The 72089-nt window shown below is 44.0% G+C and overlaps 1 protein-coding gene across 1 annotated transcript; it reads right to left on the bottom strand.

Moving 5' to 3' along the window:
- Positions 1 to 32918: 32918 nt before the first annotated feature.
- On the bottom strand, positions 32919 to 71380 carry LOC144827981 (zinc finger MYM-type protein 1-like). Its single transcript, XM_078686131.1, has 2 exons — positions 70876 to 71380; positions 32919 to 33961 (listed from the first exon to the last, which is right to left on the bottom strand). Exons 1-2 carry the CDS (start codon positions 71378 to 71380, stop codon positions 32919 to 32921), a joined length of 1548 nt encoding a protein of 515 aa, XP_078542257.1.
- Between the last annotated feature and the right edge of the window lie 709 nt (positions 71381 to 72089).

The following is a 72089-nucleotide window of genomic DNA, read 5'->3' as shown; positions in this document are numbered from 1 at the left end:
AGGTCCACTCGGGGCCTTTGTATTTATTATTCAGTCTCTTTAATCAGGGACTTCTCCTTCTTGGTTGTATCACAGGTTGATCAGTTTGACTTGATATTTCATTCACTTGTTCAGGTTCTTCATTAATTGTCTTTAAACGCAGACTCAGTCTTTTGGCAAACCTAGGCCATTTGTCCCCTTTTCTAAGTCTTCTAGCTGGCACTGTGTCTTGGCTCTCTTCAAATGCTCTTTTATTTTCATTCAGTTGTGGCACATCTATTTCAATGCTGTCTTCTGTTTCCTTCTCTAACTGGCTAGGTCCAGGTCTTATTTCTGTTTCTTCTGCCTGGTCACTAATCTGGCCTTGTTCAGGTATTTGCTGAATTTGGCTTTTGTCTGTTTTACCTTCTTTGTCCTGAACACGATTTTCTACTCCTGTCTGGTCCTGCTCAAGCTCTTCGAACCCTTGATCTTCTTCTGCTTGAGCCTCTGCCCTAATTTCTATCTGTCCCTTTTCAGGCTCAGGAATTCTTGGTGGAGTGTCGATTACCTGATCTTTCCCTATCTGGTCCTCCTCAGAATCACTTTTGACTTGGATTTATATGATCTGAGTATCTTCTTCCACCCCTTTCTCGTCCTCGCTATCACTCTGTCTATCTAGATATGTTTGGCTTCTTGTTCTCACATATTCTGCAGGTATGTTGATTACTGGAATCCAATCATCTTGACTGGTGCTCGGTTGTTCTTCTTCAGCTACTTCAGGATCGATTTCTTGAGACCCCTCAGCTGCACAACCTTCAGCCTCAGTTTCATCAGGTTCAGTCACCTTTTTCGTATGACTAGCATGAATCAAATGAGAAAATAAATTTGCTGTCTGGATGCAATGGAATCGAGAAAAATGCGTGACACAGGTCAATGACTGTAAACCATCCAGCCTCCCACGGTATCTGATATAGGATCACTGTAGGATTTGGCACGACTGGACTGCATGGGACAACAATCTTATTAATCTTTCGGAGTTCTTGTACGACCCTGTACTTTCCACTCGGTTTCTTTATACCAATTATAGGAGAGTTACATGGACTGCTCATTATTTCTTGTAAAATGCCTGCTTCAACCAAATGTTTTATTTCTACTGGAACACCTGCTTTTATTTCTATCTATCTATCTATCTATCTATCTATCTATCTATCTATCTATCTATCTATCTATCTATCTATCTATCTAGAAATTTGTAAAGCGCGCTACTCACCCTTAGGGTCTCAAGGCGCTGGGGGGGGGGAGCTGCAATTGCTCGAAGAGCCATGTCTTGAGCTGTTTCCTGAAGGAGAGATGGTCCTGGCTCCGTCGTAGGTAGGTGGGGAGGGAGTTCCAAGTCTTGGTCGCCAGGTAGGAGAAGGATCTTCCTCCAGCAGTGGTTCTGCGAATGCGTGGGATGGTGGCGAGGGCGAGGCTGGCGGAGCGGAGCTGGCAGGTGGGTGTGTAGAATGTGAGGCGGTTGTTGAGGTATTTGGGTCCCATGTTGTGGAGAGCCTTGTGTGCGTGGGTGAGGGGCCTGAACGTGATCCTCTTGCTGACGGGGAGCCAGTGCAGGTATCTCAGCTGGGGAGAGATGTGGCTGTGGCGGGGGATGTCCAGGATAAGTCGTAGAGGGTGTTCCCGTAGTCTAGTCGGCTGGTGACGAGGGCCTGGTTGACCGTCTTTCTGGTGTCGGTGGGGATCCACCGGAAGATCTTTCGGAGCATGCGTAGGGTGTTGAAACAGGATGACGAGACGGCATTGACTTGCTTGGTCATCATGAGGGAGGAGTCCAGGATAAAGCCAAGGTTGTGTGCGTGGTCCGTTGGCTTGGGGGCGGTGCCCAAGGCAGGGGGCCAGCAGGAGTCATCCTAGGCGGAGGGGGATGTTCCCAGGTTGAGGACTTCCGTCTTGTCTGAGTTCAGTTTCAGCCGGCTGAGCTTCATCCATTCTGTGACGTCTTTTATACCTTCCTGGAGTCTGGCTCTGGCGGTGGCGGGGTCGTTGGTGAGGGAGAGGATTAGCTGGGTGTTGTCTGCGTAGGAGATGATGTTTAGGTTGTGTTGGCGTGCGATGGCTGCGAGGGGGCTCTTGTAGACATTGAAGAGGGTGGGGCTGAGCGAGGATCCTTGTGGGATGCCGCAGATGACTTTGGTGGCCGCGGACCGGAACGGGGGGAGGCGGACTCTCTGGGTTCTACCGGCGAGGAACGAGATGATCCACTCCAAGGCCTTTCCTTGGATTCCGATGTTGCTGAAGCGCTGTATCAGGGTGTGGTGGCATACGGTGTCGAAGGCTGCTGAGAGGTCCAGGAGGATGAGGGCAGATGTTTCCCCGTTGTCGAGCAGGGACCTGATGTCGTCGTTAGCTGCAATGAGGGCGGTCTTGGTGCTGTGGTTTGCTTGGAAACCGGACTGCGAGGGGCCGAGGGATACGTTTGTCTCGAGGAAGGTGGAGAGTTGTTTGTTGATGGTCTTCTCAATGACTTTGGCCGGAAAAGGGAGTAGCGAGATGGGGCGGAAGTTCTTGAGGTCCACGGGGTCCGCGGTGGGTTTCTTCAGGAGGGTGCTGAGCTCGGCGTGTTTCCAGCTCTCCGGGAAGGTGGCGGATGTGAAGGAGCAGTTGGTGATGTCTTGGAGTTGGGGTGCGATGATGGAGTCGGCTTTGTTGAAGATGTGGTGTGGGCAGGGGTCGGTTGGGGAGCCGGAGTGGATGGTGTTCATCGTGCGGGTGGTGTCTTCGGTGCTGACTGAGGTCCCGGTGCAGAGGGTGGTGGGGGGCGCTGGTTCGGTGGTTGGGTGCGTGGTCTGTGCGCCAAAGCTGTTGTGTATGTCGACGATCTTGCGGTGAAAGAACGAGGTGAGTGAGTCGCAGAGGTCTTGCGAGGGTATGATGTCGTTGTTACAGGCCCTGGGGCTGGAGAGCTCTTTGACGATGCTGAAGAGTTCCTTACTGTTGTGGGAGTTGTTGTCGAGTCGTTCTTTGAAAGTGGTCCTTTTGGTGGTGCAGATCAGCTGGTGGTGTATGCGGGTGGCGTTCTTGTTTTCTGTTGTCTGGTCGTGACGCCAGGCTTTCTCGAGGGTGCGGCAGGTTTTCTTGGAGTTTTTGAGGTCGTTGGTGAACCAAGGGGCTTTCTTGCTGCCGAGTCTGCTGGGGGGGGGGTTTCAGTGGTGCAAGGTCATCAGCGCAGTTGGTGAGCCACTGTGTGAGGTTGCGGGCTGCTTCGTTGGGGTCCGTTGTGTTGGTGGGAGGGTTCTGGTTGAGGGAGGTGCTGAGCTGGTCGGCGGTGATCTCGCTCCAGCTTCTGCCGGGAACCTGTTGCGGGTGGTGGTGGGTCGTGGTTCTCCTGAAGTTGAAGTGGATGCAGCTGTCATCTGTCCAGTGTAGTCCGGAGGAGTGGCTGAAGGAGATGTGCTTGCTGGAGGAGAAGATGGGGTCAAGCGTGTGGCCGGCATAGCGGGTGGGGGTGTTCACCAGTTGTTTGAGTCCGAGGTTGGCGAGGTTGTCCAGTAGGGCGACGGTGTTGCTGTCATTGTTGTTCTCCAAGTGGAAGTTGAGGTCTCCTAGGAGGATGTAGTTTGAGGAGGTTAGGGCGTGTGGGCTGATGAAGTCTACGATGGCTTCGCTGAATTGTGTGCGTGGTCCCGGGGGACTGTAGATGAGGGTGCCTCTGAGGGTGGTCTTGGGGTCAATGTGTATCTGGAAGTGAAGGTGCTCGGCGGAAGTGAGGGTGTCGTCGGAGTAGGTCGTGATTCGGATGGTGTCTTTGTGGATGATGGCGATGCCTCCTCCGGTTTGGTAGACGCGGTCCTTCCGGGCGATCTTGTAGCCATCCGGGATGGCTATGGTGATGTCAGGGGCTGAGGAGGCGTTCATCCAGGTTTCTGTGAGGAAGGCGATGTCTGGTGCTGTTGTGTCGAGGAGGTTCCAGAGTTCAACGGCGTGCTTGTGGACGGAGCGGGTGTTCAGCAGGATGCTCTTGAGATGATTGTTGCTGGTGCCTGGCTTGGCAGGTGCGGTGCAGGTTCGGAGGCAGGTGAATTTGCAGTTTTGGCAGGTGAGGGTCTGTGGGTGCGCTTCGGGGTGGCTCGGTGGCAGGCGGGGTTCCGGCCGGTGTTGAGTGCGTGGAGGGTGGTGATGTCGTACGTTCGTCGGGTGGGCTGGCATCGTCGAGGGCCAGGGGTTCTGGCGCTGGGCGCGGTCCAGGCGCGGACGGGCGTAGACGGGCTTGCCTTTGGTGCACAATCGTCGCGCCCGCTGCGCGTGAACGCTGCGCATACACGTGGACTCCGCCATAAGTGGCGAAGTGGGAGAGAGGAGCAGCTGGGAGGCGGGAGCGGGGTGGCGAATGGGAGGGGTACAGAAGGGAAATAGGGGTGGGGCTGCAGGGGAGCAGCGGCAGGGAGCGGGGAGCGGGGGGTGAAACAAGCGGGAAAAACGGTCCTAAGGGCGGCGAAAAATAAACAGCAGAAACCAGGGGCGGCAGCAGGGGACAAGTACATTTTATACTGTCGAGTATTTGGGTAAACCACATCTTCTTTTATGGTCACTTTTATTGGGTTAACATTTGCCATTAATCCTACATCTTTTCCAGTAAAATCCCATACATCTGGTTTTACCGTCTTTTGCAGTTGTTCTGGTAAGTCTTCTATTGTCAGTCTTTTAATTCCGGTCTCTTGCTTCGCTAACATTAATTTGTAAATTCCGTCTTCGTCTGGGGTTTGAATTTCAACACCACTTGGGGTACAGAAAATGGTGCAATTCATTTTGCGCAAGTCTCGTTCTAATAAATTTACAGGACTTGAATCACAGACAACAAATCTATGCATTTCTTTAAAATTGCCTATTCTAACTTCCATAGGTTTTGTAACTGGGGTACTAATTTTTCATTTGAAACGCCCACTACTTGGATCTCTTCTCCCGAGAGGGGTAGGTTTGGAACGTCTGCTGTTCTCACAGTAGAACGGGTAGCACCAGTGTCCAACAGAAAGGTGACATCATTTCCTTCAACCTTTCCTTCAATGTATGGCCCTGACTGGTCTACCGGCAAGGAGGCGCCAAGCCAAGTAGAAATTGTGAGGTTGCTGTATCTCTCCTTTCACCTCCCTCCCAATTTGTGGTATCTACTCTCTGTTGTGCTTTGCTCCTGTAACTTGGCATAGGTGCAGGGGGTAACTGATTCTGTATTACCTGCAGCTGTGTCTTCCGTGGCACCTCATTCTGCGTCTGTGGATTCAAATCATTATTTTGCACATTACCACTCTGTACAGCATTACACTCGTTCTTCCAGTGCCCCAACTTGCCACACCCATGACAAGGGAATTTCCGTTTCGCTTCCTCTCTATTGAATTTTCCCCTTGGCCTTCCTCCATTTGCATCACCCTGATTCTGGTTACTACCTATCTGGTTCAACTGATATTCTTGTTGCTCTGCTAGTTTTACCTGTGCCCACATGACTTTTTCATTTAACTCTTTTCGTTTATTGTCTTGCTCATCTTCACAATATTTAGCATATTTAAGGATCTCGTCGATTGGCTTGACCTGCCAACAAATTTTATGATCTTTAATCCATTGTGAAATTTCTGGTCTTAATCCTGACACAAATTGATAAATGAAATGCGTCATATCCTTCATATCTATGTTATTATGATTAGTTTTATCTATTCTAGTCCAATCTGTCTCTTTTGCAGGCACCTTCCCTTTGAGGTAAAGTATTACCTGGTTGTATTTTTTCATAACATCTTCGGAAGGTGCCCCTGTCTTTGGTTCTCTAGGGTACTCCTCACTAGGCCAATCAACAGCAATTTTACATTCTGCCCATAAATCTAATGGAACTACAATGTCAAGTAATCCATCTAAATCTTTCAAAAGACACTTCGAAACTTTTACACATCTGTCGACTTGTCTGTACCATTCTACAGGTTTTTCATGAAGTTTTGGGAAATCATTTGTAAATGGCAAAATATCCTGTCGGGACCATGGAACATGCACATAACCTCCACCTGGTACTTCTTGCATAGGACACAATTTTTCCACTTTTTCTGCTCCTTTTAAAACATACTCCGAAGTCATTTGTTTTGATCAAACCTCTTCCTTTTTCTTTGCCCACCTGGCTTTCCATTTTTCTAATTCTCCCCATTTTTGTAACAATGCTAATAGCTCTCATATCTGCACTTTTCTTCCAAATACATTCATGTTTTCTAAATCCTTGTCAGAAAATTCTGCTTAATATGGTTTTTGTAATACTTTAGATTTACCAATGTCAATTCCCATGCTAGCTGCTTTGTCCATTAATTTTTCATGAAACACCCTTGTATTTCTAGTAATGCTTTTACAAATAAATAATAGTTCATCTTCACTAAGAGTATTTAATCTGTCCAACCCCACATTTCCAGCCATCAGTTCCTCCAATTCAATTCTCAATTTGTATATATCCAATGGTTTCGGCTGTGTTTTTGGTTTCTCTATTTCTCGTGTCCATCTATCTATTTCTTCAGGAGTTACTACAGTTGCACTTCTAGTACCTGAGGATGTCTCCACCTGTACTTCTCTTAAGTTTAAAGGAGTGGTTTTTATAAACGGACTACTCTCTGGTTCTCTTATTGGTAAATCCATTAAGGAGATTACTGACTCGCATTCACTTGCCTGATCGTCTACTATCAAGGGTTCTTTTCTTGGCTGTACTACCAATGTAGTTATAACTGGAACTTTTGGACTAGCTTGCTTATCTCCATACAAAGGAACAGCTGGGCCAATAGTTACTGGAATTGTCAGAGCTCTGGGACTTGTATTTAATTGAGAAATTTTCTGAATCAATTCACTTCTTTGTTCATTTAATGCTTCTCTTTCTCTTTCTTGTAATACCCTCTCGATTGAGTTCTCATGTACCACTTGCTGAATTAAAGATGGTTTTAAAAACGGGGCATTTGGATATACTGTACTCGGTTCCTCATTATAAGGTAGTGGATTTTTCATTAACAAATCCTCCATATAATCATCGTCTGAATCACCACTAGTCATTAAATGTTTTGTTTTCTCAGTCCTTTTACTTCCAGTGGACTCTTCTAAAGTTAATACAGGATATCATCCTTCCACTACCATGTTCTGTCTCCATTGTTTCATTTGTTTATCTCTGGTTACTCGTGGAAATTTAGGATAGAACTTACTCAATCCTTTGTCAGTTCTAGGTGTGTCTCGCTCAAACGCCTCAATCTCCCATTCTTCTAGTGCCTCATATTGCGTTAGTCTAGGTCTAGGATGTAAATCATTCATTCGTGTCCTTAAATTGAACAAAATTCTGCCATTAAACGTGCCATCTAAGGGAAATGCCAAAATCCCGTCATCTTTAGTGTATTCCACTTAATTTTCTAACCATACACAAGTGTGGTAACCCCTGTCAAACATCATAAATGATGCGGGCGTATTTGGTGGTGGAATAATAACTCCTTCTCTAGTTTTAATTGGTTTATCTTTTTTAAAGAAATTCTTAACTCTGTTTGCAAATGACATTTTCCTTTCACTTCCATACATTTTGTAAGGTCTACCTCTTAGCATCTGCTCTCTAGCAAACCCCAGGTATCTTCTATCAGGTTGAGTTTCTGGATGCCCTGGATTTAAATACCACATATATTTTGAGAAAATTTTGAAATCGCACGATAACTCTCAGATTTGTTTACAAAATACTTCCAATACTAGCGCGTCTTTTAATGTCTTCAACCAATCAACAATATGGCTTCAACTAAATATTTCTAACCAATGATTGCGCGGCTGTTCTCGTGAGATGAGTTCCCACGCTCCTGTGCTCACCCCTCCTTTACAATATTATCTCAGCTACACACCCACTGTCTCAACCAATACCAGCGCGGCTCTGAGTGACGTCAGCACAGCTCCGCAACTGATTCTCTCCTTCACAAGGTAATGCAAAATCTCAATTCTTTTATTTTAAAGTGCAAGTCTTTATTTTTTTAATTAACAACGTAAAAACATTTGCCACTGTACTCGAGTGACTAGAAAAAAAAGATATATTTCACTTCAAGTGAATCCCTTCCATTTACTTTTCATATACTACGAGTAGATCCCTTCTACCTACCCTTCACACAAGCATTGGAGAACCTGCTACTCCTTTGTACTCATCCCTTCCGGGATATATACTAAGGCCAATGTTTCACCAGCGAACCCCTTTGCTATCACTCAAGCTCAGATGAACCTGTTACTCCTTCGGTGTGACCCTTGCTAGGTGATATCACATTAAAAGTTTTGCTAGCGAACTCTTTGCTATCATTTATTCACACATTCATACAGAAAACCCTAAATAGTGCTTCCGGCTTTTACCTAACCATACACTAACTTCCTGCGAGTAAGTGACCTCACTGCATTGTGGCTTCCATTTACCACCCGCTATTCTGCCCCGGGGATTTGCCATGTCTATAATCAGAAACATAGTTAGGATGTTGGTTGTTCACCCTGCAGCTGTAGAGAAGCCAGTTTGATTTAATGGCATGGTTTCTTGCTTGGCTGCCCAAGCCTGACGTTTTTCTAGTACAGTGCCAGCGAAGTACTTTGCTTCATATTTAGTAAAGCGGTACAAAAGGGGTGGTGATGGATGGAGCATCTGAACCAATCAAACACTCACACCCAGTCAACAGATCTGGGTTTAATTCATCACCGTTCTTGAGCCCACTCTGACACCCCAGTTCAGACATGGCCATATGCAAATCATTCTGACCCTGTGCCTCATGGGAACAGTATGTAAAAAATAATTTTTCCCTTAGGGTATTCGTGTACTCTAAAGCACCACCAGTCATTCACATTCTTCACCTATCAATCATTGAACCTCAATCAGTAGTGAAACACATTGCAAAGGAAAATTATATACCACATTAATTATATCAAAAACAGACTGTTTATTACACAGTTAAAAAAACATTCAACTGAATGTTCAATAAATACACATATATTTAAAAAAGACCCTTTTGTTTAAAAAACAACAATGAAATTCATACAATTGCATAGGAGAAAAGAGCAACAAAAGACAATCAAATCTGTCTTCTGATAGTTAATCTAGAATCCCTTGGTGAGTTGGGTGGAATTCCCAATGCCCTCACTGATGTTGACCACTCCAAATTTAACTTATCTTGGAGCGTCGACGCGTTTCGGCGGTATTAAATGATTACAACCACCTTCTTCGGGACAATACAAATAAACTTCTCCTTATTGTCAGCATCACCTAATAAAGATAAAACAGTCTTTTATCCACTGTAAAAGACACAACTTCTCAATGTACATTTGCATTAAGACTTTCATTTAAATTCTAACGTGTTCCTATTCCCATTATTAACAAACATTCTAACAGTGTTTGCCCATCTTAACTTCCATTAGTGCATCTCTTATACACGAAAACACTCATTGATCTACTGGGTATTGACATGCATAATTATAACACTAAACTTTGTCCCATAATCTTTTCTTCATTCTATTACAGTCCTTTTTCCTTTTATCACAGGTGGTAGACCCATCCCTCAAACCCCTTCCTTTTTTTTTAACATTTGCAATTGTTTCACAATATTTTGCTACACTCATATCCCCAGTCACACTACTCATGTTATTCAGCCATTCCTCTTCTATATTTAAAAAGATGGCAACTCACCTATGCACACACACATAGGTGAGGATCCCTTTTTTTACTATTGACTTGTTATGATATTCCGGAGTGACTGTTACACTGTAAGTTGTAAAACATTAGTTAAAAATAGGCTTCTCAAGGTACATTTAGCCATTCTATTATGTTACTGATGGCCTTAGTGACTCATCCATACCCACTAAATTGCTGGTTCATCCAGAACTAATTGCTGCGTTTAATCTAGTTCACTCGATTAGCATCAGGATGTAGTACCTTAGTGATGAAAAATAGTCATCATTAATGTCTAGGGTCTGTGGTGCTATGCCACTTTCTATATTTATAACCATATAAAGTTTTTCAATACCTGACAATGCAGTATCTATGTGGATCTGTTTGAACCACCCAAGTGACTTTTTCATGGGTGTGGAGTTTTGCTCAACCCTTGTTCCAGGCAAGTGGCTAAAGTATACAAAAAACATTATTATTATACTGTTTGCAATTTTAATACCGCTCTCTATTACCTATTTATATGCGTTTCCGTTTCTCACCTGATTTGTTAACTGATCGCCGTGTGGATACTCAATGTTCGCCCCGGGTACTCAAATGCTCGTGGCTATCGTGTCCGCATAGGGAAGAAAGTAGAATAAAATATTTTAAAAGGGGTATAACCCGCTTTTTCATACTTCAAAAGAAATTAATCTCCGCTGTTCCCCCTAGTGCGAACGGTTACCTCCCAACGGTTTCTATCTCGATTATGTATCTATCATAGATTCCATACGTATAACGGCGTTATTCAGGAATGTCGTAGTCTCTGCTGTTTCGTCACGGTTTCATTACGCAATAGAAAAAGGACTAAACCTGTTGTTCCGGCCGTTTTTAAAATCGTCATTTGATAACGTGCTGTTCCCAGGACTGCCTCTCTTAGTGAAAAAGTTTCAACAATGCTTTATTTAAAAACCCTGATTCTGTAATTTCCCTACACATCTTTTCAATATTGTACTACTCAGTGCGATCTTTTGCAGACATGTGTATAATCATTTCATAAAGTTCAAACCCAATCGCGTGCCAGATCGCGATTTTACCCCGATTCTGTAATTTCCCTACACATCTTTTCAATATTGTACTGCTCAGTGCGATCTTTTACGGACATGTGTATAATCATTTCATAAAGTTCAAACCCAATCACGTACCAGATTGCAAATTTACACAGTTATCTTTGCTACTTCCTCAATAAGGTTTTAAAAGGCCCAGATTGGTGCATAATCTCGGGGGCGATCATTATTTACAAACATATACTATTTTTATCGAACAGGATTCAAGGTATAGAGATGCCTGCAGCAAGCATAGTGCTCCATCATACTGAAATTCTCATCCAATCCTCTTTACTGTTTAGCCCCCTGTTTACTGTATCCAGAGTGGTGATGTACCACTGCTCTCTGTTCTTACGTTTCATTTCTACATTGCCTCCTCTCTTAGAGCAAGTAATCTTTTCAATGATAAACCATGAGAATTCTGTGTGTTTATGATTCAATTTCCCAAAGTGGTCCACCAAAGGTGCATTGATCTTACCCGTTTTCAAAGCAGACCTATGTTCAAGGAGGCGTAGTCTTAGTTCTCGACTCGTCTCTCCCACATACGCCAGACCGCATGGACAGCATAGTAAATACACTACATTGCTGCTTCTGCAGTTGTTCAGCGTTTTGGATGTCATAATGTAGTTGTTATGGGTCAGCACTTTGACTACGCAACAGTTCTCGCATATGGAACAGTTGCCACATTTAAAATTTCCAACAGCTTTACTGCCTGTGATGGTTCTCTGGGTGGTATTGCTATCTTCTCTATATGTGTGTACCAGATTATTGCGTAAATTCTCATTGCGTCTAAACGCAAAAATCAGCTTAGGGATTTTTGTCTCTCTTTGCCATCGTTTAAAATGTTCCAATTTGAGTGGATAACATTATTCAATCTATTACTAATGTTAGAGAATTGACTCACAAACACGAGTTTAGAATCAGTACTGGTTTTTACTGTTTTTACGTTAGAATCTGGATATAGCATACTGTCACGATTGTAAAATCGTGCAAGTTTGCATGAGTTTTTGATACATTTTTTAGGGTAGCCCCTATCCATCAGTTTTTTCTTTAATGTGTCCGAGTGCTTAAGGTAATCTTCCATCTTCGTACAGTTCTTCCTGAGGCGGAGGAACTGTCCGAACGGTACATTGTCTCGTTGGGACTGAGGCGGAGGAACTGTCCGAACGGTACATTGTCATGTTGAGACCGAGGGTGGTAGATTTCATAATGTAGAAGAGTATTTTTATTAGTAGTTTTGGTATATAATTCTACTTCTAATATACCCTCCACATTCTTGACAGTAATGTCAAGGAAGTGTACCTAATTGGTATCGTATTCAGCTGTAAATCTGAGGATGCTATCCCCCAGGTTGAGCCATTCCAAAAATTGTTTCAGGGTGTATACATCTCCCTCCCAAATAAAGAAGTTATCATCAATGAAACGGCACCACAATCCGATGTTTTCAAAGAATGGCCCCGCCTCATTGAAGATATGTGCTTCCTCAAACCTGGCCACGTAAAGACAGGCTAGGCTTGGAGCACAGGTGGCCCCCATGCTGGTCCCCTTACGCTGGATAAACAACTCATCTTTAAATAAAAACATGTTGTTTTTGAGTACCAGTTTAATGCACTGTAATATAAAGATTTTACTGGCTCCCCTAAGTTCTACAGTGTCCAGAATGCCATTAATGACCTCAATGGTGTTGTCTTGCGGTATGTTTGTGTACTGTGCCTCTATATCAAGGGTCACTAGTATTTGATTCTGAGGATTATATTGCATCCCCTCGACCATAGAGATGATGTGGGCAGAGTCACGAACATAGGATTTCTGTTGAGTCACCAATGGTTTAAGAAAAGTTTCAGCGTATTGGCTGAGTGGTTCCAATAAAGAGCCAATGCAGCTAACAATTGGTCTCATGGGGGGGTTATCTAAGCTCTTATGTACTTTGGGGAGGATGTAGAGTCAAAATATCGAGTTTTTAATATCTACTAGACACAATATCGAGTAAAAAATATAGAATGGACATAATATCGACTAGACATAATATAGACAACAAAAATATCGACTAGAAAAATTTAATATCGAATAGAATGGACATAATATCGAATCAAAAATATAGAATGGACATAATATCGACTATACATAATATAGACAACAAAAATATCGAATTTAAGGTAAGTTAATATTATTTTTTATTTTTTGTGTAATATAATTCTGTAGCGGGTTGTGGGTTTATAGGGGAATAGGGTGGGAAGTAATTTAATTATAATTATTTAAATATGTTAATTTATTTATTGTTATTTATTTAGAATTAATTGTTAATTAATTATTAATTGGTAATTAATTAAAATATAATTGGAAATTAATTATAATTGATTAATTGATAAATATGTTAATTTTAGTAATTTATTTTCTGTAGCGGGTTGTGGGTTTATAGAAGAATAGGATGGAAAGTAATTTAATTATAATTAATTAAATATGTTAATTTATTTATTGATATTTATTTACAATTAATTGTTAATTCATTATTAAGAGGTAATTAATTAAAATATAATTGGTAATTAAAATGAATGTATTAATTATTAAATTGTAAATTAATTTATTGTTAATAGGTAATTAATTAGTATTAGTAGGTACTTTTTATAATTAAATAAGTTTAATTTGTATTTATAAATAATTATTTAATATATTTTATACAATTGTAAAATATTTTAATTAATTTGTAATTGGTATTACTATTTATGTTATTTATATTTATATATGAAGTATTTACTTTCCCTACTATTGCACTCACTGGAGTTGGAATAGTAATTTTTACCCCTACACTATCCAACACTTTCCCTACTGTTGCACTCTCTGGAGTTGGAATAGTAATTTTAATCCCTACGCTATCCAACGCTTTCCCTAATGTTGCACTCTCTGGAGTGAGAATAGTAATTTTTACCCCTACGCTATCCACTTCTTTCTCTACTGTTGCACTCTGTGGAGTGGGAATAGTAACTTTAACCCCTACGCTATCCAACGCATTCCCTACTGTTGCACTCTCTGGAGTGGGAATAGTAATTTTTACCCCTACGCTATCCAACTCTTTTCCTACTGTTGAACTCTCTGGAGTTGGAATAGTAATTTTAACCCCTACGCTATCCAACGCTTTCCCTACTGTTGCACTCTCTGGAGTGGGAATAGTAGTTTTTACCCCTACGCTATCCAACGCTTTCCCTAATTTTGCACTCTCTGGAGTGGGAATAGTAATTTTTCCCCCTACGCTAGCCAATGTTTTCCCTACTGTTGCACTCTCTGGAGTGGGAATAGTAATTTTTACCCCTACGCTATCCAACGCTTTCCATACTGTTGCACTCTCTGGAGTGGGAATACTAATTTTTACCCCTACGCTATAATAATAATAATAATAAAGCCATTTTTAAAGCGCCTGGCTGCACTAAAAATAGTGTGTCCCCGCGCTAGAATGCTACTACATCTCAAGAGACAGAAAGTGGGGGACAGTGAAGTGGGGGTGAGAGGGATGGGGGAGAAATTAGGTGACTGGAAACAGATGAGTTTTGAGTTTGGCACGGAATGTAGTTTCTGAACGTTCCATTCGAAGATCAAGTGGAAGTTCATTCCAGTGTTTAGTGGCCAAGTGTCTGAAGGAACGGCCACCCATCTTGACTCTGCGGGTACGTGGCAGTTTGAACAGCATAGCTCCGGCCGACATCAGGTTTTTGGTGGGGCGGTGGATTGTGAGGAGCTTTTGCAAATATCCTGGGCCTTTGCCCTGGGCGATGCGGTGCGTAAAGCATAAGGCTTTAAATTTGATACGCTCCTTGACCGGGAGCCAGTGAAGCTTCGCTAGAGCATTCTTCCCAGATGCTCTACGAGGCAAGTTGAGTACCAGGCGGGCAGCAGCGTTTTGCACGCACTGTAGTTGGTGTAAGCCTTTTTTACTTAGACCTAGGCGTAGGACATTGCCGTAGTCAAGATGGGGTGTGACTAGGGCATGGACAAGTGTCTTTCTGGCATTGATGGGAGGAGGTCAAGGACTTTGCGGAGGGTTTTTAATGTGCTAAAGCACCTTCCCGTGATTTTATTAACCTGGGACCTGAAAGAGAGATCTGAGTCAAGCATAACTCCAAGATTTCTGACAGAGTCTGCGGGGGAGGGACAATTGCCCAGTTCCGCCGGCCACCACATGTGCGACCAGGCAGAGGGTGATTTGCCGACAACTAAAAGTTCAGTTTTTTCGCCGTTCAGGCGTAGACAGTTATTATTCATCCATAATGCCACTGATGCCAAGCATCTGGAGAAGTTAATGGCATCATCCGTATGGTCGTGCGTCAGCTTGATCATCAGTTGGGTATCGTCGGCATAGGTAACAATATCCACACCGAAAGCTTCAACTATATGAGCCAGGGGTTCCATATAAAGGTTGAACAGGGTAGGGCTTAAGCTGGAGCCATGCGGAACCCCATGTTTCAGCTTCCGGGGGGAGGATGTGAAAGGGGGACAGTACATCTGGAAGCTTCTGTTAGCCTGGAAAGATTTTAACCAGACAAGGGCGGATCCCTCCACTCCCATGTTGGAGAGGCGAGACAGCAGCGTTGTGTGCAGCACGGTGTCGAATGCTGCACTGAGGTCTAATAAAACCAACGCTGCTGTCTGTCCTTCGTCCGCCATCTGTCTGAGGCACTCAGTGGAATAGCGGACGGCTGACTCAGTCGAGTAGCCGGCTCTGAACCCCGATTGAGTAGGGTGGAGGAGGGAGTTCTCTTCCAGGTATTTCATGAGCTGCCCGTTCACCACTTTTTCCATTATTTTAGCGCAGAAGGGAAGAAGGGAGATGGGACGGAGATTTTGAAGTTGGGAGATGTGGACATTAGTTTTTTTTTTCAGAGGGATGACCTGGGCTGTTTTCCATGTGTCCAGAACATGGCATTCTTGGAGAGAGAGAGAGTGATGATATGAGTGATCTGATCAATCATACTCTCCAAGAATCCCTTACAGCGGTTGGGGGGCACACGTCACGGGGGAGCCAGACTGAATGCTTTTAACAATGTTCAGCAGTTCCTGTCTCTCAGGTACTTTAAAGCATGTCAGACGGGGTTTGACAGTGGAGTTGTCTTTGATTGCCATTTGTGTGCTAGGGGAATCAGCCCCGTCTGTGAAGGTAGCATATATTTTGTCGACCTTGCCGACAAAATGATCAGCTATGGAGTCGCATAGCTCGCTGGAGTAGGTGTCTTGCGCTTCAAGTCTGGTCCGGACCGTTAACTCTTTATAGATGGCAAAGAGTTCTTTAGTGGGGTTGTCGGCAGATTCTATTCTGCCCTTAAAGTAGGTGGCTTTTGCTGCTCTTACTAGTTTGTGATAATTGTTTAGTTCTGTGATTTGCTTTCTAGATTGTAGCTATCCAACGCTTTCCCTACTGTTGCACTCGCTGGAGTGGGAATAGTAATTTTTACCCCTACGCTATCCAACGCTTTCCCTACTGTTGCACTCACTGGAGTTGTTACAGTAAATTTAAACCTCTTGCTATCCTACGGTAAAAATACTGTATATGTTTTGTTAATAATATGTATACCCTGATTGGCAAAGACATGCCCTGTATTGAAGCTATGGAAGCTTTGAGAAGTGAAAATGAGGATATGGATAATTTGGACATGAACATGGCAGAGAGGGCAGCCGCCCAGGGCATTGAACAAGAAAGAGATGGTAGTCATTTTAAACCCCTCTCAACGTTCATTCCTCAATCTCCCTGGGATGCCATTGACGCTTTCTCAGAAACCATGATGATGGAATTGGTACAACAAAGAAAGGTTTCCCATTCAATTACAAGTAATATCACCCAATCTCAAAAGAGAGCCTTACAGGTATTGTTAAGCGACACGAAAACGATCATAAAACCTTCGGACAAGGGAGGTAATGTCGTCTTAATGACAAGAGAATATTACCATCAAGAAGCCATGAGGCAACTCTCTGTCACAAAGTACTACATAACCACCACTAGAGAACTGTACGAATTGAGTGTCAGGGAATATGATAACTTGATTTTAAAATGGTATAACCTTTCAATGCTTGATAAGGATGAACACATCTTCCTACGTAGCAGCAACCCGATGGTGCCTACGTTTTACCACCTGCCCAAATTACATAAGAACAATATCACTCCTCCGGGCCGACCAATTGTGGCATCCATCGGGGGGCTAACAGAGAACATGTCCAAATTTGTGGACAATTATATCTTGCCTCTTTTCTTGAGACTGGAATCTTATGTTCAAGACACCAAAGATTTTTTGAGTAAAGTGGACAGTATGGACTGGCAATCGGACTATTCATTCCTAGTGATGGACATTACCAGTCTATACACCATCATTGAGCATGTTCATGGACTGACTGCTGTGGAACACTATCTAAACAAATGTTCGCTTCGCTTTGCACAACATAATATCATGCTAATGGAATTTGTGCAATTTTGTTTAACAAACAATATATTTTTGTTTGAGGATAGTTTGTACCGGCAGACCTCTGGGACAGCGATGGGCACCTGCTTCGCTCCAAGCTACGCGAACTTGTTCGTCGGCTGGTGGGAGGAGCAGGTGCCCAGAAGCTACCAAGAAGGCGGTGAAAGCGGGAAAGTTGTACATTGGTACCGCTACATAGATGACTTGTTCATCGTGTGGCAGGGGACTGAGGACATGGCCAAAAAATACATTCATTCCCTCAATGATAACATCTATAATGTACACCTGTCTGGGACCATTAGTGGGGTGGCAGCCAACTATTTGGACCTACGGGTGTACATTGAGGATGGCCATGTCCACACATCTCTGTATTGTAAAGAGACAGCGGGAAATTCAATTCTCTTTGCCAAGAGTGCCCCTCCACCGAAACTCATTAAGAGTATCCCGTATGAGGAACTGTTAAGAATAAGAAGAAACAGTACCCAAGATAGAGATTTCGAAGCGGCTGCTTCGGAATGCTTATCCCGCTTCCGACTCAGAGGATATGATGAACCACTTTTATCAAATACTTTGAAGAAAGTGAAAATGATTTCAAGAAAGGACCTACTCGATAAGAAACTGGGTGGGGTGGATACGAATACCAGGAATGTCTTCAGAATGATTACCCCTTACTCTGCGGGTGCCGATAGATTGAGAAGTTTGATGCGTAAGAACTGGCACATCTTGCTCACGGATGATGTACTAAGAGAGGATCTACCACCGCACCCACTAGTGACCTTTAGCAAGGCTAGGTCCTTGGGGGATATGTTAGTACATAGTCATCTGGAACTCTTACCAACTCAGACTAACACTCTAAAAACAATGAGTGGTTTCTTCCCGTGTGGGAAATGTAAGGCGTGCAGCAATAGCCGCAGGGTTCTTCAATACGATATTCCTGATGCTGGTAGGACTAGAAAGATCCAGAAATTCATTACCTGTAGCACTACCTATGCTGTGTATTGTCTGATATGTCCATGCAGTCTAAGATATATTGGGAGTACCATCAACCAACTTAAATTGAGAGTGCTAGAACATCAGAGGGCTATCGACAAAGTTGACCCTGCTTACCCAGTAGCACAGCATTTTGCCGAACATTATAACAGGGATAGGACAAAATTACGCTACTTTGGGCTAGATCATGTCCCATACAATCCACGGGGTGGGGACAGACTGAGAAGGCTCAGACGCCTAGAATCTAGGTACATCATTGACCTGTCCACCAAGTTCCCTAAGGGCATGAACAGCGGGGAAGAAATGGTAGTCCATCTGGGTAAATGAAGGGAAGTAATAAGAACAAGAAGAGAGAAGTGTTTGATATTCCAATTAGATCAGGATATCTATTTATTACATTATCTTACAATACTTAAAAGCAATTTTTATGAATATATGTATATATTGTATATAATGCATAGATTTATCGGCTGTATCTTCCTCCCACGATAATTACCTACTTCGCTATATAGTAGAACCAGCACTGAATTATTAATATGTATATATCTGATATCTTGAAACTTGCAATTTTCACTTTCTATGTCTCACCAACAAGTTTGAACATTTGGCTCTCATATTTAACTGCACCACTACACATTATGATATGAAGGATTTTCAGGGCATCATTATAACATCGTTTGTTTTGGTGGGAGCAGTTTGTATTTTGTATTTTGTATATAGTATCATACTTTTGTTTCCTGCTGGACGGACGTCTGGCTGTCTACTGTGTTGTGAGGTTTATCTTCTTTCATTAATTGATTTTTTGATTAATTGACAGTCTAGGATGATGTCATTGTGACAACTATGAATTGTCGTTATATGAAATGCGCTAAACTCATACATGTATATATTTTTCTCAGCATAGTAATATATGTTGTCATGATGTTCGTCTACTTTCTTTTGTACAAGGGACCCGTGCCGATCCACGGCTTCATTTTTTCTAAAATTAGAAGAGATTGTTTATTCTTGCCCATTGTTAATGAATGTTTATCCAATCCATGGATTAATTTTGCAGTGGTTTTGAGGTTAAGAAACCATTCCAAGATGGTGTATAATGTAACGTTGGAAGGGCGGGTCCCTCGTTGATGTCTATTAATAATCACCTGATCTTATTTAAATGAGTATGCTGGGAAATGGGTCGTGACACTGACGAAGGCTTTTGCCGAAACGTTTGTTTTGCTGTAATAAACTGCACGCTGTACTAGTAACCCCCCGGAGTGCTGCTCTTTCTTTTCCTGACACGGAGGAGTGTTTTGAGCGTTCTATATATATGTATGTATTAAAAATAAATTTCTTTTTTTTAAGTTACATTCATTATTTTTTAATGTTATGTTTATTTAAGTATTTTAAATAAGTTAAAATTAATTTTATTTATTATTATATTACTTTTAAATTACTTTTAAGACATTAAAAAAATTTGATATTTTGACAGTCTATATTTTTTACACTCGATATTTTGGACTCGATATTTTTGTACCTACCTGTTTGAAGATAGGAAGTCGATATTTTGGCAATCGATATTTTTACCTCGATATTTTGTCATCTCGATATTTTGACTGTCGATATTCTGTCAGTGATCCTTTGAGAGACCATAAATTGCTGGTGTCCTGGCATTCTTGTTGTATAGAAATTTTTGTTCTGCCTGACATATCCAACCTTCCTCTAAAGCACTGTTGATGGTCTCAAGTACTTCTCTTTTCAGTGATTCTAGTTTTGAAACAGATACTCTAGAATAGTGTTCTTGTACCTCTAATAGCAATAGCATCCTCCTATCATAATCCTCTGTATTAAAAACTACAACCCCACTGCCCTAGTCAGCTGGCTTGATGGTGAGTGATAGATTGTTCTTAAGGTCCATCATTGCTTTTCTCAATTCTTTAGACATATTGTTGATGTCTGGATGTGCTTCAAAAGTGATTTGTCTAACTTTAGATTCCACAACCATTTCAAAGGTTTCAATATTTCTTCCAACCTGAGTGATGGCTGGAGTGAATGTAGATTTCTCCTGGAGACCCGATATGTTCTCTGTGGGGGTATAATCCCTATTTTCAAAAAAATCCTTCGAACTTATTTTGCGAAAAAATGCTTTTAAATCCTTTTCTAATTTGAATTTATTAACTTTTGCCGTTGGCACAAACGTGAAGCCTGTGTGTGCAAGTGTCCATTATCAGGATGAAAATTACCATCACATACTATTTTACAAAAAAGCTGTTGTATTTCCTGCCATAATGGTAACTAAAAAGATGTACTTCACTTTTTAGTCATGTTCATTTCTTGGACTCAAACCATGATCGTTCTTTAGCTCACTTATCCACCCCAGTTTGGACCCAGCCATATGCAAATCAGTCTTGACCCTGTACCTAATGGTTACAGTCCAGCCCAAACTGTCAGGCCAGGTCATCCCTGGACAGGAAACAAGCATCCTGGGACCGGTTTCGGGGTAAAACACCTCATCTGCCAGGCTAGCATGAATCCAGTGGCAAAGTGAGCAAGGGACCCACGTCTGGGCATACCCTGCTAACTTAGGGTAAACAAAGCAAACAAGGATATGATGGACGGAGTGCTGACATTTTCAGAAACTCACCCCCAGCCACAGATATGGACTGAATCCATCATCGTTTTTTAGCTCACTTTGCCACCCCAGTTTGGACCCAGCCATATGCAAATCAGTCTTGACCCTGTGCCTCATGGGAACAGTCCAAGCCCACACTGCCAGACCTGGTCCTCCCTGGACCAGAAACAAGCATCCTGTGACCAGTTATGGGGTAACACCCCTCATCAGCCAAGCTGGCTTGAATGCAGTGGAAAAGTGAGCAAGGGACCCACGTCTGGGCATACCCTGCCAAGTTAGGGCAAACAAAGCAAACACAAGTAGATAATGGGGGAAGTGCTGAAAACTTTCAGATACCCACCCCCAGTAACAGATCTGGGTTGAATCCATCATCGTTCTACAACTCACTCAGCCACCCCAGTTTGGAGCTCGCCGAATGGAAATTACTAATTTCCCCTTACCAGGTGGGGTAAATGCACAACGGATTCAATGCACTGAGAGAAAGTTCCCTGCACTTCAGGGCCACTAGAGTTTGTTTCTTCAGGACAAAAACATCTTGCAGAGTAATTGTAGCCTTTTCGTATCACCCTGTGTGAAATGGGCATTCCATGGGTGTTGCTTTTGTGCACCCATTCAACGTCCATTCCCAGTTTTAAAACGTTTTGGGAATGCATCAGATTCCATTGCCTCCCCTGGGGAGGTGTAAGAGAGGAGCAATGAAGAGAGATACCTTTGTTTCTCCTCGTGTTTTCCTTTTTTTATGTGTGCTGCAGTACACACAGAAAACAGAAAACACCCCTTCTGATCGTTTTTGTGCAGGAAGGTGTCCCTTCCTTAAAAAAAACATTCACTCCTACAATGCAGACACCCTTACACCGCAGCGCAAGGCTGCCAGCATTGGGGCATGACAGTCCATTGTGCGCCAGTGCAGAGTAAAAAGAGAGGAATGCTCTGCATCTTGTAGATACTGTGCATTCCTGCCCTTTTCTTTTGACACGTAAGAGAAAAGCTGTGCGTAAACATATTGTAAATGAGGTCCAAAGATTCTTGTACGCCTGGCAGCAGATCTAGGTGGGTTGTCATTGGCTAGGATATACCTTTTATGTACTTCAAAACCACCATTCAATCCCCAGTCCTGTCCATCTTGATGATGGCAAAGCACTACATGCAGAGACACACAAAGACTCCATTACAGAACATCCCTCCTACTGCTGCACAATTCATTAAAAGGCTGAGAAAATATCAGCACGGTTTTTCCCATCCTGGTTGATCTGCCTGGGATGCCCCTTGAAACCCAGCATAATCTTCAAAGAGCTGTAACATGGCTCATACAATATTGTTGAACAATGTCAAAGGTATTGCCAGCACGCAATTAAAGAAATACAAAAAAGAAAATAAAATATAAAAATTTCATCAAGATTCTGAAACCATGACAAAAGACTTACTCTATCAGCAGTACGGGAGTGTTGGAGCAATGCATACTGTTAAAACCACAATTGTGTTTTTAACACAAAACATGTTTTTTATGCGAAATGTGTCTTCGTTTCAAAATAAAATTAAAAGCTAAAACATGGATTTACAATTTTCATAATTACATTAAATGTATTGTAATTTTCCAGACTGTTTTGCGTAATTAGACAAAAATAAATCATGTGAATTTAGCTCACTCCTACTGATGTTCTCATTAGGAGAAGAAGTGGCCTGGCAGTTCAGGCTGGATATTTCTTATTGGAGCAGAACCAAGATTCATTTACCTGAGAATAATCTCTGCCTGGAGTGGCATAGGTGTGGACAATGGACTGTATGCAGTTCTGTATTTCGAGAGTTTGAGACTTTTGCAAGCATTCTAGCCATCATCCTATTTTGTATACATGCATTATTCAGACATGGATGTCAATTCACTGTAATACCAGGGGTAGCAATGGTGATATCCTCAATGATATACTATCCAGTATATGGGTGGGGGCTAGGCTGTTGAGGAACATGGCGGCGGCAGGCTAGCTGCTGTCGCGGAGCTCTCTGCCTGAGCACACCAGGAGAAACAATTTGGATGTCCCCGTAGAGATTTTATGGTGAGAATGGGTGGTAAAGTAATCGCAAGGTAATTACTCAACAGAAACAAGGTGTTCTTTCTCCTTTTCGAGCAAAACGAGCGGAGCTGAGGCGGTGGCGGAGAACGAAGATCAGCGCTAGGACCGAGGGAGATGGTCAGTGTGAATGCACCCCGGGAGTACGAGCAGGGGCTGCCGCAGGCTAGGAGAAACGGAATTCTGGGAGCGGATTCAGGAGCAGCGGCCGAGGAGTTTGTGGCGGATGTGGATGTTCCATCGAGGCAGACAAACAAAACCAAGAAGATAAGTTTAAAATCAGAGACTGTGGTGTGGAGCTCGGGGGGAGTTAACTGGAAGTGGGAAGCTCGGCAGTGCACAAAAGGTGCTTTTTTACACCATTACAGAGGTCCTGTCTGCTGGGGGCATTTTTCAGCTAATAGATACTTATCCCCAGTTATCCCAGCTACTCCAGTAAAAGGAAGAGATCGCATGGAGGCAGCCTTTCCTATAGGAGCACCAGTTTTGTTGTGTCAGAGTGAAATAAGCTCTGATATTTTAACGCCAGCAGAAACACACTCGGCAATAGGAATTTTAGAGCTTAAGAGGAGATACTGGGCCAGTAGTAAGCAAGCTAAAAGCAGAGGAGAGGTGGTAAAAAATAGATACCAGTTGAGATCAAAACAAGAATTAAAGCAGCAGGGGGTTTTATACTCAGCTGAACTGGGCGAGAAGGTGAGACCCTCACCTCTTATACCACACAAAAGTAAGAGGAAGTGGAGTTCTAAGAAGAGTATTAGCAGTAAGCCCCCTCAGCAGATTTCAACACAAAAAAATACTCCCTCTCTTAAAAGCTACTTTAAAGTGGTTGAGAAAATTATTTCCTTAAAAGAGGGAGCTAATATGGAAGAGGACCGGCAGTCAAATCAGATTACTCAACTTCCCTCTTTATCTGCTTTGGCCCTGGATAACAGGTACTCCCCTTTAGCTGAAATACAAGCCGAGGAGGTGTTAGAGGATATAGAGAGCCCAGTTAACCCAGACAATGACACTCGGATAAGCGGCAGTAACAGTAATAGTCTGTCTGAAAACCCTCTATCCCATCAAGACTCTACGAGTTCACAGACATTGGAGGTCGCAGTGTGTAGCCACATGGAGATCACGGATACCACTAACAACGCAATTGTCCCAGCTTCTAAAACCCGTGTCGGATCAGAAAAGGATACCGGTCAGTTTTCCACTCCCCCCCAGGAGCTTGATAAGATTGGGCTCCTATTTCACTCATTGAGGAGTGATTTGCTGGAAAAGTTTGAAATTTCTGAGGCAAACCAAAAAAGACTACATGATAGGTTTGATCTTTTGGAAACTAGATTGGAAGGGATAGAGGCCCGGACGGTCACACTGGAAAAAAAGGTCTCTACCCTCTCAGTTACTACGGCAGAGAACAGTGAGGACCTCAGTGCCTTAAAAAAACAAAATAAGACTTTAATGATGGACATGGAAAGGTTGGAGACTCACTCAAGACGGAATAATCTCCGCATTCTAAAGATACCAGAGGGGGAAGAGGTAGGAGATATTAAAGCCTTTGTCTGTAGACTTCTTAGAGAGGGGGTTTTGAAAGATCGCTTGGATATAGACCTAGAAGCGGAAATACAGAGAGTACACAGAGACCCTTTTAGACTACACCCAGATCGTAAGGGACCCAGGAAAATTCTGGTCTATTTCCAGACCTACAATGTTAAAGAGCTGATACTTAGTAGAGCCTTAGCAATTGTCTCTCTTCATTATCGGGCTAACCCATATCAAATTAGGTCCGACATAGGAGGAAGAACGGCTCAGAGACAATGGGAATTGGGCTCAAGAATGCCTGAACTTAGATCATTGGGAGCGAAAGTTCAGATGAAGTTTCCAGCCATGCTTAAAGTTATGTGGAATAACAAAATGCATACCTGTAACCAGCCAGAAGTAGACAAACTGTTACAGAATATGAGGGAGTAGGTTTTGTTGGACGTATCTAGCTCCCAGTACTCAGCATACTTAAAGCATACTTAAAGCATACTTCTACCTGTATCTATGGATTATGCTTATATGGTAAAAAATTAACACAGCAATCTGAGACATAGATCAACTATATTAAGTAAAAAAATGAAAAAATGGGGGTTTGCACACCACACTTAAAAAATATTAAAAAAAAGAATAAACACCAATTCACACTGACAATAGTTAATAGGATAGACAGGGTGCTGAAAGACGGAGAGCTTCACAGGGGCAAGACAACGCCCAAGATGAAGGGAGGGTTCCTCGGGGTAGGGAGCGGGGGGGAGGGGAAAAAAGCAAAAAGTCCTCACTTGACCACAGAAATTTAAATATATATATACACAGACAAATACAAACATATAAATACATATATAGACATTCATATAATGTTTTTTCCCTGGAGATAAGCTGGGAGGGTAATATCTGGTTATGGCGGTAAACCCATATACAAGTAGTAAGATCATTTCCTGGAATCTCAATGGAAAAGGAAGTTTTAGGAAACAACAGAGGGTATGTGACTTTCTAAAGAACTTAGAGGCCAGCATATATCTACTGCAGGAGACCCATCTTGAGGCAAAAGAGTGTAAGAAGGTCTTCGAGAAAAGGCGTTGGGTACAGGACATTTTATGCTCTAGGCAAAAGGGAATATCTAGAGGAGTTGCAATAATCACAAGGGCAAACAAGGGAATTAAAGTACAGAGCTGGGATACTGACCAGTCAGGGAGGTGGCTGGTAGCAGAGCTGCTGATCGCTAGTTTACCATATACATTTGCAGTGTTTTACGGCCCAAATGAGGATAATGAAACCTTTCTTTGCAATCTTGAGAGGGTTTTAATCCTGAGCAAAGCACCTCTCATTCTTGGGGGGGATTTTAATCTCATTCTAGATACTCAGTTAGACCGCACCTCCGGAGCAAAATATGTCTTGCCCAAAAGGTCTCTTTCAGTTCTTAGGAACATAATGAAATAATTTAACTTGCTGGATGCATGGAGAACTAAGAATGGTAACCTAAGTGAATACTCTGTTTACAGTAAAAAGTACAAACAATTCTCGAGAATTGATTTATTCTTGGTAGACCATTCTTTCGATCCAGTTTTAACTTTAGTCACTCATATCCCATTGGGCCTTTCAGATCATTCAGTGGTACAACTAAGCATTAACTTTAAAAATATTGCCACTGAATGAAGATGGACCCTAGATAGAACCATCCTACTAGATGATATTATTGGAGTTGAAATCAAGAGTAGCATAACAGAGTATTTTTTATTCAACGTGGGTTTAGCTACAGAACAAACTGTTTGGGAGTCATCTAAGGCCTTTCTTAGAGGTTCATTGGGAAACCAGATGAGACAAAAAAGAAAAGAGATAAAAGATAGTGAAATTAAAGTTTGAACTCCATTAAGAAGAGAGAGCAGGAATTAAAGCGAGCAGCTTTAGAGGAAAGAGAGAAGATTCCAGAATTAGAAAAGGAGCTTCTAGAGCTGCAGCTGAGTCTCAAAGCTAAAGCTGACAAACTAATCCATGACAGATGGGAGACTAGTAAATTAAAAAACTTTGAATATGGAGAGAAGTGTGGGGCACTCTTAGCGTGGAAGGCCAGATCAGACAGGACTAGGAATAACATCAATACCCTATGTCAAAGAATCTCGGGAGAACAGCTGACTAAAGACAGAGAGATCAGGGATGAAGCCAGGGGTTTCATGGAAGAGTTATACCGGGAAAATATAAAGATTGGAACAGAAGATTTGGAGAAGTGGTGGAACCAAAGGGTACTACCTCAATTGAACGAGGAAGATAAAAAGACCCTGTCGGGGGAGATCACTGAGGGGGAAATCAGAGTACAGTTAAAAAAGATGAGCAGGAATAAAGCCCCAGGCCCAGACGGCCTACCAACGGAGATCTATAAAGATAACGAGGAAGAGATTCTTCCATACCTGTTGTCCCTCTTCAACAATATTTACCAGCAAGGAGGGGGTATCCCACCCTCTTGGTTCGAGGCCACCATCACTCTAATTGCCAAACCTAATAAAGACCCAATGAGTCATATAGATCTATCTCTCTTCTAAATTCTGACCTTAAAATATTCTCGGGGATTCTGGCTGAGAGATTATCTAAAGTCATTAAAACTATCATCCATCCTGACCAAAGGGGTTTTATCCCAGGACGACAATTAAATGAGTTGACCTTTCAGGTCATCGGAGCAATTGATTTTGCGGAAGAAAAGGGACTGCCATTAACCATCGTGGCAATAGATGCCGCGAAGGCCTTTGATCAAGTTAATTGGGTGTTCCTTTGGGACACCCTAACAAGGTTTGGTTTCCCACTACCCTTTATTCAGGCTGTTAAAAAACTATACGGGAACCCACGAGCAAAAGTCCTTATTAACGGGTGCCTGACGGACTGGTTTGAGATATCAAGAGGGACAAGACAGGGTTGTCCCCTGTCTCCTCTCCTTTTTGATTTATACATCGAGCCTTTTGTGGCAATGTTAAGATCAGATCCAACAATCAACCCCTTTAAAATGGGTGGGCTGGAGTTAAAGACTGCACTGTATGCTGATGATTTGTTGCTATACACCATCAATCCACTAGAGGCTATTCCGAAGCTATTTAAATTAGCAGAGGAATATGGAGCAGTCTCAGGATATAGCATCAATAAGAACAAAACAGACATAATGAATTGGAATAATCCTGTCCCCATACTAGGTGTAAAAACAAAGATCAGGTACCTAGGTATCTATATTACTCAAAAACTGCTAGACATACCCAAAATAAGTTGGCAAATAGTGGTTACAGAGATAACTAAACTTCTTCAAAGATGGACTGGTCTACCTCGTAGTATATATGGCAGAGTCAATTTAATTAAAATGGTAGTATTGCCCAAAGTGACCTTCCTATTTAATAGTATTCCACTGACATTTCAAAATAAAGACATTTCCAGCCTTCAGGTAAAGATTGGCTCATTCATTTGGGCCACCAAGTCACCAAGAATTGCATGGAGAAAGCTGAGGAGGGGGTTAAAAATAGGTGGCCTTGCCCTCCCAGATCTGCTTTTCTATTGTTACGCATTTCAGTTAAGAAACTTTAGACTCCTGGCTAACAAGTTAGATTCGTCGTCACATGGCCGTTTGTTTCAAGCATTGCTATCCGACCTTCCTAAGGGTCTTGAATTTTTTTTGTTTAAATTTGGCGCCCAAAGATTTTACAAAAAAATCCGCCTAAAAATCCTACTTACAGCCTTAAACTGTGGCAAGCAGTTTGTAAAATCTGGAAAATTCCTTACTATAACTCATTGGCACCAATCTGGGACTCCCCCGGAACACCGGAACGTTTATTAGATCGTCTTTCCTTCCCCTTGAGAGAGGCAGGTTTTGTACGATGGGGAGATCTACAGGTCAATCTAGATCTCCTAGACTGGGCATCCATATCTAACACGACAGGAAGATCCCTCACAAGGTTTAAATATTATCAATTATCATCTTGGTGGGGAAGTCAAAATTGGGCGTCAGAAGTAGAGGGATGTGAATTCCTAGAATTAGCCAATAGACAACAAGGATGGAAGGGTGAGGTTTCTGCATGGTATAATTTGTTAATAGGGGCAAAGGACAGACAGGAGGAAGAAATCTCGAAACTTTGGGGGGGTATATTGGGAGATGGCACGGAAAAAACAATTGGAGGTTTGGATAGACTCATTCATAATATCTCAAAAACAATAAAACCTGCCAATCTTAGAAGAAATCATCTTTACACAGCATACAGGGTCTATTGGACTCCCTCAAAACTGACAAAAATATCGGGAGAACTACACTTTTGCCCTAGATGTAAACGTCCAACGGCAGATGACCTACACATTTTCGCAGATTGTCCAGAAATTAAAAACTACTGGTTATTGGTCTGCACTTTTCTAGAGGAGGTACTGTCTAGACCAGTCACTTGTAATCCTAGACTGATTCTTATGGGTTTACTAGAGGAATACAACATCAGAGACAGTATCACTCAGTTTATATTCTATGTGATTTTCATAGCCAGGAGGGAGATCTGCAGAGAATGGAAATCTCCAACTCCCCCAAGGTTTGCAGACTGCCTAAAAAATATCATGGCTATAAGTAAAATAGATCTGCTGTGTGGCGGAGAGGGTGCGGCAAAGATCTGGGCTCCGTTGATAAAATGGTCAGACAGTTAGACAACAAAACTCCAATGATTATGCCAGGGGTTTGTGGTCTGGTCCTCCCCGGGATAAGGTACACTGGCATCGAATAGGGGAGTTGGACTAGTAGAAAGCCTACCTCTGGGAGACCTCTCAACTGCTAAGCATAAAAAAACTCCAGGGCACACAGTTAGGTTTTGTGTCGGCAGATTTGAGAGTTTCCATCTAGAGTCATTCCATCTGGTGGCATATATGAGGACAATAAAAAAAAATGATAACCTATCACAGAGAGAAGAGCTCCGAAAAAGACATGAACAGAAACGTAAAAATCTTGCATTTTTATCAGACAGAAAGTCAGACAGAAACTGGACATATTCTGAGATTGGCAATAGAGCTATATACATCTCAGAATGTATTAATCAAACGGCTCCGGTATCATAGTATATTGAGCCAAAAATAGGACTTTTCATAAAACACAACCACATAGCATAAGTCTCTGTTAAGGGCTTGTTCACCTTTAAGGGCATCTTGATGCTGAATAACGAGTGTGTATTGGTACTCAACTCAATTGTTGCCATTTCACTAACGTAAGAAGGATAAAAGGATAACTGGGCCCACCATGATTTGAAACTCTGACTGTGAGGTCGAAAACAGATCCTTCAGTTAGATGCAGTAATGTAAATAGATAGAAATGGAAAACCACAATCCAAATATATTTCTATTGCCATTGCCAAAGGCAGCACCAAATGCTCTTCTTGGAGAGGAATAAGGTATGGGCCAGGCATTTACCAATTAAAAATGACCGGTATGCATGGACATTATACAGGTAGCCAAGGAATCCAGCTATTTAGTGTGACTTGTCCTTTCGTATCCCAAGCACCACACTTGCTACCTCTGGACTCAGATCTTGAAGGCTTTTGCAGAAACAATTGTATTAGAACTCTGAGAAGCGTTCTTACTTTTGCACTGATGACATTTAATACATTCCAGTTTTAAGTCCCAAGGGTGCCTGGAGACCTCACTCCATGTTTTTTGCTGCTTGAAGTTGTGTGCATCCTTTTGGATCGTTTGAAGGTTTTGTCATACAAAATACAGAAGCTTTCTGTAATGATATTATAATGATGGAATAAGGAGCACGTGTGGTGCTGGCTACTTTACTCAACAAGCATAAAAAGAAGGATATCAAAAATAGATGATACACCTGCTGCTATAGAAACCAATGTCCTGGATATCAGTACTTGTTGCCAAGGACAACTGAAAAGGAAACTTTCCAAAACTTGAGAAGTTTATTCAACTATTTGCCTTTTTTTCCCACATTTCTGACAACTTATGTAAATTGCTTCACAAGGTTTATCTTCGAACAGCTTATACATTTAGGTATATTTTATTGCTGTCCTCCGGAAACATAGACTTACATATTTAAGTCCAAATCAAAAATATGAAAGTTGCATTTATAGAGGCTTTTTTACAAACTCTTGTCATATGTTTTCTCCCCACCTCTGTTTTGGGAAGGCAGGGCAGAGGAATATGTATCGGTTTTTTCAGCTCCTAGGTACGGCCCCTGGTCAGCCCTCGTCAGCAAACTGTCACCTCTAGCCTTTCAGAATCCTCGAGCTGGATTCCAGAAGTGGAAGCACACAGATTGCATTGGGACAGTAACACTGTTTCCAGGAGACATGTACAATACCATTATCATTAACAGAATACATATATCTCCTTTCCTTAGCAAATTGCTTAGAAACAGAAAACTACTAATAACTAATAAATTCCGAAGTACATATATAATCTTCGAGCCACAACAGTTTAGTCTTGCTCCATATGCTAGCCTCCCTTTCGCATAGCCTTAGCCCCTGATTTCGCCCAGATTAGATCTGACTCTTTTAATCCATTCATGCTCTTCCATCTCACAGCACCCAGTCACCCTCCAGGCATTCCACCATTTGCCATCTGACAGAAGCTATGGTTTGTCTGGCACCTTCACCAATTACTTAGGTTCCTACAGCTTGGTAAACCCCTTCTTGACCACATTTCCTATGCACACCCTCAACAACATACCTTTCTCGAACTTCCTGTCCGCTCTGGTCACCTAATTGTTTTGTCTCTGTCCAGAGCATGACTGGTACTGTCCCACTTTAGCACGCAATTTCTCCCTTTTGATCTCCTTCCAACCACACCTTGTCATTCATGCTGGGACAGCCAATGTGCGGGCATCCTACATTTCAACAAATTGAAAGGTGTCTCCCGTGTTGCAGTATGAGATGTGGTTCTGTAATTCCAAAATATTTACTAAACTTGTTTCCTCCAAAAGGTGTTACTAGACAACAGTGGCGTCACTAGGGTTGGTGTCACCCGGTGCGGGTAACTCATGGTGTCACCCCCTCACGACTTACCGCATGGACCTCCTCCGTTCCGAGTCCGCTGCGCCAGTGGACACAGATGGAAAATAACGGGACCATGCAGAATCCGTAGTAACGTTTGTAAATTTAGTTACTATATTTACAAAGGCCATAGGAGAAAATTTTAATTCAACAAGGTTGGAGGTAAAAGATTGTAAGAAGTTAAGAACTAAGAATTACATAGAAAATATGTTACTGTCTTTTTTATTTTTATTTTAACCAGTACTGATTTTAACGTTAAACTTTAAATTTTACTGTTACAGGAGATAAGGTTGTAACCGTTCTGCATTGGGTTTGCACAATCAGCAACTGCCAGAATAGTACGCAACAGTACAAATTACAATGTCACATTAAATCTAGACTAATCAGAATTTTACTTTCCTGGTCTTTAAAGCTGCAAACTTGTTAATTACTTCATCAAAATCAACTCCTTTTGCCAAATCACTTTCAATTGATAATATTGCAAGATCAGAAAGCCTTGACTGTCCCATGGTAGATCGCAAATAGTTCTTTATAAACTTCAGCTTTGAAAAACTCCTCTCACATGAAGCCACAGACACACAGATTGTAGGAAATAGTTGTAGGCTCAATGAGAGATATGGGAGAGATTTTAAGAAGTCCCATTCAGCTATGAATTTCAAAACGTCCAATACTGACCAGTCTTTGGCTTCTCTGAGATCAATCTCTTCTGCCTTCAGGTGCCTTCGTAGCCTTGGTATTTCTAATAAAAGCTCTCCCTCGGATAACTCATCATAGAAATTGGTCAGTTTTGGAATGGACACCAGTAACTCTTCTTCAGTGGCAGATATCAAACTCTTGGCTGGAACAGCCTCAAACATGGCTGCTACTTCATTGATGGCTCTTGATCTGATCTGGAGTTCAGAATGGAAACGATCAATACACTCAAGCATCGCCCTCTTGTTTTCTTCTTGCAGAGTTAGTCCAGCATCTCTTGTCTTCTCACCTGTCATCTTCTTCTTGAACCTGACTCTGCTCTCTACTGAAATTCCATATTGGTCTGATTTTAAAAGTGCCTGTTCAATTGCCTTCTCCACTAGATGATTGCGCTGCTCTTCGTACAGAAAAAGTCTTAGTGTCTCCAGCTTTTTCACCACCTTGTCAAGAGTTAAGCCCTTAGTCTGAAGGTACAGCTGTGTAAGATTAACTTCTTCAAGTACATCACACCAAAAGTAGAGGTAGCACAGAAGCGTGAAATTGCAGATAGCAGGCAAAAGACCTCGGGCTGTACCTCTTGTATCTAAATTTTCCTCTGGATCACAAAGAGCTTCAATTGCCGCCACACATTCATCAAATTTTTCTTTCACTGCCTTTACTGCGGCATGATGAGCACTCCAGCGTGTTGTTGATAGTCTTTTCACTGAGACTCCAGTGTGGTTCATTAAAACATCCCATCGGTGAGTGGAAGCAGCAAAGAAGGAAAACATTGTCTCAAGAGTTCCAAAAAAAGTCACACACGTAGCATTTTCAGCAAAAGAGTGTTGGCCGCACAAGTTAAGCGAATGGTCCACACATCCATTAAAAATAGCTTTCCTGTTCTTTCTTTTCAAAATGGCTTGTACACCCCATGGATTCCAGCCGTTGTGGCAGCATTATCGTAACCTTGAGCGCGGCACATCATAATGTCGAGTCCATCACTTTCCAGATTTTTAAGAATATCAGAACTGAGGTCAACAGCTTTTTTTCCCTTTAAAGGTAAAAATCCCAGAAACACTTCTCTTACTTCAACTTTCCTATTTTGGATTTTCACATACCTGATCACTTCCGACTTTTGGTCAGTGTGTGATGTGTCAGGTGTGCTATCGAACATGATCCCAAAATACCTGGCAGATTTTATATCCATGACAAGCTTCTCCTTCACATGATTTGCTAGGACATGTATAAACTCATTCTGAGTTTGCGGTGCAAGATACGATACTGATGCTTTGAGTTTACACGTGCTTCGCTTTAATCTCATTAGGTGCTCTTTCAGCACTGAGTCATATTTAGAAAGCATCTCAACCATTTCAAGAAAGTTTCCTTTATTCAATGAAGATTCATCTCCATTGTGGCCCCGGAATGCCAGATTCTGCTTGGCAAGAACCAATGTGATATCGAGCAACCTGTGCAAAATGTCTCGCCACTTTTTCTTCTCTATGTCCATCAAAGCAATACTTTTGGCGTCAATTGTTTTGTGCAGTCTAAGTCCTGCTGCCAATGTCTTCCATTTTTCAAGACAATGTAAGTGCTCTTCGGATGTCTCATGATTATGCACTTTCGGGCTCAGTTTCCACCACGTCTGAAATCCAGTCACAAATTTGGATGTCGTGTCTGTAGCATGATTAGAGGCAAAGAGTCGGCAGCAAAAACAATATAATTTGTCACTGACCAGTGAGTAAACCATCCATGATCGCAACACTTTCTCGCCATTTGGCATCACCTTGTAAAACCACTCTTTTGATAGCTGGCGAACATCTCCTTTTGCTTTTGGATCTTGCCTTGTTGCAATTCTGAAAGGGCCATCTATGTTCTGGAAAGAAGCACTTCCTCTTTTGATGATTTCAACTCGCAAATGATCTGGAACTGGTATATTCCAAAAAGAAGCATCATCTAAAATATTCCAAATTTCGCCCTTAACCTAATTCATCGTCTCATTTACAGTATCATGGTCAGAGTCATTTTCAGTACTGTCTTCTGCTTCAAATTCATCCATTTGAATTTCCATTCCTTGTTTTCCTGCTTAATTTTCTTCTATTTCAACTCCTTCCTTTTTTGCAGAATGCATACTAGCATCAGAATCAGCGTTGTCTTTTGATGAACCTGCCTAACCCTGGCCATCACCTGGTCTCTTGACATATTGAAGCATGGATCCACGTAGCGTTGAGACAGATTCATTTTTTTTCTTTTTTTCTTTTCTTTGCTGGCATCCACTTGGCCTCTTTGATGTATGTATACCATGTGGCATGATTGATATAATATATCCAAAACAAAGTGTGTTTTTAAGCACGTGTAGTGGGCTTCTACTGATGAAACAGCTGGTCCAGTCAAATGTAGGATGTCAGTGTCACCTTTAGTACGAATGGTTCGTGCAAATGATTTCGGAAGTTTTCATCTTGGTCGTTTTTGAGTCGCCCTGTGCCATTGTTCACTTTTTTTGTTTTTATACTTGTCGCCTATTTTATCGATGGTAATAAGCCTGTAAAAGACAGTAGCCAGGATTGACTATTATTACCCGCTGAACAAACATGCTCATTATTGCATTTTCTTCATAAGGGTCATTAACAAACATGTTAAATTATACAGTACAACGGTTTAAGAATAAAGACAGGCAGTGGCACTGCAAATGAAAATATAGAATTCAGTAGAATGATTATTTCTGCTTTGTTAACCACAGTTGGGAATCATGGCATTGTTGCAAGCCTCTTGTAATGTGGCCCTGCTGCATACCCTGTAGATTTTAGTGAAAATAAAATTCTGTCTTTAGGTGAAGCAAATCAAAAGTTAATAAAAACGTGTGAGAAGTGCTCCAGTGCAAAAGGCCCTCCGTAGAGGTGGACTGGTCATCATTCATTTGTTAATTACTGTCTTTGGTTGTTAGAGTGTTTCTAATGAATTAACAGTTCACCGTGTGTACGCTCTAACAGTCAGTTATAGTGTGCGTAAAATACTCATAATAGAACCACCCTATTAAGAATTGTGCCACATTACGCCAGGTGATTTCCCTTTTCTTTCTGCATAATTTAGTCAACCCTCCACATAATGTGGCCCACCTCTGCTGCATAAATGCAGTGGCCCTAGCTTCGAGTGGCATTAGGATACTATATGGCCCCGACCGAGGTGAAGCTGGGCAGTCAAGGTACGGGGGAGTTGCTTGTTAATGACTTACAGCCGCATAGTGAGGTTTTGATAGGAGGTTCCCCTTCCCTGTGCTTAACGACTGCTAGAGGTGTTTGGGGGTTTGGGGGAGTTTTCCCCTCAAGAACATTTTGAAATAAGAAAGACCAAAATGGTGCACAACACATTTTCCATTACATATTTAGCTGTACTAACTTTCAAAGCAGAGTAAATCGTAAATGATGACCTGACATAAGCATGCCAGAAAGCATGGAAATGTCACACATAAGCACCCATGCCATAAACTGTGGAAATGCAACATATAAGCACCCAGGCTATTAACCATGGAAATGTCCTCAGGTCAGAAAGCATGGAAATGTCACACATGAGTACTTAGTTAGTCTCAGACCAGGAAGCACGGAAATTTCACACAAAGGCACCGTGGCCAGAAAGCATGAAAATGTCAAACGAGGGCACCCAAGCCAGTGGCGCTGGTCGGAACAATTTCCAGAGTGTTGTCCCTTCACCACTCTCGCGGTCTTACTTCTTTCTTACTACACCTCTCCTTCTCTACCTCTTTTTTTCCTGTCCCTCTCTCAGCTTTCTAAGCTGCCACTTCCAGGATGGACAATAAGGCAGCAGGATGAAGACCGGCCAGCAAAGCAGGCATATTTCAGCTAAAGCAGTTCACTTCTTAGTATACGTATGAAGTGAACTAACTGTGAAGTGAACCACTTGCAAGTGAAATGACGACGAGTTCAAGGAAACGCCTGGCCTGCACCCAATCATGCAGCCGGCCGTGTGCAACTGCAAGCACAATGTACCGCCTGGGTCAGGACTAGCCTAGGAGGCTGGAAGGAGACAGGGTCTTCCGGTCTTCAATTTATTTATGCGTTTTTATATAGCGCAGACTTTACCCAAAGGTGGCAGAGCTCTTCAGAATAGGAACAGTAATGAAACATGAGGAGAATATTACAAGTGAACAAATTACCAAAGCAAATGTTAAGTTACAAGAGTCAAAAGTGACAACTCTGCGCAAACAAATTACATGAGGTTGCAAACGGTGCATTACAGGAGGAAAAAGTGACGTGTGCAGGTTACAGGTGCTAAAAAGAGCTTCACATCCACTGTCTGAATGCCAGATGCATTATCCACACGAGTAATTAAACTAATAACAATGTTTAAAAGCAATTACTAATGCGTCTTTCTTACTAAAGGAACACTTTTGTGAAAAATTTGAATAATGAAATACTGAGCAAAAACCACTGTTTCTAAACTTATACCTTGCAGTTAGCATGCAATTCCTTAAAGATGGTTCATAATTTATTAAGCAGGTATATTACAATGGTAACCTAAGACCTATCTCATGCAAGAATGTCTGCAATGAAAGCAGTAACTCGCTGAGCTTCCTACGTAAAATACAAATCTGTGACCTGCATGGTGCATGCTTCACTTTGCAGCTGGGACATCACATTAACTCTGTCTCTTTATACTTTGTATGAGTCAGGCCGGCCTGTAACTAGACTACAAACAGATCTCGCCAGCAAGTGTATTCACCACCAAAGTTATCTTACAGCTACAATGCTTTGGAATTTGTTGGGTAAACAAAGATCTCTGCACCAGGTCTCTACAGTCTAATCCCAATAAACTATTTTAAAGTGAAGTCTGCTCAAGAGAAAACAAAGTACAATTAGAAGAGGTATAATACTGCAATATATGGTAGACACTCAAGCACAAGAACAAACGTTACGTTCGTAGGCAATGGTGGCACTTGTGCAAGTATCAAAGCAAACAAAATGCCATTACCGCGCAGTCCCCGGCAACACTCACTCGAAAGATCTGCCAAGGTGCCCTTTTTGTCAACTGGAGAGCATCGTTATATTCCCACCCAGGTAGATTTGTCCACACACCCACTGTGTTAGTCTGAAGGGGATCAAGTGCACAAAATCTGATAGTATTTCTGTACTAGAGCATCACCCCCTTTGCCATTGGGCACACCATGAGATGTGCCTGCATTCCTATTGTCCTAGAAGGAGCATGGGTTACACCTTTTGTGAAACAAAACGCCCACTGTACATCCAGACAGAACACAGTCTGTCTAAATAACCACCTTAGACATCTGTACTGCTTTACAAAAGAGACACGATGAACACTGCGGAAACAACACCCTCCGTTTAGCATTATAAACCCATAGAATGTGCGAATACCGGTTGTATGGAATAATTCTGCACAACATTGTGTTCACAGCGATTGAAGGGATCGATCAAGTACAGATGGGGGAGAGAGTTGTTTCTTCACCTAGATATTACAGGGGGCTCCTTCATGTTTAGGAACAGAGATGTGCGATTTGGCCAGAATGCAGCTCTGTGTGTTGGGCCTGTAAATGTAAATGTAAATGTAAATGTACAGGAATTTATATAGCGCAAATCACCAAGCGGTTTCTAAGCGCTTGCTTAGGGAACCCGTCCTGGTATTCCCCTGTGAGATAACCCCAGCAGGGTATCCGCAAGGTGAAAGCCAGGCATCCCGCCGCGAGGGGCCGTTGTGGAGATTAAGCAAGCTATTGCCCAGAGTCGCAGAGTGTGAACCCGTGAATCGAGTAGGCACCGGAGCGAGAATTGTCGAGTCCATGGACATTTTAGGACTCAAGACCCCGCCGAGCCGGGAATTGAACCCTGGTCCCGGGCTGACCTCTGCTTCCAGGTCTGCCTCCTCTAACCACTGAGCAACACTTCTTCACTTCCTCCCTGCCGAGAAAGCAACCCGGCTCTCCAGCTTCAGGGTCGGCCGCCCTGTACAGGGCAGCATTAAGCAGACAGGTGTCCGGCAGTGCCAGTGGCGCTTGATGGTGGCTGAAAGGTGGGCTTAAATGGTTACAGCTTTTCGAGAGGCCCGACTCGAGAGTCGAGACCTTGTGGGGCTGGGATGGTAAGGTACCCCACTCTAGCGCGTGTCATTGTAGGGTGGTGCCTGTGATACTGTCTGTACTGAACCCCCCACCCCTATAACGACTTAAGAAAGGGTGGGGAGGGACTGGGAGATCTTGACAATTAGCATGCAGGCGGCAGGCCCCGCTCCTGGTGTTTGGTATTAACTCTGACCGGCTGGCAGGGTACACTACAGCAGGAAAGCACTTCCTATACATCATGAGTGGCACCCTTCCAGAACAACAGTCTCGACATGGCTGCAATTGTTGGACTTGGGAGGAAGTGCGCAGCTCAGAAGGCCCTAGCTCTAGCTGAATGCTAAGAAGAAAGTCCATCTTTTGTGTCAGTTCTTCCCCATGCCACTGCCAGCCTGGCTGCATCTTGGCGCCTAAGATTTTTTCATGTTCACCACATCGAGGGTGTTGATTAAAAAGGATAATCTCTTTCAGAGCCCTGCGCTGCCTGATTACTAGGTGATGAGACCTTGTTTTGTGACTTGACTACACCGTGTTTTCAATTATCAGCAGCATTCACAATCACAAGTCGCACTTAGGGGGCACATCCATGATTATGAGGTGTAGTGGGGGGCCAGGGCCTTTCTTTCGTGACTGTCTGCTCGCCCCAAAGCCCAACTAAGGAAGGTTAGAAATAGAATTGAAAGCTTTAGCCTGCCGGTCAGTGCACCCGCGCGTTCGTTTGTCATTGTGCCAGTAATTTACAGTAAAAAGAAAAAAAGCATGATCATTTGTGTGCCACTGCACTGCCCCATTTTTAACTTGGTAAGTTGTTCATGCACTGTCGGAGTAGTACTACTGTAATAAATAATCATTACTGCACTGCCACATTTTTAACTTAGTAAGTTCATGCAGTCGGAGTAGTACTACTGTAATAAATAAATATTATTTCTCTCTCTCACCGTCCCAAATTTTGAAGGGGAGACTGGAGAGACGAGACCACGGCGGCGCTCGTGAATCCAATCGCGATATCGCTGCATCAACAACAAAAAGTCAGAATGATGGTGGTCTGTCTCTCTGATGTCGTCGTCGGTATTAATTGTTTATTCTCACGATGACCAGGCAGCATCACTGCGAATGCCGGGCGCGTGACCGCCGTGACGCGTCAGAGAGGGAGCAGCAGGTGCGCACTGACTGCGCACAGCGCGCGTGGGCTGTCCCAGGGCCGTCATTGGTAGTGCAAATTAGATTGACGGCCCTGGGACACAAACTAAACTGCTGGGTACAGTGCTGGCTGGGTACGCGGCAAACCAGTGATTTGAACGCCGCGCCGCACGCATCCATTCCGCATCGCATCGCACCACCAGCCCAGGCAATGACGATCGATCCGGAATGGGATCATAATCATCACAGTATCTCTGGTGGCGCGCCGCGGTGCGTCGTGCTGCTGGCGGTGCGCTGAGTCTGACTAACACTAGCAGTAGTAGCGGCCGCCGGCCAGGAGGGAGGAGCCAGCTAGATTGGTGTCACCCCCAGATGGGGTGACACCCGGTGCGGTCTGCACCCCCCGCACCCCCCTAGTGACGCCGCTGCTAGACAACTCCAATTGTACACTTTCACCCAAAACACGGTTAAAGCGCTCAATGAGACTATTAGCACTGGGATGATACACTGATGTCCTGCTCTGTTTGATACCCCATTTTTTCAGGAAACAACCAAGCTCTTCTGATGCAAACTGAGGACCATTGACAGTGACAATCTCACCAGGACATCCTTCTCTGCAGAAAATGTTCTCGAAAAAAGCAATTATGTTCCCAGATTTCACCTCATCCACAAATGCCACTTACAGCCACTTGGAATAATAGTCCATAGGTACTATGGCAAATTCTATCATTAGTACCTAAACTGTCAAAGGGACCACAAATGTCCATGGTAACCTTTCCCACGCCTGACTGAGTAACTCCATTGAATGAAAGGTGGTTTCCTGCAGCACGTGAGATTTATCACTGCACATGCAAGGGGCACACTTTTGAACAAACCTTTCAATATGCCTGTCCATACCAAGCCACCAAAAATCCATCCTAAGTTTCATTTTCATTGTTAACATTCTTCCATGCCCCTCATGCATCAAACACAACAAACTGCCACGTAGACCCTCTGGCACGAACAATTTTTCCCCCTTCTCACAATTCCATGCACCATAGAAAATTCTTCCCATATATTCTTAAAGGTCTCTAAATCATCCTCCACCCTGCAACCTGAGGCCCTGGGTAACATTTTCATCACTTTTACCAACACAGAATCAGCTCCAATGGCCTCCTTCCATTCAGTCTTGCTACTGGTCTGACACACATTCAATATTTCAGCCACTGTCCATTCCTCATCTTCTTCCACATCCATATTGTCCAGAGGTAATCTTGGAAAACAGTCTGTATTGATGTTCCTCACACCCAGCACATATTTCACTGAGAAAACATACTGCAAGTGATGCAACCACTTTGCAATGTGTGGAGTAGCCTTTCCACGACCAGCAGTAGAAAACAAATCAACTAAAGGTTTGTGATCAGTCCAGAGCACAAATGTTTGGAGCACACCCCACACAAAAATGAGAAAATGTTGCACACCCCTCCATCAAGCTATATCTTCCTTCTCCACAGCGGAGTACATGCTTTTTGCACCTTTGAGAGTACATGATGAAAATGCCACCACTCTTTCTTTTCCCTCATGCTACCTGCATCAACACAGCTCAAAGCCCGTACCCACTCGCATCTATGACCACAATCATTCTGTCCACTGGATCAAATAGTTTCAACGTCATGGCTTTTGCTGTGACTTCCTTCACAGCATCAAACGCGTGTTGCCATTCTTTTGTCCATTGGCACGACACCCCTTTTTTCATCAACTCACACAAAACATGCACCCTATCTGCAAAATGATGCATAAACTTGGCATAGTATGCACAAAGCCAAGAACATTTCTGAGCTTACATTTCCGCAAACTAATGGTGACACCCCCTTCTTCAATTTACACAATACCTGCCTAAGAACATCATCATGCTGGGTCCTATCCTTTCCCCACATTAACACATTGTCTTGAAAAACCAAAACCTTCCCATGTTTCTCAAAATGTCCTGCATGACCTTTTGAAACACTTTAGATGTAAATTCCAGACCAAAGGGCATGCTAATGAACTGATAAGCACCCTCAGGCATGATGAAGAATGTCAAATGCCTGGATATTGCATGCAACTGCACCAGATAGTAGACATTCGATAAATGCAAAGTGGTAAAAATCTTACTACCCGACACATCTGCCCGCATTTCATTAATGTGGGTAGTGGATGGTGGTCCACCCATATGCACTTGTTCAAGTCTCTCAAGTACACTCACATGGGGATACTGCCATTGGATTTTTTAGCGATAACGATGGGACTTAACCACTCTGAAGCTCCTATGGCCTCAATGACACCATCTTTGCATAGTTTTTGCAATGTCTCTTTCAAGGCTCCCCTCAAAGCCAAAGGCACATTGTAGACTTTCTGCACCTTGGGAGTAGCATTTGTTTTTAAAATGACGTTGTGTTCAAATCTCTTCAAACAGCTTAATTTACAAGCAGACAGTTTCAGAAACTTGTCAACTCATTCTTCTTCACTCTGGGTCAACAAGACTTGTCGGGGAAGGTTAGGATTAAGAACCATTCCTTACGCAAGTTGTTCTCTCCAACTTAATAGTGACCTTCCTCTTCCCACAACATAACCCTTCCCCTTTGCATATCCAGCCTGAAATTCTAAGCTAGCAACAAAATAGCCTAAAACTGGCAGCTTGTTCCTACAATATCCTTCCAGTTCTACATCCCTGGAGCACAGTTAAACAGGATTCAAACTCGGCAAGAAAGATTTATCAACAATAGTAAAAGGGGAACAAGAATCTGCCCAAATCTGCACCTCTCTCTCGTTCAGGATACACTTCCCCATTCATAGCTGAAACAGGACTGGGTTGATCTTCATCCTCACTCACCATTAATACTTCTATCTCGTCCTCATCACTACTGTCAGTTTTCTCACTCGGGTTAAGTGTTTCCGGGCTCTTCACTATATTTACAGACTTTTTAAAACCCACCAAATCCATCATCCTATACAATCTTGAGAAATGCCCAAACATCTAACATTTGAAACACTTGGGGGCTTATTATCAAGAACGACGTTAAAAGTATTGCTGGTTTAGCGGCAGAAAACTGCTGCTAAAGTGGCGATAATGGGCTTGATAATATGCCCAGGAGAACTCCAATAGTAGACCATGTTCACACCAGAACATGGACTTCTATTAGAATTCTCAAGGGCATATTATAAAGCCCATTATCGCCGCTTTGGTACAAAAGGGGGTGGTGATGGACGGAGCATCTGAACCAATCAAACACTCACACCCAGTCAAAAGATCTGGGTTTAATCCATCACCGTTCTTTAGCCCACTCTGCCACCCCAGCTCAGACATGGCTACATGCAAATCAGTCTGACCCTGTGCCTCATGGGAACAGTCCAGCCCGAACTGCCAAGCCATGCCTTCCCTGGACTGGAAACAAGCTTCAGAGCACCGGTTTCTGGCATTACAGCCTTCTTCAGCCCGGCTTGCTTGAATCCAGTGGCAAAGTGAGCAAGAGACTCATGCCTGAGCATACCCTGCCACACTTATGGCGGCCAAAGCGGTACAAAAGGGGGTGGTGATGGACGGAGCATCTGAACTAATCAAACACTCACACCCAGTCAAAAGATCTGGGTTTAATCCATCACCGTTCTTTAGCCCACTCTGCCACCCCAGCTCAAACATGGCTACATGCAAATCAGTCTGACCCTGTGCCTCATGGGAACAGTCCAGCCCGATCTGCCAAGCCATGCCTTCCCTGGACCGGATACAAGCTTCCGAGGACCGGTTTCTGGCATTACAGCCTTCTTCAGCCCGGCTTGCTTGAATCCAGTGGCAAAGTGAGCAGGGACTCACACCTGAGCATACCCTGCCACACTTATGGTGGCCAAAGCGGTACAAAAGGGGGTGGTGATGGACGGAGCATTTGAACCAATCAAACACTCACACCCAGTCAAAAGATCTGGGTTTAATCCATCACCGTTCTTTAGCCCACTCTGCCACCCCAGCTCAGACATGGCTATATGCAAATCAGTCTGACCCTGTGCCTCATGGGAACAGTCCAGCCCGAACTGCCAAGCCATGCCTTCCCTGGACCGGAAACAAGCTTCCGAGGACCGGTTTCTGGCATTATAGCCTTCTTCAGCCCGGCTTGCTTGAATCCAGTGGCAAAGTGAGCAAGGGACTCACGCCTGAGCATACCCTGCCACACTTATGGCGGCCAAAGCGGTACAAAAGGGGGTGTTGATGGACGGAGCATCTGAACTAATCAAACACTCACACCCAGTGAAAAGATCTGGGTTTGATCCATCACCGTTCTTTAGCCCACTCTGCCACCCAGGCTCAGACATGGCTACATGCAAATCAGTCTGACCCTGTGCCTCAAGGGAACAGTCCAGCCCGAACTGCCAAGCCATGCTTTCCCTGGACTGGCAACAAGCTTCCGAGGACCGGTTTCTGGCATTACAGCCTTCTTCAGCCCGGCTTGCTTGAATCCAGTGGCAAAGTGAGCAAGGTACTCACGCCTGAGCATACCCTGCCACACTTATGGTGACCAAAGCGGTACAAAAGGGGGTGGCGATGGAGGGAGCATCTGAACCAATCAAACACTCACACCCAGTCAAAAGATCTGGGTTTAATCCATCATTGTTCTTTAGCCCACTCTGCCACCCAGGCTCAGACATGGCTACATGCAAATCAGTCTGACCCTGTGCCTCATGGGAACAGTCCAGCCCGAACTGTCAAGCCATGCCTTCCCTGGACCGGAAACAAGCTTCCGAGGACCGTTTTAGAGGCAGTTTTATGCAGCTAAACCAGCAATAACGTTTACCGCCGTTTTTGATAATATGCTCCTTGCTTTTTAGAGCAGAGCAGTTACTAGCTTCAGCGATGTGCCTTACACTGCCACATCTAAACCACAATCTATTCTTATCCCCTTCAATTTTTCTAACAAAGATTGAAAAAGCTAGTGGGTCAAGCAAATAACTTTTTCATACTGTGAAAAATTTAACTACAGTTAAAAAAGATGATCCTGCTACTCTTAACCAAGAATTTTACTATGCCTTAGCTCTTTCTTTTAGATCCAAGGTTGAACATATCTATGAGCAGTTTACTCAATCAACTGCAGTGGATAAAATAATTCTAAATGATAACACTGCTATTGAGCACTCTTTGAGGTTCCATTTTTTGCTGACTTCACCCACGCAAGTCACCGAACTAATAACTATGATCAAGTCTGGTTGCCCCGAAGAACATTGCCCTCCCAAACTTTTACAATCTATCAATCATCTTGCTGGTCCCCATCTCTCCAAAATATTTAATCAGATGATAGATCAGGGATCTTTTCCTATCATATGGAAGAGGACTTGCATCCTGCCTCTCCTATAAAAAAGCAACTTGGACGCAATGGATACTGCCAACTACTGGCCGATTTCAAGAATTCCCCTTCCAGCTAAGATAATGGAAAAGATCATGAATGCTGAGCTTTCAACTTTTATTGCGGCTAATCAAGTTTTAGATCATAGCCAGTTTTGTTTTAGTGCGAACCATAGTACTGAGTCTGCTCTTATTAAGACCACTGAGGAAATACGCATGTCACTGGACAGCGGGGGTTCAGCAGCCTGGGTGCTGCTGGGCCTATCCTCTGCATTTGACACGGTGGATCACTCTCTCTTGGTCCAGTGTCTGAAAGAGATTGGAATTGGAGGTAAAGCTCTCGCCCTTCTGACATCTTTCTTATTTGAGAGAACTCAATCAGTGCACTTGGGGAATTTTAAGTCGGCACCTTTTTCTCTCCCATGTCCCACAGGGCTCTTCTTTGAGCCCTACGCTCTTTAATATTTATGTAGCAGAGCTAGTGCCCCTGATTAGAAGCTTCAATCTTATTCCTACATCATACGCTGATGATACTCAGCTGGTGATTTCCACAGTGGATAAGGACACTAATCATTCCCTCAACCTTCATAATTGCATTTTGTATCTTAGCCACTGGATGAGTACTCATTGCTTGAAGGTGAACTCGACTAAGACAGAGGTAATAATGTTTGGAAATCTCTCCCTTTCCTGGTCCCCTGCCTGGTGGCTGTATAGTCTGGGACCTCCACCCACACCTGTAGACAAAGCAAAAAATCTTGGGGTTCTCATAGATGGAAAGTTGAATTTCAAGACTCAAGTCTAAAGTACTGTCGTCCTCATTTTTTATGATTAAGACCATTAGGAAAGTTCTGCCGTTCATCCCGAAAACCTGCAGAAAATCATTAGTAAGTGCCTTAGTCCTGTCCGAGCTCGACTACTGTAACAGTGTGTACATTAAGGTTCAGTCTGCCCTCCTTAGAAAATTACAGGCAGTACAGAACGTGGCTGCAAGATTGATCTTGGATATTCCAAAATTTCAATCGGTTAGAGCTGAATTGAGAAAACTCCACTGGCTGCCAGTTTGCCAGCGGATAAAATATAAAACTCTCTGCATTGCTCATAAGGCACTACATAGAGAAGGACCAAAGTTCCTAGAAAATCTGTTTAGATGGTATTCCCCAAACAGAGTGCTGCGGTTAGCAAATCCAGCCAGCCAGGATACATAAGATGAACTGGAGTGGGAGGAGTTTAGCCTTTAATACCATCAAAGAATGGAACTCTCTTCCATTATATCTCAGAAAAATTACCCATCATCTAAAATTTAGGAAACAGCTTAAGACCTGGCTATTTCAGTAGTAAGTATTGGGGGACACAGCACTTTTTGTCCATTAGCACCAAGACATCTGAGGGTATTCGTGCGCTGTACAAATTTATTTAACATTAACATTAACATGTGGTAACGACCCGTGCTTTGTAGTGCCTGCGTTGTAATGGCACTGCGTTGTTTTGACAGCGTTGTAAACACTGTTTCCTGTGATGACACATCTAGCCTCTGCCTTCACACCAGTGCACTCTCACAACACTCTTTTCTCTACATGAGGCAATGTCAAATACACGCTCTCTACACCAGGGAAGCACTTGCTCTCAGCACCTGCCAGAATGTGTGCTCCTCGCCACTTGATTACACTGGTTGTAAGTACTCATGCCTAGACTTAGACTCGGCTACAGCGCTCTCCTGAGCAACACTTACATGTGCTGCTCCTCGCGCTGGCCTCAAGACACATTCAATTCAAATACAAACAGGCCATCAACAATCTTCTTGAAGCCAATTTCCAAACCTCAAACGAAGTACATCAACACCACCAGAACTCTTAAACCTTGAGTGAATCCAAATTACAGCAATCCACAATTTCTTCTCAGCAATTACTCCAAATTTACAGAGCTTCCAAACCAAGGGCTGCAGCAACATGACATTCTCACATTTTCTGGGCTGGAACATTTCCTCCATAGTGTCCTCCTTAGCAGCATCCCACCCTCATTACAGGACACAGAAATATGTTGTGTATCTTCTTCGTTCAGCTCTAGGACCAGCCCCTTGCCAGCCCTCTGGATCCTCAGCAAACTGTCTCCTTCAGCTTCTCAGAATCCCCAAGCTGGATTCCAGAAGTTGAAGTGCACAGATTGCACCGGAACAGTGACACTGTTGCCAGAAGCCATGTACATTATCATTATCATTTACAGAATATCACACTCTGGTCTTGAGTTCAGGGAAGTAAGAGCATGTTAGTAAGTCAGAGCAGACCCCCAGATCGGATATTAGTGAATATTGGGGTATGGTGATATCGGTTTTTTACATACTTTGAACTGAAAGATAAAATCTTTAGAGCTATCAATTATGTGAAGTGTTGAGTTCCTCTCTTGCACACACCATTGCTCCAATTTTCAAAACCAGCAAAGAATATTCTAAATTTCTTCAGGATAATCCAAAGAACAAAACATAAACCATTCAGCGATAAGAAATGATGCGAAGCTATGAGTTACATGCTTCCAATATGTATAAACAGACATCCTAATTTAGTATAAATCTTCCTTTTCACCTTGCTTATTGTTATTGCAATAATAATAATAATTCTTATTATTATTAATATTGCTACTACTAGAGTTATATTTATTGTTGTTATTATTATTATTATTATTATTACTACTACTACTACCATCACCATTACCATTATTAGCACTCCTTAGGAAATGCTGAAATAGTGTCAGGCAATGAGACTGCTTAGATTGCTAACAGTAACGTTCTATTGTGTACGTCCAGTCTAAGTTTAGTGAATGTGAGACAGGGGCATAGAGCAGTGTATTTGTCTCCTTGTGTTTGATAAGATTAAAGAGACAACTGTTAACAGCCTTCATACCTCAGACACAAACTGTTAATTGCTCCTCCCATCATTGCAAGCCCAAAATGCCAGCTCAGACCCATAGGTGCATGGATGGGGCAGTTAAAGCCCAAAGCAATAAAGAATCTAATTACAGCAAACAAAAGTAACATAGTGTGGCCCGAATTACCAACTCCATATTTACAAAATCAGGATTTGCTTTTTCTCCTATCACAAATTTCATTTAAAAGTTGAGAAAATCTGCTGTTAGGCTTCGTATTTTGCACTAGCAGTTGCAGGATTAGGGGTGGAAATATGAGTATTCCTTTTGGAGGATCAGGAGTATAGTCATTAAAAAGGTTAAAAGCAACCATCTAAATGGGCAATAGATGGTTTTACAAACATTTTGTCTTTAATGCCCACACTAAAATTACACAATAGATAGGAGAAAGTGTGGGGCAGATTTACTAATATTTGGCACAACACATCAAGACAACTTGCTGCACTGTGTCAAATGAAGAGGGCAGAAATGCAGCACATATACTTAGATATGGCACATTCCTGCTCTCCTTCTGCGCTGGTGCACTTGTGGCTGCCAAGTGTCAATGCAGGTACCATTGTACAATGGTGCACGAGTGCCTGCATTACAACCAAGTGTCCTTTCCTGCACAAAAACAATCCTCCAAGGCCTTTTCCTCCTTCAAAGAGGCCTTGGAGGGTGGATTGACTGTGTGACATCTAGTGGCGGTGCACAGGCAGTTTGCCCACTGGAAGGGGTTAAACATGGTTCTGTGAAGCCACCAAACATATCTATGAAGTGTGATAGGCTTACAGGCAGCTTGAAACAGCTAGACTGTCCTTTAATAATATGATGTACCCAGTGTAAGCACAGGTTCTTGTCTGCACTGGTAAAAAACATTTTCTATGATGTGGCACACTGTGGTGGCCTTTGCCAGTTGCATAGACTTAATTATCTTCTTGAACAGCGTGGTCTGCGGACCCTCGTGGATAAACATTGGAGCTTACTGTCCCAGCAAAGAGACTATTGTGGGAGTTTGTCTCGAAGACACTTTTAATCGCTCACTTATACAGTCAGTTATACACCAACTAAATAATCCATTCAGACAATCATACACCCACTCATTGTTCAATAAACCTTGGCATATATATATATATATATTCACTGAAAAAAACATAGGTTATAGACCATATATAGTTAGGAATTAGCATTTAAAAAACCTTATTTTACTCACACAAAACCATTGAAATTCCATATATAGTTAGTTGCACTAACTATATATCGCGCACCCGCAATCCACTGCTGATCATGTCACATATTACATCATTCATGACATGGTCAGTGACATCACTGATGACATCACTGATGACATCTCAAATGACATCACTGATGACATCACTGATGACAACATCCAGTGACTGTATGTTTCTGTAAAGTTAAAATATGTCTTACATATTGAAGAATGAGTGGATGTATAAGTGTCTGGATGAAGGATTTAGTAGGTGCATGCCTGACTGTATGAGTGAGTGATTAAATGTGTCTCACTGAGTGCATGGGTTAGTGACTAAACTGTCTTAATTTGTGCATCATTATGTCTGTTGTTCTGTAAACTGCTGCATGTGTTGATCAGTAGCTATATGAGTAACTATATGGGTTATTGATTGGTTGCCCAAGTATTTGTATGGGAGACTGAGTGTGTGTGTGGGTGGCTGGGAGGTGTATGACTCTGTGCATAGATGTGTGAGCAGTTGATTCACTAGATGTATGGGTTCAAAAGTGCATGTGGAAACAGCTGTATGGGCGGTTGACTGTGTGCATGAGTGTATTGGTGAGTGAATGGATATCTCAGTGCTGCATGTCAAAGTAAGTACATATGTAAAACACAGTACATGTGAGAGTTGACATATATAAATAACTGTGCATAAGAGCCAGTGAATGTGTGAGTGGCTGTATGGATAACTGTGAACTTGTATCAGGGATTGTATAATAGAGTAAATATGTGTTAGTATATGTTTGAATAAGTAAGGTGTGTATAACTGTATAGTTGAGGAAATGGAGGTGTGATTGATTATTTGCATGACTGACTAGGTGTGTGAGTAACTCCATGGATGAGTGACAGTCTGTGAGTGTCTGTTTACACTGAGTGTATCTAAGGTTATATTAGAGTCTGAAGAGGTTCATTGTATTATCACATGAATGATGTCATCAGTGATGTGATCAGTAATGTCAAATGAGATGTCATCAGTGATGTCATCAGTGATGTCATTTGAGATGTCATCAGTGATGTCATCAGTGATGTCATTTGAGATGTCATCAGTGATGTCATCAGTGATGTCATTTGAGATGTCATCAGTGATGTCATCAGTGATGTCACTGACCATGTCATGAATGATGTAATATGTGACATGATCAGCAGTGGATTGCGGGTGCGCGATATATAGTTAGTGCAACTAACTATATATGGAATTTCAATGGTTTTGTGTGAGTAAAATAAGGTTTTTTAAATGCTAATTCCTAACTATATATGGTCTATAACCTATGGTTTTTTCAGTGAATTTTCAAGGTTTTGTAAATGCTAATTCCTAACTATATATGGTCTATAACCTATGGTTTTTTCAGTGAATTTCAATGGTTTTTTAATAGCAAATATCATAAGCTGTCGAATGTCAAGTACGTGGTAAGTGAAAACATTTTCGTGCACACTGATCTGCTTTGAATGGTGCCCCCCCCCCCTCATTTCTATTAGGAGTACTCTCTCTTTGCAGATAGTGAAAGGTAGTTAACGCAGGCCTTTGCCCCCGTTGTAATCCGTCGTGCCTGCTTCTCTCTCCATTTGATTGATTGTTATCCAAGTATTTACTGTTTTAGAATTAGTTCTCTTTGGTTCATTCTCTATTTACAAACAAACACAGAGTCGCAATACTCTGTTTAGTCTTTGCAGATAACGAAAAATCGTGTAAAAAAAAAGAAAAGGAATCGAGTAAAATCAGTAGGCCACTAATGGGATCTCTTTTTGACCTCGCTAAAATAGAAACATTAGGAACAACCCCTCATGACAAATACAAAACTAGTGAGATGAACTGAACTCCACACAATGATGGCTGCAAAACAGCTCGGCTCCGCCACCCACCCCGCCCAAAATAACGATAAAGAGCGGCTGCCATGATTGGTTGCGGAATGGCCACAACGGAGCTACGAAATGGTGCTGCTCTCATGCTAACCCCAGCTTCAGTCTGAAACATCCAGAAACACTGTAGACTACCAATTCGATCAGTTCCGGTAGCGCCCCAATGTAACCCGGTAGAGAAGAACTAGCCCTCCCCTCGTTGACTGATGGTTCTTGTTGCCTGTCCCTTCTGTTGTCATTTAACAGAACTATTTAGCCTGCTGAAAGGGGTTGTGTTTCGACCGCTGGTTGGTGGAGACATTTTGACTATATTCTGGACCTGCGTTGTCGCGTAATGCGTCATATGACGCGCCGCGTTAGCGCATCCGGAAGTCATCCGGGGCGCGCAGCGCGTAACGTAAGCATAACAAGTCATGTGACTTGTTAATAAAACTTTTCATTGGTTCATTTTACTTTTCTTATTGTAATGATGAAAGGCTTGGTCATATCACCTAAAAATTACGCTTTTAATTACTTCCGAACATTATTTTTTCTTAAATATATGTTATAATGTTCCAGGCTAATGTACTTTCCCGGAAATTTTACAACTGTCCTGCAAGTAAAATATATTCTTTTTTCGAGAAAAAGAGCGTTTCTTCGTCCCATGACGGAGCCGTTGAGCAAAAGAGGGTCGACCTGCTGTCTTAGTCGCCGATACGCCTGAATATGAGATTCTTATCGATCACTTTATGTTGCAGGAATAGAAAACACAACAGCCCTTGACCATTTATCTTTATTGCGTTCCTTCGTATTATACCTTTTACCCTTCATGTAATTGGTCTGCTTTATTTCACTTGCCTTTTAATGATTCTAAAACAGTGACTATTATTAAAAACTTTACCAATGTATATACTACTACCATGTTTTCTTTTAAAAACCTTTATTGTGAAAATTTCATTATACAAATACGAGCCTATAACCACGTGGGCCTGCCACGGAGCAAACTGTAATCGTATATGATGAATAGACATTTACACTGTAGAGGAACGTAACGGGCGGGCCATTAGGTTGCAAGAACTAAGGTGTCTAACAGTTACGGAATCGGTGGACGTACATTTTATAATTAAAATACGACAGGGCCAGTTACAATAAAATTATCTAGATATACATTTGCGGGCAAGTACCATGGGTGACGTTAATTCGAATTTTCAACAGTACAGTAATCAATAACACATCAGAACTTAATATCAATAGGGATGTCGAAATATTCAATCAATTCTCGTCCCCGCCCGCCATGTGCTTCAAAACTGCATACGTATCTCGTGATTTCAAGGTTCTGCAACCAGTACACAACAAGGAGTTACGAGTCCCATTTATTCCGGCGCCATTTTGGGCGAGGACGGGCAGGTCCAGGATATAGTCAAAATGTCTCTACCAACCATCGACTATGATGATGTTCATATGCTGTATTTATTAGAGTAACACTCATCTGTCCACATGAAATTAATTTACCACAATCTAAACATGTCATTTTAATCTTTCCAAAGTTCTTCTAAATATTTGGGACCGTTTCCCTTGCCTCTGAAGCTCTCAGTGCCACTTCTTTGATGAATGTACTAGCAGGTCAGGGGTTCTCCTCCAAATCTCTCTTTTATGCAGCACTATAATTAATTGGTGCCACCTCTCCATATGACGATGCATGGTATAGTTACCACAACTATATTTTTTTTCGGTTCCTCTGGAGAGTTCATCGTGGCAGATGAAGCGTGTAACGTACCGGGCATTTACCTTTTTTTGCATGTACAGGAAAGGGAAAAAAAATCGAGCGTCCGAGTTCTAAGGTGTCCCAGGGCCATTTTAGTGGACCAGGCCCAAATCCAAAGAACAGGCCGCCATTTTGAGAGTCCTCTTGCAGCCGCCTGTCGCTATAGCATCAAGAGCAGCCGAAACTCAGCTGAATGGCAACTGAAACGGTAAAGGGGCGCCCCACTACATTTCAGCATTGTAGGATGACCACACCAGTACAGCAACTTGCTAGACATCACCTCGGTGCCATCCGGATCTCGGCGCCCCACTGCAGATGAAGTGCCTCTCAACTATGAAACCACCACGGTGACATCCGGATCTTGGCGCGTTGTGCTGCCTTCGGCCTATTCGCACATCGGTCCGCTACTTTATGCTCGTTTTTAAACTGATTGTGATTATACTGTGTGTATTATTTTAAAATCGTCAAGAAAGTCCGCATTGCCTCACTACTCACCGCATCACGCACTACTCGCAGGGCATTCTCTTCTCTGTAGCGGTAGCGCTTGCAACCGCCTCCCTCCTCCTGTACTTACAAGGGGGCGGCAGGCTCTGACACTACTTCCGGCCCACTAGGAGCGGTTAGCGCTCTAGTGGTTGCACGCAGGGCTATTTAGGTGGAGCATCAGAAGAGCTCGCTGCGGTTGGAGACGGTGGCAGTGTCTCCTTACCGCTTGCCAGCTCCAAACGTGCTCGAAATCCACTTCTGGCCAGTATTTGCGCAAAACGGAATTTTATGCTCGTTTTTAAACTGATTGTGATTATACTGTGTGTATTATTTTAAAATCGTCAAGAAAGTCCGCATTGCCTCACTACTCACCGCATCACGCACTACTCGCAGGGCATTCTCTTCTCTGTAGCGGTAGCGCTTGCAACCGCCTCCCTCCTCCTGTACTTACAAGGGGGCGGCAGGCTCTGACACTACTTCCGGCCCACTAGGAGCGGTTAGCGCTCTAGTGGTTGCACGCAGGGCTATTTAGCCCTCGCATCTTTCTGAGCGCGCAGCGATCGCGCGCAGCCCTGCCGAAGACCTGCCAAAGAGCTGCCCGTCTGCGCCCGTCCGCGACAGGACGGGGCTGGGGGCCCCCTCTTTGCTCTACATCATATAGACATGGATTCCCCCACTATAAGGTACTCGCCTCATGCCCTTCTTGCCCTGCAACCTCAGGCAATATATAGATGTACTAACAAACCGTTAGTCTGCCCTGGAGGGCCCTTCTCATGTTTAAAATGTGGCTTCCAAGCTACCCATTGTAAGATAATAACTGGGCTCCCTACTAATAATGATACAGCCACTTCAAATGGCTGGAAAAGCTTCTTACTCAATGTAAGGTCCCTTCCAAAGCACCATATGCAACTCTGGGACTCTATACATAGTACTAAGCCAGAGATCTGTTTCATTACTGAAACATGGCTTAAACCCCACACTATTCCAACTATCACCTTGGGAATACCTATGGGGTATAAAATTCTACGCCAAGATCGACTGGAGAAAGTAGGAGGCGGGATCGCCATTGTCTATAAAGATAGTTTGAATATTCGGATCGTAGAAAAAATACTGCTACCCACCATGGAAATAATTATTTTTCATCTGAAGGTTAGCCCTAAGATCCACTGGAAAGGAGCCCTTGTGTATCGCCCGCCTGGACCTAATGCTGGGTTCTCTTTAGCTTTAACTGAACTTTTAGCCCCCCATATGAAAACAAATGGAAACTTCATTTTATTGGGAGACTTTAATTTTCATATTGATGTTGCAGACCATCCTGACACTATTGCACTTCTGACAGATCTTGCTCTTTTGGGCCTTCATCTCCGTAGTGGTGGCCCCACCCATTCTGGTGGACACACTCTGGATTTAATCTTTACCACCCTTCCTAATGTCTATTGCCACCGTCCCAAATATATTTGCTGGTCGGACCACAAAATGTTGGACTTCTCTTTTCTCCATCTACCTGAGTCTATCAATCGATCCACCATGCAAACCATCAATCGCCGGCCGTGGCATAAAGTCACTCCAGACAAATTCACCCAAGTCTGGAAACAGCCAGTCGTTACTAATCTGGATGACATTGAGACAGCCTTAGCAAAATTTGACTCTTCACTGATGGAAGCCATTAATGCTCTGGCTCCTCAGAAAACAGTCAAACAACCTACCATAGCTAAAAGGGAAGCATGGTATACTGAGGCCCTAAAAATAGAAAAACAGGGGTGCAGGAAACTGGAGAAACTATGGAGACGATCACATAAGGAGGAAGACAAAGATCGTTACTTAACATCCATGACCTCCTATTACAAAAATATTAAAAGAGCTAGGAAAGTCAGTCTTACCCTCCAAATAACAGAGGCAGGTAACTCCACTCGAGAGTTATTTAAAATTATACAGACTTTTACTAACCCTGCAACATGTGAGAGCCCGGATGTTTTTACCCAAGACCTCTGTAACACTATCTCCCAGTTCTTTGAGGAAAAAATTGAGGGGATATATCAGAAGATTTTGACAGCTACTGGTCCTTTAGAGACTATGGCTCCTGAGACCCTTCCCCATACAACGATGCCCGACAAAACGCTCTATGTAATTCCAGAAGTTACTTTAAAAGACCTGGCCACCCTTATTTGCAACATGAAAACTGGTTCCCCTGCTGATCTGATCCCTGCAAAAATGATTTCCCCCTTGGTGGAATCATTAGGCCCTACCATTCAGAAGCTCATAAACCTTTCCTTTGCCGAGGGACAACTTCCACAACCTTGGAAAGAAGCGGTTGTGAGCCCTATACGGAAAAATACCACCCTTCCTTGGTCAGAGCTCTCCAACCTTCGCCCTATTTCCCTCCTCCCTTTTATCAGCAAGCTAGCGGAGAAACACGCTAATACCATCCTTTCTAACTTTATCGAGGCGACAGGGGGCCTGGACCAATCACAATCTGGGTTCAGGCCCAACCACAGCACTGAATCGGCCCTCCTATCTGTGACTGATAAGATCAAAATGTCACAGGATAGAGGAGGGTCCATGATACTAGTGCTGTTGGACCTGTCTGCGGCCTTTGATACCGTGTCTCACAACATCCTTCTCAGCCGCTTGCAGGGAGTGGGGATTGCAGGACCAGCACTATCTTGGTTGGAGAGTTTCCTCTCCGGGAGATCGCAATCTGTCAGCCTGGGCCCCTATCGTTCCACCTCGAGGGCGCTCACAAAGGGGGTGCCACAAGGCTCATGTCTCAGCCCTACATTGTTTAATGTATATGTGGCCCCCCTTGCTGAGATTGTGCGGAAGTATTGGTTCAGACCAGTCTCCTACGCTGATGACACCCAGCTCCTCTACCCTTTCTGCTCCCTTGACTCTACTGTCAAGGAAAATTTTGCTGAGGGTATGAGGGCAGTGTCGCATTGGATGGCCACCAACTGCCTCCAATGCAACGTTGCAAAAACTGAGGTTATGCTCTTCGGCAGGGCGAGCCTTCTGTGGTCTCCTGAATGGTGGCCGCTGGACTTGGGCCCAGCTCCTACATCAAAGCCCCATGTAAAAAATTTAGGGGTCAAGATTGATCAAAAATTGACCCTCAAGGAGCATGTGAATCATACTGCTGGACTATGCTTTCAAACCATTGGTCTTTTAAGACGAGTGTTTCCTTATATTCCTGAAACTTATAGGAAGACACTCGTGCAGACTCTGGTTACCAGCCGCCTAGACTACTGCAACGGCCTGCTGACGCTAGCAAATGCTGATGCAGTAGGTCGTTTGCAGGTAGTCCAGAATACGGCGGCTAGGCTGGTTATGGGCGTGCCGGCTAGGACCCCTTCTAAACCTTTGCTGCTGGAGCTACACTGGCTCCCGATACGGCAGCGCATTAGCTTCAAAATATGCTGCACGGTCCACAGGTGCCTCTATGGGAATAGCCCCAAATACCTTTCCCAATCTGTTGAACTCTACCAACCCACCCGGTCACTTCGCTCAAGCCACCAAGCCCTTCTGAAACCCCCTGCTACTAAAAGAGCTAGGCAGGGAGACCGAGCATTTTCATCAGTTGGTCCTGCCTTATGGAATAAACTTCCTACAGAAATGAGGATGAACACCAACCACTTGGCCTTCAGAAAGGCGTTGAAAACACTCCTCTTCCAGGAAGCATTCCAGTCCCCCTAATACTCCTGAAGACTACGACATCTTTCTTGCTGGCAAAAGCGCGGAGATACCCTTATGGGATTGATTCCAGCGCGATATAAGAAATTAAAATTAAAATAAAATAAAATAAATACTGACGCCATCTCACAGGCTAATGGGGCGACCCACGCCGAGTTTCAGCATTGTAGGATGACCACACCAGTACAGCAACTTGCTGGACATCACCTCGGTGCCATCCGAATCTTGGCATCTCAACGCCTAGTGGTATCTTCCATACAGAAAATATTGTTACGCTGCCTTTGGCCCCATTCGCACATCAGTCCGCAACTTAGACATCACCTCGGTGCCATCCGGATCTTGGCATCTCAGCGCCTTGTGGTGTCAGTCAGAAAATATTGTTGCGCTGCCTTTGGCCCCATTCGCACATCAGTCCGCTACTGACACCATCTCACAGGCCAATAGGGCGCCCCACGCCGACTTTTACCATTGTACGATGGCCACACCAGTGGCACAACTTGCTAGACATCACCTCGGTGCCATCCGAATCTTGGCATCTCAACGCCTAGTGGTATCTTCCATACAGAAAATCTTGTTACGCTACCTTTGGCCCCATTCGCACATCGGTCCGCAACTTAGACATCACCTCGGTGCCATCCGGATCTTGGCATCTCAGCGCCTTGTGGTGTATTCTCTTCAGAAAATATTGTTGCGCTGCCTTTGGCCCCATTCGCACATCGGTCCGCAACTTAGACATCACCTCGGTTCCATCCGGATCTTGGCATCTCAGCGCCTTGTGGTGTCTTCTACTCCGAAAATATTGTAGAAAATATTGTTGCGCTGCCTTTGGCCCCATTCACACATCAGTCCGCTACTGACACCATCTCACAGGCCAACAGGGCGCCCCACGCCGACTTTTACCATTGTACGATGGCCACACCAGTGCCACAACTTGCTAGACACCACCTCGGTGCCATCCGGATCTTGGCATCTAAGCGCCTTGTGGTGTCTTCAAATCAGAAAATATTGTTGCGCTGCCTTTGGCCCCATTCGCACATCGGTCCGCTACTGACGCCATCTCACAGGCCAACGGGGCGCCCCACGCCGACTTTCAACATTGTAGGATGGCCACAGAAGTGCGACAACTTACTAGACACCACCTCGGTGCCATCCGGATCTTGGCGCGTTGTGCTGCCTTCGGCCTATTCGCACATCGGTCCGCTACTGACGCAAACTCACAAGCCAACGGGGCGCCCCACGCCGACTTTCAGCATTGTAGGATGGCCACACCAGTGCGGCAACTTGCTACACACCACCTCGGTGCCATCCGGATCTTGGCATCTCAGCGCCTAGTGGTGTCTTCTATTCCGAAAATATTGTTGCGCTGCCTTCGGCCCCATTCACACATCGGTCCGCTACTGACGCCATCTCACAGGCCAACGGGGCGCCCCACGCCGACTTTCAGCATTGTAGGATGGCCACACCAGTGCGGCAACTTACTAGACACCACCTCGGTGCCATCCGGATCTTGGCGCGTTGTGCTGCCTTCGGCCTATTCGCACATCGGTCCGCTACTGACGCAAACTCACAGGCCAACGGGGCGCCCCACGCCGACTTTCAGCATTGTTGGATGGCCACACCAGTGCGGCAACTTACTAGACACCACCTCGGTGCCATCCGTATCTTGGCGCGTTGTGCTGCCTTCGGCCTATTCGCACATCGGTCCGCTACTGACGCAAACTCACAGGCCAACGGGGCGCCCCACGCCGACTTTAAGCATTGTAGGATGGCCACACCAGTGCACCTTACTAGACACCACCTCGGTGCCATCCGGATCTTGGCTCGTAGTGAAGCTGCAGCAGCTGCAAATAAGCTTCAGACAGTGTTACAACCGCTGCTCAGAACTCTCAACTATGACACCACCTCGGTGCCATCCGGATCTTGGCGCGTTGTATTGCCTTCGGCCTATTCGCACATCGGTCCGCTACTGACGCCGCCTCACGTGCCAACGTATTTTCTCCGCATTTTATACCCTATGCCGCATAACAGGTCATGTGACTTGTTTATAAAACTTTTCATTGGTTCATTTTACTTTTGGTTTCCTAATGATGGAAGGCTTGATCATGTGACCTAAAAACAACACTTTTCATTGGATGAAAACTTTTTTTTTTTCCCAAACGATGAAAGCCCCACCTTGTTTCTGGATGTTTCAGACTGAAGCTGGCGTCAGCATGAGAGCACCACCATCTCGTAGCTCAGGCGTGGTCATTCCGCGAGCAATCATGGCAGCCGCTCCCCACCAGAAGCCTGCAGGAGTCGGAGCCCCCAAAACTTTTGATGAATTCTCAAGGCGGAGGGGACGCTTTCGAGAATGGGGTCCAAGACCTAGCAGACAAGCGTCCGATTTCCAAGGTGTCCCAGGGCCATTTCAGTGGACCAGGCCCAAAAAGGAAACAGCCTGCCGCCATTTTGAGAGTCCTGTGACAGCCGCCTATCGCTGCACCGCAAGAGTGGGCGCAACTCAGCTGAATTGCGGCTTTTGACACAGTGGACCAAAAACGGACGGAATGTCAACTGAAACGGTAAAGGGGCGCCCCACTACGACAGATGACACTCCACCTGGAGAGGCCCGTTCACGCCGCCTACCCCGGGGCGCCCCACGCCGTTATTCGGAGCAGCATTGTAGGATACCAGAACCAGTGCGGCAACTTACTGGACATCACCTTGGTGCCATCGTTCTGCTGCCTTGGAACTATTCGCGCAACAGTTTGCTACTGATGACCCACCCCCCGCGACGCCCCATGCCGTTATTTGCTGGGTGGCAACTTACTAGACATCACTTTCGTGTCATCTAGATTTCAGCGCGTTCTGCTGCCTTGGAACTATTCGCACAACAGTTTGCTACTGATGACCCACCCCCCGCGACGCCCCACGCCGGAAATCTGGACGTTGTGCTGCGTTGGGACTATTCGCACAGCCGACCGCTACTTCGTTGTTTTTCCCTAAAAATGTTTATATGTTATTACTATTTTTGTTTTCTTGTATATATTTATAAATTATTAAAGTTTTATAATCTTACTACTTTGTCGGAGTGCTATATATTTTTAATGTGACACATAATTGTAAAAACTTTGATGTACAAAGAGTCATCCCTGGAATCTTCCGCTTCAGGCTCGGTCCCCTCCCCAATCACAATACAGGATGGTTTTCAGATAATAGCAACGCTTCTGCTGTGACGGATCTCATCGAGTGTGGGCCTTGATCTACTATAACTCCTTTGAAGAGGGGTGATTCTTTACAGCTGTGGCCATAAACTACATCTGCAGGGCTAGCTGATACCCTAGGACCAGCCTGGACAATCGGACACAGAGGAAAAGGAGTGTCAGAGGGTGCGGTAGTGAATAGGGCGAAAGGGAGGTGTCGGGCGGGCACAGGGTGTGATTCTCAGGGAAGAGCAGCGCAGATGGGGGGAGGTTTATTACCCATGCATAAGACAGAGAGCGGGGGTGACCACTGCCTGGGGGAGATGCTTGCGAGGGTGGGGAGCCATGCTAAGGATCGACAGCGTGCACAGAGTGGGTCTGGTCAAGGCATCTAAAATGGCTGCCGTGCACGACAAAAATGTGGCATTTGAAAAAAGACAAGATGGCGCAGACAATGTTTTTCAACACTTCCTGATTTCCTTCGAATCGAACGTTAACAGCCGTTGGGGCATATTACCAAAGTTAAGCGATATTTATCCCTAACGATGCTTAGCAACCATTTTTTTACCGTCAGAAATTATCGCAGATAAACCTTGCTATTATCAAGGTTTATCGCAAATACGATAAAAAACGACCGCAATGCATTAATATCGCTGAAAACTCAGCGATATTCATGCATTACCGAGCTAATGCTCTTAGCCATGTTATCCACCTCCCATTGGATAACATGGCTAAGAACTGCTCAGGGCAGGTGGTAGCTTTTGGAGATATTCGCGCTTATCTCGAATATTTCCAAAAGTTGATAATAGGAGATAGCAATGTTAGCGACTGTTTCCAGTCGCTAACATCTTGGCATGCCCACTTTGCATGTCATTAGTGATAAATATCACTCACATGCAAAGTGGGGCCCAAGATGGTCGCTATCTTCTACTAGCCGTCGCTAACTGGTGTTAGCAACAGCTAGGTAATACACATATAATTTTATCTCCGCGAAGCGGAGCGCTGTTACAGATATATATCTTGTTTTTGAACGTTAATTTCTCAAAATGCACTGAAGCACATATATTGAGACCTAGCAAAGGCACATCGGGCTACCAGTCCCTACAATTTTGCCAAGTTTCATGCAAATCCATTCAGCTGTTCGATCCTACCGAGAGACAAGATGGCGGCCGCTACGGACTGTTTGGAATGTTTACAGACACCGGAGAGCCAATCAGCTTCGCTTCGCAAAGCTCCGTAACGCGAAAAGTACGCGAAGCGGTGCGCTGTTACAGATATATATCTTTTTTTGAACGTTAATTTCTCAAAATCCACTGGAGCACATATATTGAGATCTAGCAAAGGCACATCGGGCTACCAGTCCCTACAATTTTGCCAAGTTTCGTGCAAATCCATTCAGCTGTTCGATTATTATTATTTTTATTTTTTTTTGCCCCGCGGGGCCCTTTTAAAACCTCCACATCAAACCTAAACGGTCAGGGAGGATCTACTATGCCCCCTTATGGTCATTTGCCCCTTCGGTTTGGCCTCCGCTTGTCTCTCGATCCTACCGAGAGACAAGATGGCGGCCGCTACGGACTGTTTGGAATGTTTACAGACGCCGGAGAACCAATCAGCTTCGCTTCACAAAGCTCCGTTGCGCGAAAAGTACGCGTACTGGAGCGCTGCCCGGTCCGCTGTTACAGATATATATCTTTTTTTAAACGTTAATTTCTCAAAATCCACTGTAGCACATATATTGAGACCTACAAAAGGCACATCGGGCTACCAGTCCCTACAATTTTGTGGAAATCCATTCAGCCGTTCGGGCTAAAAGTGAGGCCAACCGCCCTATGGAAAACTCAATGTTAAAAACACGTTTTGGGACCCCCCTTTTTTCTCGGCCCCCCCTTGACGAACCCCCCCCAAATTTCCAGGGGCTGCTCAGAAACAAAATGTTCCATTTTCCAGAAAATTTCAGCCAATTCCGTCCACAAACGCCAAAGTTATTAGACATAGAATTTTCAAAAATCCCATAGAGAAAAAATCCTAACTATATATACCTACTGGCGACCGCCAGTAGGTAATATATATAATATAAAACATACTTAAACTTTTCAGAAACATACATGATGATGTCATCAGTGATGTCATTTGAGATGTCATCAGTGATGTCAACAGTGATGTCACTGACCATGTCATGAGTGATGTAATATGTGATGTCATCAGCAGTGCATTGCGGGGGCGCGAGTTATAGTAAGCTCAATTAACTATAACGCCCACATTTTTCTGGTTTTGTACAAGTGGTATGTCCAACTAACTAAACGTCCCTGAAACCTGTGTTTCTTTCAGTGAATTACCAAGGTTTTTTATACACTAATTTCTCACTATAACATCCCCGAAACCTATGTTTTTTTTGTGAATTTCTAAGGTTTTTTAAATGCTCATTAATAACTATAACGTCCCTGAAACCTGTTTTTTTCAGTGAATTTCTAAGGTTTTTGAAATGCTAATTACTAACTATAAAATTCCTAAAACCTATGTTTTTTTCAATGAATTTCAAAGGTTTTTTAAATGCTAATTTCTAACTATAAGGTAGAAGTCGTATTTGCAGAGTGGTGCAGAAAGGGGCCTGGGCCTCCAACCAGTGCTCAGGAATTCCACTGAGTAGGACTTACAGGAGGTACCAGGAGGACTACTTGTCCGCCAAAGTCTCTCAGGAGTAAAGTGGACCTCATCCCCCAACCAGTACAGTGCCATGAGGTACCCTTGCAGAGTGCTGGAGAAAGGTGAGCATGGCCTCCGCAGACCTCTTAGTAATCCCACTGTGTGGGATTTACTGGAGGTGACAGGAGGGGTAGTTGGCCCCCAAGGTCAACCTTGGGGGCCAACTATGCCTCCTATTACTTCCAGTAAGTCCTACACAGCAGGATTGTTAACTTCTCATAGCAGGCCACCCCCCTTTTTCCCCACAACTCTGCAAACACACTTCTTGGCAGGCTCTTGGATGGAGATTAAAGTCCCCTTCGCTGCTGGAGGTCGCTAAGGGCCATCTAGCCTACCTGATACCTCCAGTATGCCCCCGATAGTGGGATAGCTGATAGGTGACACATGCCATGCCCCTTTATCCACAACTCTGCAAACACACCTCCTGGTGCATTCTGGGTTGAAGGATTAAGTTCCCCTGAATTCTGAGAGTCCCTGGGGGCCAACTAGCCCACCAGGTAACTCCAATAAGCCCCACACAGCTGGATTGCTGAGAGGGGTCTGAGGCCATGCCCCCTTTTTATACCACTCTGAAATCGCATCTCCTGATGCACTGCTGCCCAGGTGATGAAGTCCACTTAGGTCCTAAGGTCCTCAGGACACAAGAGGACCTCTTTGCCCCACCAGCAATGGCTCCCCTCCCCTGGGCCACTATTGGCCCCGGGGACCCCATCCCCCGAGGCCTGGCCTCATTTTTATTTTATTTTTAAATTGAGGGGTCTGAGTGGCCCCCTTCCCTGGGCCCCTTCTGGCCCCGGGGACCTGGTCAGCCTTTATTTTTAATTTCAGAGGGGGCTGTGTGACCCCCCCCCTCCTCAGGCCCATTATGGCCCCGGGGACCCCATACCCCAAGCCGGGCTTGTATTTTGAAAAATAAAAAATTAAAAGGGAGGGGACTGGGTGGCCATCATCCCAGGCCACTTCTGGCCCGGGGACCCCATCTTCCAGGGCCGCCTCAAAGTTAAGTATCGTGGTCAGAGCCCCAATGCCCCCACAGTCCCTGCCGGCTCCCTGCCTCCTGCAGCAGTTGGGATTGCTTTTGGACAAGGGGAGCTGCTGACATGTACGAATCAAAGCAGTGTTTGCAATGACAGGGCAGGAATCGTGCTCCCGCCCTGCCAATGCAAACTGCAAGTCCCCAGAGTAGACCCCCAGGACATTGCTTGAACCGGCCCTGGGGGGTGGGGGTCCTCTGGGCCCTCTAGGGCTCCAGGAGGGTGGCATGCACGGCCCCCCTTCCAACATTCACATAGACGCAGGGAGGTGGTTGTCCCCGGGGCTAGGAGTCTGCAATGGACCCCCGCATTAGCATAATTAGTGCCCTGGGAAGGTGGTGGTCCCCGGGGCACCCCCACACTTATTTATTTAATTGAAACCCCGGGAGGTGGCGGTCCCTGGGGCTTGGGGGCCTCACGAGGCCCCCACCTCACATAAATTAAACCCCCGGGGCTTATTAAAATGAAGCGCGGGAGCCCTGCCGAATTTCTTTTGATTTTTAATGCTTTTTTGAGTCCTGGGGGTCCCCCAGGTTTCTCTTGTCGTTTGCACTCAGGGAAACAGGTCATTTTAAATAAACAACGCTGGCCACCCGTTTTTGTAACTTGACATCAATCATGGCCCGTCTTTTGTGAGGAAGTTGTATAGCCCGCGAAAAAGAACAAACAGATTTTGACAGACGTACTCGACATTAATTTCGAGAAGTAGACCACCATTTGAAAGGTAAAAATTACAAATGATAAATAAGGTTAAAACCAGGGATAATAATGGAAGTGTTTATTAATGGAAATAGGTGGATACTGATATGAGTAAGGAAAGTAAAGTAACCTATTCTGCTAATTAGAAAGAGGACAGAGAATGCTTACATAAATAGGAAATATTCAGATTAGATGCGTATAAACGACATTTTAAGAATAAGGAGTCACAGTAGAGGAGTAGTGCTGAAAATTATAAGGAAAACGGACTTGTTGGTATCAAGTCAGAAATAAAACATCACTCTTTGCTAAAGAATTGAAGCTCAATACCATTAATAGCTAATATTTGACATCCCCTCCTTTTCCAGGTTTTTTTAAAGGAAAACTATCGGGAGAACGATTGGAAAAATGAAGGTAGAAATTAGATGGGAGCAGTGATTGACACTGAAACAGGTAAAATAAATGAGTTCAGAGAGACCAGGAAAAGATATATGAGAAAAACAAAATTACAAACTCCTATATAGAAATGCAACACTCTCTCTCCATACAGATTTCACATGCCTGCCCTATAAATTACAGGAAGGTGCCTCATTCCCTTCAAAAAAGTCCCAATCGAGCTGTATAATGTGGATAACATTAAGATTGTTAGGTAAGATTCTCTTGGTGCTATCTGCTTACATAAGAACTATAAACAGTAATGGTTTCTGAATATGAGTCATTTGGTGAACCTATAACCCAGTTAATGAATCCAGGAGGTTCATAAACAAAAAGTAGAGCAGGGTTGGGACTATTTTAGATAAATAGACTACATCATGTGAATGTAAGTCTGAACATAGGTACGTCTCTGTTGTAGATACAACGTCATCGCTGCGATAGCAATACAAAACTAATGTTTTATCGTTTAGATTGTTTGAAAATATACCAGAATTATCATGTTTTATCAGTATTTAATTTTGAAACTACTTTTGCGATCATCTTGAACCATCACAAAAATCTAGTACTTTACACAGAAAAGAAGAAATGTATGTTTCCAACTGTTTTATCATTTTTTGAAAAATAGTAAACGTCTGGCCAAAGAAATTTCATGTCTTTGAAAATTGATATCAATATTTGATTGTCTATGGTAATGGTATTAGCAAAGATGTAATGTACTGTAATTTGGATGACTAATTAAAATGGTATTCTGTTTTATCTAGAATAATGGCTGGATAATCACTTGTCCTGAGGAAGACATAATAGATTGTCGAAACGCGTAGACAGACACAGCCAAGCTCACCTGTATCAGGATTATATGTGAAATTATATTTACAATAATTATTGATGAAACTTTGTGTTTTCTCTTTAAAAAAAAGAAGGGATCAGATCAATGGTTTTTATATTTTAATCATTTTATTAAGTATACTTTGTGTATTCAATTATCTAAATGGATTTATACAATTTTATATCATAATTAAAGATTATTTTTGATATCATTATTACTCTTTGCTCAGTTTATATGTTGTTTGTATGTGAATTCTGAAAAGTCTATTACATGTTCTAGAGAAAAGCCAGATTGTTTCTTGTGAGTCTGCCTGGGTATATATATTGCACAAAAAATTGTTTCCCTGACCCAGGAGTCATATCCCAATCAGGAGATCCTTGATACAATACACAGCAGCGATTTCTGTACCTTAAATATTCACCTTTGGGCTTGCAGCATCTCGGAGATGCCGTTCTTCATTGTCTTTCTTGTGCCTTCTGAATAGGCAGCACTGTTCTTTCGCGGTTGCTGTCCTCTTCGAGCAACCAGACCCGCGGTCTCAGCGGGGGGGCTTCCTCCTGACCGGAGCAGGCCACATAACATCCAAAACAGTTTGCTCTTACGCTTGAGGAGCCCACACAGTGTCTTTTCAATTTCAAACAGCGTACAGGTCGATGCAATGTTCATAGTATATATATATATATATACATATATATATATATATTCTACTGCTATTCGCCAGTAGGTAGTTATAGTCAGGGCCTAGTTACAATAGGAACATGGCAAAATTCTAATCCAAATAACTTTGGAGCCGATTGACGAATCTTTGGGAAATTTTCAAAACTAATTCTTTGTTGAGATCAGCTCCTATGTTGTTAAGGGGGGCCAAGAAAAAAGGGGGGTCCCAAAAATTATTTTCTCCATGTTACTTTCCATAGGAAACTTTAGACAAGGCTACAGGTCGAACGGGTGAACGGAATTACCCCATATTTGACAGGGAGAAGGGTCTTGGTCTAGAAAGCACGCTTTATTTGGTATAAATTCGTTCAGTAGTTTTTGAGAAATTTTGAAATTTATAGATATCGATATTTGGGAATTCTGCCATCTGATTGGCTGAGGCGTTATGAGCACAATCTTGTTGCTGATTGGCTGTGAGCGATGTGAGCGGTTGCAACTAGGAAGTGTTGCCTGCCATTTTGTGATTTCGTTGAAGTGAGTAAGGTGAAAAAAAGGCAAAAAAAGGGGGAAAAAGTGAGAAATAGGAGGATAGGAGCACTGTAACCTCTGTGGCGTGTGCTATAGAGGGGGTGCGAAGCAAAGTATTTACCCCTACCGGTGTGTAAGTGGTGCGCTACGGAAATTAAGTGAGGTATTGTGTAGAGTCTGATGCGGGTAAGGTGAGCTGGTGCGGGACTCGGGGATTAAAGCGTGAGCCCAAATTGTGTGTCTTATGCTGCGAAGTCATGTGCCGTGGCCGCTGCACTACAGTTGTGGAAGTAGTGTCCGGATGTGTTTATAACTACTAGGAAAAACTACTGACCCGTACTGGTCTGAAAGTCCTCGGGTACGGAATATATGTGAGGTATTGTCTAGAGTCTCATGCTGCTAAGCTGAGCTGCTGCCAGAGTCGGAGATTGAAGCGTGAGTCCAACCTGTGTGTCATATGCTGTGAAGTCATGTGCTTTGGCCTCTGTGCCACATCTGTGCAAGTAGTGTCAGTATGTAGTCATAGCTACTTAGATGAACTTCTGTTTAATACATTGTAGCTTGTGTATGGTGCTTAGGTGCTGTTGTATAGGGAGTCCGAAGGTAAATCAATATGGTATTTGTAAAGCGCAAACTAATCACCCATATAGGTGAGTAGAGCTGGGGATCAAAGCGAGAGGTCTGTGCTTCAAAGTGAGATGGTCTGGCCGCTACGCCACAGCTGTGTGGAGAATACATTTTGGTGAGGGTGCGGGAGTTGGCGTTATATGGCCCTAAACAAGCGGGCCTAAGTTGTAAGTCATAGGGTGACTCTAATAAGAGCCCTTGTGTTTATTAGTTGAAGCTACATATACGTGCAGATGCACAGCTTCAAGTTATTCAGAAAAACTCGGTTTCCCTGATCTGTGAAGTGTACTCCATCATTTCTGTATATATCTGCCATATCAAAACGTATGTTGTTATTGCACATGAGGGTGTTTGGGGGTGGGAGGCCTGCACTACTACTCCCACCATGCCCCCTGGCCCACACCAAAGCACGATGGAGCACTCCCTCCCACCCACAAGCATTTGGAAGCCATTGCATTGTTCACCAAATGAACTAACAGGTAGGTAGCCATCTTGCCTGGGAGGGTGTTTGGGGGTGGGAGGCTTGCACTACTACTCCCACCATGCTCCCTGGCCCATACCCCAGCAGGTTGGAGCACTCCCTCCCACCCACAAGCAGTTGGAGTTGGAAGCCATTGCATTGTTAACCTTTACCTAACAGGTAGGTAGCCATCTTGCCTGGGAGGATGTTTGGGGGAGAGAGGCCTGTACGACTACTCCTACCATGCCCCCTGTCCCAGAGCCTACAACGATGGAGCCCTCCCCCCACACCACCCAGAAGCATTTGGAAGCCATTGCATAGTTCACCTTCATCCAACATGTAGGTAGCCATCTTGCCTGGGAGGGTGTTTGGGGGTGGGAGGCCCACCATGCCCCCTGGTCCACACCGAACTAACAGGTAGGTAGCCATCTTGCCTGGGAGGGTGTTTGGGGAGGGAGGCCTGTACCACTACTCCCACTATGCCCCCTGGCCCATAGCCCACCAAGATGGAGTCCTCCCCCCCACCCAGAAGCAGTTGGAAGCCATTGCATTGTTTACCTTCACCTAACAGCTAGGTAGCCTGTACGTGCACCCACACATTTGTCACTAATAAAATGCTGCCATATGGCAACACCAGCCCTCTCATTGCACAAATATGCACACCGACCCCGCTTGACACGCAGTGTGCACACAGGTAAGCAAAGGGAACTGTCACAGATACCAAAGAATCACACCAATGTACATGCAAAAGGAAGACTGGGCACAACCATGCACAGCACACCCTGATGAGTGCATCGCCATGTGGCCCAATCAGCAAGGACGATTTCAATATTTAGGAAGCATATGTGGGCTTATAAATAGGCCCGGTGGTAAATTCCGCTTTGTTCGCGGAATTTGCAGGATTTGGGTAATTTCGTGGTCCGTGGAGAACGCGAAATTGCCCAAAATTCTGCGTTCAGCGACTTTGCGAAATTATTTGCTTGTTCATGTTCTCAAATGCGTGTTCACAAGATATTTCCCCCAAGCACTCAAGCAGCGATTGCGAACAGTAAAAAAGCATCGCGAACAAGCAATTCAGCGTGTTCGCAGAATTTCTGCGTGTTCACGGAGATTTTTTACCGTTTCGCGGAGATTTGCGTAACGCGATTACGCAAATTCCACAGACCCCTAAAATCTAAATATGTACATGACATGAAAAAGTCATGCAGTACAATACAATGCCCAGTCCATGGCCAGATGTGATGTCTGCCAGGTCAGACAAATCAGCAAGGAGACAACAATGAAAATATGTTGTGCTGGTCCCTACATGGCAACAGGTCCCTGTGAACATGATTCCAGTACAATTTGCATGGTATGCATTGATACCTCACAACATGTACAAGTAATGTATGTACCTCTGCACCATATTAGGAGGCACAGTAGTGCACATAGAAAACGATGTGAAGATCTGTCAGTTGTGTAGTGTACAAACAGTGGATGACACAAAGCTAACATAATGCCTGCAGAGTGCACAAAAATGACCATCTTATTATTATTATTATTATTATTATATTTTATAGAGCGCGTAGTCACCCGTAAGTATCCCAGCGCTAAGATCCGATCTACCCAGAGGGAGGCTCAGGAGGGTATGGGCGGGGGAGGGAGGGAGATCAGGGAAACAAGTGTGTCTTGAGCCGTTTCCTGAAACGGAGGTAGTCAGGTTCCATCCTAAGGTCCCGGGGGAGGGAGTTCCATAGACGGCCCGTATTGACGGAGAAACGTCGTCCACCCGTACGCACCTTCTTCACTCTAGGGATAGTGACTAGGTTTTCATGGTCCGCGCGAAGGGCTCTCAAGGCTTTGTAGGGCCTGATGAATTTTTTTAGAATAGGGGGTCCTTTGTCCTGTAAGATTTTATGTGACAGGCAAAGAGCCTTGAAAGCCACTCTCTCTCTCACTGGGAGCCAGTGGAGCTGCTTCAATGCTGGTTTAGCAGAGGATCTCGCCGGGGTGTTAGTGAGAATCCTTGCTGCAGTGTTCTGGATTCTCTGCAGTTTGTTAAAAGTTGCCTCGGGAGCGCCAAGATAAATGACGTTACTAAAATCCAGCCTTGATATAATAAGGCCTGGGATTATTAATTTCTGGGAAATGGGAGGGAGCAGGGGCAGAATTTTTCTGGTCGCTTTAAGGAGCCCAAAGCAGGTCCCGGTGATTTTTGTGGCTTGTGTCGCGAAGGTCAGATCTTTTTCAATCCATATTCCCAGACTTTTAACCTCAGACTTAGGAGTAGGGGGTACGCCTAAAACCGGGGGCCAGATGTTCTGTGGAAGAGAGAGCCCTTTCTGGCCAAGTAGGAGAATGTCCGTCTTTGAACCGTTAAGTTTCAAAGATGACCTATTCATCCAGCCTTGAATTTCTACCAGACAGTTGTAAAGGTCGGATGGTTCCTGGTTCGGGTGAGATAGGGACACCACTAATTGTGTATCATCAGCATAGCTGATGATTCTCACCCCGAATGGTGTAACCACCTCCTCCAACGGCGACATGTAGATATTAAATAATGTCGGGCTTAATGATGAGCCCTGGGGCACACCACATTGGAGGAGGGTTTCGGGGGAGCGGGCGTCATTCTCCCAGACCTGAAAGGAACGGTGGTCGAGGAATTTTTTGAACCAGTTCAGAGCCATGCCCTCAACACCGATGTTCTTAAGTCGCTCGATCAGCACCTGATGGTTGACAGTATCAAAGGCCGCGCTGAGGTCCAGGAGGATCACTGCCACTGATCCCCCTGCATCTAACAGGGCTCTGGCCTCCTCCACTGCTGCGAGCAGGGCAATGTCGGTGCCCTGCCCTGGGCGGAATCCAGTTTGTGAACATCTGAGCAAGTTGTTGGTTTCCAGATATTGCGACAGTTTTTTATTCACTAGCTTTTCCGCTATTTTGCTGGTGCCGGGGAGAAGAGAGATTGGCCTGTAATTGGCCAACTCCGAAGGGTCCAAGGAAGGTTTTTTCAATAATGCCTTCACAACTGCCGCTTTCCAGCCTGTAGGGACTTTCTCTTGAAGCAGTGAGGTATTGATGAGGTACGTGAGGGGGGGGGCAATGGTGAGGGCCACTTTTTTCAAAATGCGTAGAGGGACCGGGTCCTTAGGAGACCCGCTTTTGATGGAATCCAACGTGGCTAACACCTCTTCAATGCTGACTGGCCCAAGGGAACTTAAGTGGGGAGTGGTGTGGTTTAAGCTCGTACCAATTTCTTCAGCCGTACTGTAGTCAATGGCCGGGAGGGAAACAAGGATATTCTGAATCTTCTCCTCGAAAAATTTGGCCAGTTTGGTGCATTTCTCTTCGTCTGCCTTGGGATCAGGCGGATGCTTAGGAGCCGAGTCTGGGACTTTCAAAAGTTCTTTTAGAATAATGAATGTTTCTTTGGCAGAACAGGAGGAGTTGGCTATTCTTTCCTGGAAGAAAGAACTCTTAGTGTTACGCAGAGCAGTTTTATAGTTTTTTAAGCAGGTGCGAAATGCAGCTTTCTTAACAGTTGCTTTATCTTTTCTCCAAGATCGTTCAGCTCTCTTGCATTCCTTCCGGAGAAGATTAAGCTCGGGAGTGTACCAGGGAGCTGGGGTCACTCTTTTAATTCGCTTAAGGGTGATGGTTTTAGGAAGGAGTTCGTCCAATGACAAGGTGAGCCAAGAGTTGTACTGATCGTCTGCAATGGTTGGGTCAGAGGTCTGGGCAGGGGTGGACGCCATAAGAGCAGATGCCTATGTATCCGGTGAGAGTTTGTGCCATCGTCTGTCTAAGACCCGAGTTTTGATTTGTTGGTTGGGTGGAGTAGGCAGGTGCCAAAAAATGGGTACCAGGAAGTGGTCAGTCCAGGGAAGGGGGAGAGGGGGACCGGTGGTGAGGGATGCTATGGTGGTGAGGACGGGGTCCAGGAGGTGTCCTTTGTCATGGGTGGGTTCAGAGTTGACTAGTCGTATCTCAAATGACGTGAGATCAGCCAAAAGCTCGGATACGATCGAGTCACTGGGGTCTAGCAGATGGAGATTGAGGTTTCCCACAACGAGGACGTTGGGGACGATAGTAGCTGTTTGAGTAATAGTGTCCATAAAGGTACAGTGAAATGTACCTGGGGTTCCCGGCGGGCGGTAAATCAGTAGCCCCGATAAGGAGTGCAGAGGGGATATTTGTAACATGAAATGACAACTTTCGCAGTCGGTGATGTTGGCGTCCCTTGTTCTACACAGTAATGAATCTCTATAGATTATAGCCAGGCCACCTCCTCTGCCGAGGGGTCTGTTTTGATATTGAATTTGGTATCCTGAAGGCAGGGTGTCAATAATGTCAGACTCGGACCAGGCGGTAAGCCACGTTTCCGTGAGGAACAGAACGTCGAATCCATGGTCACTGATCAAAAGATTGATTTCATTAATCCACAGGTGACCAAGAACTTACTGC

Source organism: Lissotriton helveticus, chromosome 4_1, assembly GCF_964261635.1.
Source record: "Lissotriton helveticus chromosome 4_1, aLisHel1.1, whole genome shotgun sequence".
NCBI classification, from domain to species: Eukaryota; Metazoa; Chordata; class Amphibia; order Caudata; family Salamandridae; genus Lissotriton; species Lissotriton helveticus.
This window is presented reverse-complemented; position numbering and strand designations above follow the sequence as displayed.

What these genes read in the sequence shown, in the direction of transcription:
- LOC144827981 (XM_078686131.1), bottom strand. Translation starts at nt 71,380, where the DNA reads ATGGCGTCCACCCCTGCCCAGACCTCTGACCCAACCATTGCAGACGAT. An exon ending in CAGTACGGCTGAAGAAATTG is followed by an intron (nt 33,962 to 70,875) that starts GTACGAGCTTAA and finishes GGAATATTTTAG; the next exon opens with ATGATGCTTCTTTTTGGAAT.